At 44.7% G+C, this 70,300-nt stretch overlaps 5 protein-coding genes across 13 annotated transcripts in view; 3 read left to right on the top strand and 2 right to left on the bottom strand.

Moving 5' to 3' along the window:
- The window catches only part of LOC133917752 (pterin-4-alpha-carbinolamine dehydratase 2, mitochondrial), a 4,038-nt gene extending 2,643 nt beyond the window's left edge, over positions 1 to 1,395 (top strand). For both annotated transcript variants that reach the window (XM_062361622.1, XM_062361617.1), the window contains exons 5-7: positions 1 to 17; positions 582 to 650; positions 1,119 to 1,395. The exon at positions 1 to 17 is cut by the window's left edge and continues 107 nt beyond it. In XM_062361622.1, the coding sequence (XP_062217606.1) occupies positions 1 to 17; positions 582 to 650; positions 1,119 to 1,219 (187 nt within the window). In that variant the 3' untranslated portion in view covers positions 1,220 to 1,395. The remainder of the gene's footprint in view (positions 18 to 581; positions 651 to 1,118) is intronic.
- A 676-nt stretch (positions 1,396 to 2,071) lies between these two features.
- Positions 2,072 to 11,643, bottom strand: LOC133917741 (actin cytoskeleton-regulatory complex protein PAN1-like). Its single transcript, XM_062361607.1, has 10 exons — positions 11,201 to 11,643; positions 8,322 to 8,365; positions 7,854 to 7,974; positions 7,689 to 7,767; positions 6,952 to 7,595; positions 5,374 to 5,653; positions 5,030 to 5,300; positions 3,858 to 4,007; positions 2,852 to 3,328; positions 2,072 to 2,697 (listed from the first exon to the last, which is right to left on the bottom strand). Exons 1-10 carry the CDS (start codon positions 11,376 to 11,378, stop codon positions 2,416 to 2,418), a joined length of 2,526 nt encoding a protein of 841 aa, XP_062217591.1. The 5' UTR covers positions 11,379 to 11,643; the 3' UTR covers positions 2,072 to 2,415.
- Positions 11,644 to 49,388: 37,745 nt separating this feature from the next.
- Positions 49,389 to 55,419, top strand: LOC133917702 (carboxyl-terminal-processing peptidase 1, chloroplastic-like). Of its 6 annotated transcripts, XM_062361570.1 has the most exons (13): positions 49,389 to 49,941; positions 50,108 to 50,227; positions 50,758 to 50,895; positions 51,373 to 51,477; positions 51,602 to 51,770; positions 52,015 to 52,091; positions 52,335 to 52,379; positions 53,111 to 53,194; positions 53,664 to 53,702; positions 53,782 to 53,844; positions 54,190 to 54,319; positions 54,406 to 54,493; positions 54,955 to 55,419. In XM_062361570.1, the coding sequence occupies exons 1-12, from the start codon at positions 49,591 to 49,593 to the stop codon at positions 54,459 to 54,461; spliced, it is 1,377 nt and encodes a 458-aa protein (XP_062217554.1). In that variant the 5' UTR covers positions 49,389 to 49,590; the 3' UTR covers positions 54,462 to 54,493; positions 54,955 to 55,419. The 6 variants fall into 6 exon arrangements, 4 of the variants coding, with proteins under 4 accessions (XP_062217554.1, XP_062217567.1, XP_062217560.1 ...); XM_062361583.1 differs by lacking the exon at positions 50,758 to 50,895; XM_062361576.1 differs by lacking the exon at positions 53,782 to 53,844.
- A 765-nt stretch (positions 55,420 to 56,184) lies between these two features.
- LOC133917668 (uncharacterized) lies at positions 56,185 to 61,899 on the top strand. 3 transcript variants are annotated; one of them, XM_062361551.1, is made up of 8 exons: positions 56,185 to 56,671; positions 57,175 to 57,876; positions 59,009 to 59,197; positions 59,263 to 59,354; positions 60,095 to 60,154; positions 60,306 to 60,375; positions 61,049 to 61,252; positions 61,371 to 61,899. In XM_062361551.1, exons 2-8 carry the CDS (start codon positions 57,196 to 57,198, stop codon positions 61,749 to 61,751), a joined length of 1,677 nt encoding a protein of 558 aa, XP_062217535.1. In that variant the 5' UTR covers positions 56,185 to 56,671; positions 57,175 to 57,195; the 3' UTR covers positions 61,752 to 61,899. The 3 variants fall into 3 exon arrangements, with proteins under 3 accessions (XP_062217535.1, XP_062217531.1, XP_062217540.1); XM_062361547.1 differs by having other exon boundaries at positions 56,185 to 56,698; XM_062361556.1 differs by lacking the exon at positions 56,185 to 56,671 and adding an exon at positions 56,720 to 56,816.
- An 844-nt stretch (positions 61,900 to 62,743) lies between these two features.
- LOC133917692 (probable receptor-like protein kinase At2g42960) lies at positions 62,744 to 66,301 on the bottom strand. Its single transcript, XM_062361566.1, has 8 exons — positions 65,952 to 66,301; positions 64,797 to 65,547; positions 64,619 to 64,723; positions 64,139 to 64,261; positions 63,879 to 64,049; positions 63,660 to 63,789; positions 63,340 to 63,549; positions 62,744 to 63,240 (listed from the first exon to the last, which is right to left on the bottom strand). Exons 2-8 carry the CDS (start codon positions 65,441 to 65,443, stop codon positions 63,154 to 63,156), a joined length of 1,473 nt encoding a protein of 490 aa, XP_062217550.1. The 5' UTR covers positions 65,444 to 65,547; positions 65,952 to 66,301; the 3' UTR covers positions 62,744 to 63,153.
- Between the last annotated feature and the right edge of the window lie 3,999 nt (positions 66,302 to 70,300).

The raw sequence follows: 70,300 nt of genomic DNA, 5'->3' as shown, positions 1-70,300 counted from the left end.
TATTGCTGAGGAAGAAGGTCCTTTCTTTTTCTATCTTGAATTTATTATTTCTTTGGTCCATAGTCACCTGTTTCGTTTTCGTCTATGCATTCTAAGAAAAAAAAAATCAAGTCAAGCAACTGCAACTCCAACTGTTTTATCTGTGGTATCTACTTAGTGCACTAACTGCATCTACTCCTAAGATTATTATCTGACTGCGACATAAGGTGATAAGGGACATGAGGGCTAGGAATCCTGCTCCAGTCAAATTTAGGAAACTATCCTAGATTTTCTATGATGAATAGGGAGCTCCAACATTTCAGAAGATAGATGTCCCCTGATATATCCGAGGTGTCAGAATCGAACTACTTTTTGTTCAAATCTTGTTACCTATGCATGACGTTTGTTCTAGTTACATGTGACAATTATATTTAGCATACTCAGAGGGTTTCATTCACATTTAGCAATGAAAAATTGAAAACGCTTCTAAAACTGGTCATGGGTTTTGCTACTCCACACAGAATCCAACAAATTTATTGGTGCACAATTTTCTTTCTATAACAATGTGAGCATAGTATGTTTAAACAGATATGCTTCCGCAGGTCACCATCCAGATCTTCATCTTGTTGGTTGGAATAACGTGAAAATTGATGTTTGGACTCACTCTGTCAGTAAGTGATTCATGTGGTTATTTTTGCTTAGTTTATTTTGATTGATGTGTCACTTGAGCAAATAACTTGTAAGATATTCTAGGCAAACCATTCATTCCAAAACTGAAGTCATCACCTTAGTCACAGTGAATCTGATGGTCAGGCAATGGTTTACTAGTTCTTTAATCTACTGTGTTAGGGATCTGGACTGTGATATTACTCAATTTGCAATATTCAAGCCAAATAACTAGGCCCATATGCCTTTTCCTTTTTGTGCTTCATAATTTTTTATAGGGTTTTCAACATCTTGAGGGATTCAAATGTTAGATTCTTTTAAAGGAATTTAGTCAAGTAATTTTGAGAGAAAATATAAATTCAGAACATGCCTTAGCTTTCTAAGTTTATTACAAATTTGCACGGAAAAAGGCATGCTAAAGCTTAACAATGGTAAGACCACTTGTTTACATTTATCCTTTATTGTTTTTGCAGGAGGTTTAACGGATAATGATTTCATCCTTGCTGCGAAGATCAATCATCTCAATTTAGAAGGCATTTTAAGCAAGAAAGTTAATGTCCAGAACCAGAAGTAGCTCTGCTGAGTCGACCAAAGCAGTCCTGTTTCACATGCTGTGCTCAAACTTTTAATATGTCATTCATATTTTCTTGAGAAACTGTATACGGTGTTCCAGAAGTCAAATGTTGAGGTCGCCTGACTGTGAGTTTGACTTGGCTGAAAATAAAAAAGCATGTCCAGTAGCACATTGTACTTTGCTCATGTCTTTATGCTAGACCATCAATCTACCATGGGTAATGCTGACTAAGGTTTCGATCTTTACGGCGGTTTGGAACACATGTGCCATTGTGTTAGGGATGGTAAGAATGGCAAGATTAGCAATTGTGTTTCTTTCAGCCCAAAGTTGAGTTCTTGTGGTAGGGAGCAAGTATGGTACTTGGTTTGTGAAGGTTGCATTGTCTACAATGCCTTGCGTGTCGTGAAACATCTAGCTATTGCGTGTCGTGAGAGGTACTTGCTTTGGGAAGTCTAGAGTTTAGATGAAGTAACTCCAATCGATACAGCTCCTGAATCTTCCGTGGAAGAGCATGAACCTGCACTGTCGATCCTTGAAAACCAGCTCGAAAACAATGTAGCAGACTACAAAAATAGCCGCTTTGGTCCCAACCAGTATTTGCTTTGCATACGAACATATCAGGCCACCAATTGAGTCCAACGGACGGTGACTAATGACACTCTTTGATCGTATTGTTACCGGTTAGTAGGTGGTGATCACTGCTGGGGCTTCAATCTCCTCAAAATGAAGAAGGCAGACGAGAAATTTGTAGCAGCACCAAACACCTTCAGTAAACTCTCATCCTGTATGATTCTGCAACTCAGGACTGCAACATGATGGACATGCATGCAGTTCAAGATTGGCAGCCACGTGTAGAAACTGCAGGGGCATAAAGAACTAAAAAGGCACATTACAGGGTATGAGAAGCTGATCTGTTAGATGAGTTAAGGACTTAGCCGTTACAAGACAGCACCTCTGCAACATCACTCACTATCGAGTAAAATAACGACAGCTGAAATTAGTCCCGGAAAACACACAACAAGTGAAATAAAAAGAAAAAGAAAAACAACACGCATAACGCCGTTGGATGGATCATCCTCTGCTCAGCAGCGCTCAAGACAGCAGATCAGCTAGTCTGCTCGCATCATGGCGCAGTGTGCCAAGGCATGGATGTAACCTGGCAGTGTAGAGAGGCTTCTCCCGCGAGAGCACAAGCCTTAGTAGCTGTGCTGCCAGAGCTGGTGTGATGGCTGGGTCGGCGCTGTCTGTGGATTGTTCAAGCTTCCCTCTGTGGGGTTCTGGGGGTGCTCCTGTGGCAGACCGGCCTGTGACTGGTAGAAGCTTGGGTACCCAAGACCTCCGTATTGAGAGGGCTGCTGGGTCTGGCGAAAGCCACCCTGCTGACTCTGGCCCTGGAAACCATAGAAGTTGCCAGGTGGAACAGCTGAAACCGCTCTTGAACCAGCAGCTCCATGAAGCCACATTGCTGAGTTATCACTCTGAAATTAAAAAAAAATGCACACTTCAAGATGAATGAACCTCCAAATCGAGAAACTAAAATAGTAAGAGTGAGAACTTTTGGCAGTCGAACAAGGCTACATCTAAGGGCACCAGAATTTCTGAAGACAGACCAGAGCATGTTGCAATCATTACCTGCTGTAAAGCCACGTAGTGATTGGGATCCTTGAACTGTGTACCTAAAGCTTCATCAAACCCCATAGTTGTGGGAGCGGAGGCACCCTGATTTATGCTGAAATTTCCAGGAATATTACCGGCACTTCCAAACCCTCCATAACCGGAGAGTGATGATGGCTGATGTAAGCTTGAAGCAGGAGGGCTGCTCTTGTATTGTGGCATCGAATATTTCATACCAGCTCCAGGTACAGCAGGGGCAGCAGATTGATGGAAAGGTCCATTACTTGAGTACGCTTGCTGGAAGGCCGCTGATGGTAGGTAGTAGTTCTGAGGCAAGTATGGATATCCAACCAGGCTGGCAAAAGGCCCGAGGGGTAGAGTTGGCTGAGAGTATGGATGTACAGGCAGTTGTTGAGGGAGAGGAAGCCCTGACGGAATGCTCGTACTGGGAAGATTTTGCGTAGACTGAGTGTTGGGGAAGCCTCCTTGTAAAGTCTGGAGAAAGTTCAAGAGAAGTGAAAAGCAGAATAAAAGAAAAAAATATTGAAATGGCAGCACATCGACATCAATACCACATTACCACACCATGAGATCAAAATGAGACCAATCCATCTAGCTATCACAAAAGTACAAACTAACAACAGACTCTACATAAGCATGATTCATTCAATAAACATGCTACAAACTTTCATGGACATGGAATTAAGGGCCACTACATTGACCACAAATACTTTTTCTTATATTCATGTCAGCAAATATGAATAGGTAACATAATGGAAGTTGGAACGAATAAGTAACATATTCAGCTCGTCAGAACTTGAATAAATACTCCATTTTAAGGAGATGTCATGATAGATCTTTTTGTAAGTGCAGATCTTTACCATTTCTTATCACTTGGACAATTGGAGTATGCATAAGATTTTTTTTAAAAAAAATACAGAAATATGTCAAAAAATATGCACCATATGTTCCATTGTATTACAAAATGGATAAAATACAGGAATATGTCAAATATTTGAATTACCTCTTGCAAGGAGATTGCTGGCAAATTATTAGTTGCTACAGATGGGTTGTATTTTGTAGCTGACTGTGTTTGCAGCAACTGTGAAAAGTCAAAATCCCGAAGAGGGGTAAGATTTGACCCCAGCAAGCTATTGGGTAGAGTATTTGCTTGCTGCAAGAATAAATCAGAGGAAAAAATAAGGACTACAAAAAGGCAAAAAAAAAAAAACAAAGCATGAAATTAACCAAGAAATATAACAATCATAGATAAATGCCATCCCATTCCAATCATTGCTGTAAGAAATATGATACTATCATTTTGGAAAGGATCGATTTAATTTTAACGTTCCTCAAGTTTCAACATTCACATTGAACATCACGACATTTGAGCACTGAAAAGAGGCAACAGGTCAATAATTTTTGACAAAGAAGCATCCAACAGAAAATAAAACATCAAACATCCTCTGCCAAACAACGTTGACCAGGCAGACAGACATTTTATCATATTAATATCTTGAAACCAAACTAGCTACATTCTTTGTTAATATATTAGCATGATTTTCGCATTTATTGATGCTATAGTTGGTCTCATACAGGCCAAATCTAGCTTCACTAACGGTTTCTACACTGAGCCTAGACTGAAGCATTGCATTAGCATACAACCCAGCAGCACAAACATATATATGGAAGTTTGAATATTACAGAAAAGGCCTCCAAAACTGTTAAAAAGCATAAATGCAAAAGAAATATCCAAAGCAACCACAAACTAGGGAGATTTCAAGACATTACATTAGAGTGGCGATTTGGGATTTGACACTATGCCTCAATGACATGTGGGGTCCATATGTCATAGAGGCATAATGATCCTGATTGGTCACCAAATTGAGTGTCGTATTCTAAATTATTCCCAAAAACTAATACGGGCAATTTTGCAATCTATTTGTCTAGAAAAACAAAGACTCTCGGTAACATTTGCTGCTTGCATTAACACTCTTATTTTCCTCCTCAACAGCAAGCTTCAGACAAACTATATAACTTCATAAAAAAATAATCATGAAAGCTTATACCTCTGCTAACATCAAGGTGTCAAATCACAAAGACAAGTGCTATATATGTGAAAAAATAAGTGCATAGTTCCTTTCTTTTAGAATAGAGCTGTCAGTGATCCTATCTCTGTGAAAAAGACAACTGTACCAGTATGCTTGAAAAATGGGAAAGATTCTGTGCTTGTGTGTTTCCTTGTGGGTCATCCATTGCACTTGGCTGTGTTGTGTTTGAATATGGATGACTAGAGACTGATGGCAGGTTATATTGAAGACCAGGCACATCTAGGGCACCCTGCCTCAGTACATCAGGCTCTGAAACTGAAGGTACATCAATATTCTCCATGTTAGTACCAACTCTGGTCTCAACATCCTCATTTGCTGAAGAATTTAGAGCACCATTGTCGTAGTAATCTTGATTCCTGCAAGAACGTCCTAATCAGAAGAGGTACATCTCGTGTCGTGAATTGGAAGATAGCAAGAAAAAGTTTTCACCTGGCATCTATTTGATTAACTGATGGTGATTCATCTGCAATAGGCACCTCCTCCAAACCGTTTTTAGGGACATTTGACGAAAGCAACCCAGAAAAAGCACCAGATTCAAAACTTCCAAAGCTCAAATGCGCACAGTCTACACTTGCAACTTGTAGATGATCAGGAAGTATAACGGCAGGAATATCTTCAGCAGACTCAGTTGCAGCTATATCTTCATTCTGTACGCTTAGATGCTGAAACTTTGCTGCCGCTGATTCTACATCAACATTGGAGAACTCAACTGCGAAAAAAGAAAAGGGAAAAGAAAAAGAAGCATAGTGAGAGTCAATGTATCAAATTATAATATCACTGTTTAGGACCGTGGTGTCCTGCAAGAAAAAAACCAAGAAACCAAGCCCCGTTTACATATTTCACTTCCTTGGATCAATAGCTCGTTACTTCGTCAGTCACTTGAAGCAATCTATGAGCCAACAAGGCAACAATTATGCATAACAGTTTAAACCAACCAAAGCCATCACAGCTTCCAAGAACAAGCATAATTGCTCATTGCTAATTCTGCTGGCAGAGATTTGGCAACAGATATACAACATTATCTGAAGGGATTTGACACACCACATAAAGAATTTACTGGCAAAGATTCCGCACAACATCGAAAAATCGTACTTATGCAGTTTTTTATTGGACAGTAGTTATCTACTTATCTCTAACAAGTTACAACACATATATCTTCTTACATCGGTTCATCTATTAAAGTTTTAGTAATGTTTGGAGTTAGAAGATAGTAATCATATCTATGGAATGTAATTTTGCTTTATCCAATTGAAAGTTCAAACGGTATTGAATGGCTGCATCTTAACATCATTTGTGCCTTCAGTTAGTTCATACTTAACAAAATGATATAGAGTTGGGATATGATTATGCATTTCTATTAAGATTCCAAGGCATGATACATACTCTATGGCATGATTATGCTTCTGCATATTGCTGAGAACTATGATCGTATCAGAACATACCTATTTAAGACTCAATATAAAATTAGAATCCTTCCATGTAACTACAATTGTAAAGTCTTAATCTTCTATCTTTTCGACCATTACTTATTTTTTATGTAAGGAAATAGAGTAATAACAGCTAAAACCATAGTCATGTGTGTTCAATGATATTAGACTGCAATCACCATCTATTTAGTCATGAGAAGGTAAAGGTTTCTAAATAAAATAAAATAAAAATTCATTATGTATGACGTTGATGTGCTCAAAATTTAAAATGACTTTCCATGTCAATGTTCTCACTGCTATATACACTGCCACTTCAAGACAGTAGAAGGGATAAGGCAGAAAATGCAAAAATGAGCGGTAGCAAATTTGAGTTTCTTATGTAAAGCAAAGCCATTCAACAATTGAATGATGCCCTTGGGCCTTGGGGAAACACTAAAGGGTATGCCACAATCCTTGTTACAGATTGTCTTAGTATAAATGTGCTTGGTGACTATTGGGCAGATAGAACTACAGAGCTCCTGCATGGCTGCATTCCATTTCAGGAAAGAGACATATTTCAGCAGATATTGTAGAAACTAACCTTCATCATCAACATAGGAATGCACTTCAGGTTGGTATGTACTTGAGTTCTGCAATAATTCATCATTGAATTGATTGTTCTCCTCAAGAATTTCCAAGTTTCTCTCAGATAATATTGCTGATTTAACTACAGTTGAGCTGTTCTCTTCTGCGTGAGAATTTTCTCGAGAGTTAGAAGCATCAGCAACCAACATAGATGAGTCTAATGATGCCACAGATAGCGATGGGTCACCAGATGTCTCAATGCTTGTTGATTGAGTTTCCGGTGCTGGCTCATCCTGTGGAAACCAATCATTCTCATGTGTTTGGTGGTTTTCAGCAGAAGCATGACTAGAATTCACATTCTGAGGAATAGGGTCTTGAAGAGCAGGAAATCCCTGGTCAAACGTTGTTGGTAGGTCTGTGCTTGCAGATTGTTTCGAGCTCTGGTTAAAAGAGCTAGACAAAGATTGGCTTTGACCAGCAAAAGATGCATCTGTTGCAGCCACTGGCTTGCTAGAAGACCTTACTTGAGGCCTTCCCATTTTCACTATATCAGCCATTGACATCTGACCTGGCACCCCACACCAATTGTGCTGAAATCCAGAAGATGATTGCGGTGATCCAACTGATCCATTAGGAACCACATCTTTGTTTGCAGAGAAGCTGCGACAGAGAAAAGCAAACAGACTAGTTATCAGTACTACACACAAAACAATCAGATCCAGCAAAAACTTACAATTCTTGAACCTTTGTTACCTTGGAACTGATTGCTTCTGTGTGGAATTGGTTGCTCGCGCAGAAGGTCCCAATATCGATGACCTTGAAGTCATGTAATCTGGTTGGATTGAAAATGGAAAATGAGACATAGATCATGACCAAATGCAAACACGCATGGATACAAACTTTGTTATTTAATCCTACCAGCGCCACTTGATCCAGACTGAACTGAACTGCCTCGTCCAGTACGGTCTGCACCACCTCTGATGGTTCTACTGTTTGAGTTACTTGCTCCTCGAGATCTTGGCTCAGGTGTTTCTTTAACCTGTGCGAAATCAGTACATACTGATGAAAGTTCTCAAGAAGCACGACACAGTAAAGCAGTAATTAAGAGAGTGAGTTTGCATATGTAAGCTTTTAACACAAAAAGGTCAATCACCAGTCAAGGATGTCTGATACATCGAACAATTGTTATTGACTCTATATGTCCAGTGAAACAGAACAATATAGAAAGATTAGCTACAAGTTTTTATATGAAAACAGTTTCAGACACTGCCAACAAATTTGATCAGCTACAGGTTCTCAAGTGGCACAAAATAAACGTTGGTACCAGGCAAGCTGAAATTACCAAGAACATTAGGTAGATAGAAATAAAACTCATACTCAACTGACCTCCTTTTTCTTATCACGCTTGCTCTTTACCTCTTGAAACGTATCTGGAAAGATCAGCAATATGTGAGATGTCATATATGAGATAGTAACTGGAACCATGAAATAACTACAAATCAATATTAGTGCTGTTGTTCACAAAACAAATGTGCATTGAATTGAACAGCAGAAAAAACTCTTTTTCTTCAATTGCAATATCAGCATCGCCAAAATTATTCCATTCGAATTATGCCAGATAAATTGCAGAAAGATGTTAATGTAATACAAACGTTTGTTTAGATGAGGTTCCAGTTCACTCATAATCCATTTTCCAACTTCCCTCATAAAGTTGGGATTGGTGAGGATAGGATGAATCACTGCTTAAATAAATTATGGCAGCTTTTCATCTGTTACAACAAAAATGTCAAGAGATACACCCTCAATATATATCTATTATGTGTCTACTGTAGTTCACTGTTACGCCACCTCACAGTTACGATCAAAAAACAGTATAGTTGCGACTCACAAGATAGGTTAGTTACTACAAACATATATAGTCATAACTGGGTACCTTATCTAGTCGTAATTATGCACTTTTTGTCATGTGATCGCAACTGGGTCACTTCTACGCACACCCTCAGTTACGATCCAAAAAACAGTACAGTTGCTATCGTAACTGACTTTTTTATCATATGATCGTAACTCAACTATCTGTGCGGTCGTAACTGGCTATTTTCTTAGTCGTAACTGTGATCGCAACAGGATCACCTCTGCGCACACCCCAGTTACGATCCAAAAAGCAGTATAGTTGCTATCGTAACTGACTTTTTTGTCATGTGATCGTAACTCAACTATCTGTGCTGTCGTAACTGACTATTTTCTTCGTCGTAACTGGGGGTGGTGCATCAGTAAACTACAATGCTTCTCGTAATTATACACTTTTTATCATGTGATCGTAACTCACCTATATGTGCCGTCGTAACTGATTAGTTTCTTAGTCGTAACTGGGGTGGTACGAAGGTAGCTGCAGCAACTGAGAGTGGCGCAACGTAGTTCACTGTTGCGCCTAAGCGCAGAATAGACTCGTCGTGTGTGTATATGTGTGTGTGTGTTGTGTTGTGTGTGTGTGTGTGAAAATCCTAGTACACAACAGTCAAAAGTTTACATTGCGAAACATAACTAAGGTTCATGTAGTTACCCAAACAATAATTTAGATGATATTCCAGCTCCCCCTCACAAAAATGATTTGTACTCATAAACTTGTAAAAATACATAAGCATGGTAGTTCTGACAACAAAAGTGGGAGCGGGTGCTAATACAGATCGTTAACTTCATCAACCTCAAAAAGAATATGACATAAGCATCTCAAGCCATCATCATCATTTTGGCCTTTCAGTACCAAATAAGAAGACAGAACACTGAAGATCAAACCTATGAAGCAACCAGGGCACTTAAATATTAGTTCGGATCTGTCTGACAAGGTTAAGCTCTTTTATAAAGGCAACACGATCATCTTAATGAAATCTGAGCTCATACTTATGGCATGTTGAAGCACAAGACAGACCCACAATAATCCTCATTACAAAGGCAAACAGAGTCCAAGACCTGTGCAAATTCCTCTAAGTTCTGCCCGAGATAAAATAATTGGGACCGTAAAGACCAAACATCAAAGAGACAAAACTAAATCCCCTCTATCCTTTCCCAAACTTAAATGGATGTATGCTTTTCCAATAACTGTCGCTCAATAGGATCCAAGCTCAGCAACCTATGTTGCGAAAATGTATATTTGTGCAAGTTTTTTGCATTAAGTCATTTGCACCACGGATTTTAACTTGTATTCGGCTAGAATTGCATTTAGTGGGAATGCTGTTTGTCTACAATTGATTTTTAATTATTAATATTTCCATTTTGAGTTCTGCGAAAACCAGGTGCAAATGGTTTCTCATATAACTCACATCTAAATTTTGGCAAAACTGATCTTTGTCATCCTGGCTTTATCCTATCCTAATGAAACAAGTGTTTAACTTTAAACTATAAGGCCATAAAACAAGTTTGATAAAATCTAGTTCTGATAAAACCAAAGATCCAAACAACCCCAGGTCTTGCATCCGCCATTGCATTCACTTGACAGCTTTGCCTTTCTGGTAATCTCATCAATTAAGCGTTTTTCAGTGTATCCCCTAAAGGCCCACATATTCCCCTTTCTTCTCGTCGATCTAATCCATTTTACAATGCAGAAACACCCAAAAAATTAAGTTAATCCTATTTCCTTAAGAAAGCACCTGAAGTTCCATATTTACTTCATCGCTCACCAACTTAATCCATCCAACACTGTAAACACAAAAAGGAGAAGGGAATAACAAGAAGAAACTGTTTCAGTTCATCCAAATCCATGCATAGAAACTACATGCGGTTCTCCTTTCAAACACAGAAGCTAAAGCTAACACAACGAAAGCGTAACGAGACAACCGTTATTTTCTCTCATCCTCGCGAGTCACTAATTGAACCGAGAAATCACAAAATAAGCACTGAAAACAGCAGAAAAATTCCACGCTGCAAACGACCCTTTGACTCACAATCCAAAAGCCTGAACAGGTAAATTCCTAAACAGAAGAACAAATCTCCGCAAATTCAATCCAAATCGAGACCAAAAACTCTAGCCTGTCGTGCCAGGCTGCCACTAGCCTGCAGCACATTCGCTCCCGAACAACACCAGAGCAGTAATAAATCACTGCAAATCTCCAGAGTGGAACAAAAAAGGCACGATTCCTGACAACACAACGCGCGAGAGAACTCCCCAGTACTCACTAATCAAATCCAATCACACACGCACGCACACCACAGTAACGACAAAACAAAGCAACCAAAAACAGCGAGAAAAAGGCAGCAGCGCGAGATAGGACCTTGGGAGAGGAGGCGGCTGACCGCCTCATCGGGGTCCATGCCGCACTCCCGCAGCGCCGCGTAGATCTCCGCGTCGGGGCGGTTCACGATCTCCTTCAGCCCCTGCACCAGCTTCCTCGCGGACGCCGGCACCGGCCCCGCCGCTCCCCTCGCTCCCCCTCCTCCGCCGCCGCTCATCCTCGCCCGAACCCCCGCCGCCGCCGCCGCCAAACTGGCTCCCACGAGGCGGCGAATCGCGGACCGGGCGAGCGGTAGTGCGCTGGGGTCGTCGCGGCAGCGGCGTCGCCTCCCCGCTTCGGCTCGGACGGAGTCGGCTGCTTCCACCTGCTCCTCCCCACCCACGCAGCGCAACGGCGGCCAAATTCCAAAACCTTCCCTGCCTCCGCCTCGCCTACCTTTATATACCTCGATGGGCTGCGGCCGGGAAGAAATGGATTAAAAAAGAATTTCCAATTTTTGTCCGCGCTTAACCCTCCCTCCTCCTATCCACCCCGCGTGCGACTTGTCGCGGAGGCGTCGAGCCCCTGAAGTCGCACGTCACACTGACATTCTGGGCCCGTCTCTTGCGGTCCGATGCGTGGTCACCGTGCTTCGGACGGTAGGTTCCATGCACGGGATTCCCCGCTCCGCCCCGAGCTAGCGTGTGGGGCAAACTATTCCCTGGGCCCACGTGTCATCCGACGCTGCGACCCGCGCGGCTCGAGGGTTATCCTAGAGCAGGCTGCGGCGGGGTCCGCATCCTCTGAGTGCGTGAACAGTACAAATGCAGTTTACACTGCAGTAAAAATACTGTTGCAGTACTGTAGTGAAATATTGGTGGGAAACATACTGTAGCAGTCCTATATCATTAAAATTCTGACTATCCATTCCTAATCCGACGAACGGGAAAATATGAACTGTGAAACACTGTAGCACATCTGACTTTGCCGAAACAAAGTCAGAGGATACGAATCCGCTGTGGCGTGAGGGGACACCTCGTCAGCAGTGTACGTGTGAGGCAGAGTAAGTGGGATCCTGGTTAGATATGATAATGGATCGGGTTGAGGTTGGTGGAGGAAAATCTACGTTCAATCCGAAATCTAATAGTGTCAATCCGACTCGAGTTAGAAATAACAAAAGAATGAAAATTAAGATCTGCACGTGCACCCGCCGAGTGCATATTGAGTCATGGGTGTCCATCAGGTCGCGGTGCCTCGCTGCACTCGTCTTGCTGTGACAGCGAGGCGACCAGGTGGGGAGGCTGGAGAGGGGCGACGGTAAGGACTAAGGAGGGACGTTGGGGAGACGATCCAAGCTACCAAGCAGGGAGGAGGGGCAGGCCGGCGGCGGGGAGGGGTGGCAGGGTGGGGACTCCAAGGAGGGGCAGTGTTGGTGAATCAGGAACCGGGGGTCCCCGAATCCCGAGGCCAGGCCAGCAATCCGTCACGTGGCGCCATCCCGCGGAGTCTCCTCCGCGAGGTAAAAAAGATTAAGTCCCGAGAGAGGGCGCTCGGGTCCACAGTCGGTGTTCCCTGAATACCCAAGTTCCCCGATGATCTACGAAGTCTAAGTGCCGGGAAGAACATGCTCGGGAAGGTATACGGTGGCCCCCGAGCACCCGAGTCCCCCGACGGTCAGGAAAGCTAAGTACCGGGAGAAACATGCCCGGGGCCGCGAGCGGTGGCCCCCTGGGCACCCAAGTATCCCGAAGACCCGCTGAAGGAAGTTCCGGGAGAGAGTGCTCGGGACTGCGTGCGGCATCCCCCGAGCACTCGGACCCCCAAAGATCCATACAAGTGTGCCCGGGAGAGAGTGCTCGGGGAGGTGAACAGTACCTCCGATCACTCGGTTCCCCGAGGATCAAGAAAGGGCATTCTCGGGAGAGAGTGCTCGGGTAAGTGAACAGTATCCCCGAGCACTCGGTTCCCCGACAACTCAGAGAGCCCCCTGACAGTGGCCCCCGAGGGGCCCACTGATGAGGTGTTAGCCAGTCAAAGGCCTAAGGTCGCATTTAAAGAGCGCGCGTGGCTTGTCAGCTCCAGCTGCTCCCGCCACGCTCGGTGTCAGTTACTGCCACATTCTGGCAAAAGGGCGTGGGGTCATTGAATGCACGGGTTCTGTCGGTGTATTAGGAACCAGGGGTCCCTGAGTCCCAAGACCGGACCGGCCGTCCGCCACATGTCACCATCCCGCGGGGTCCACCCTGCAGGAGAAGAAGAAACTAAGTCCCGGGGGAAGGTGCTCGGGGCCGTAGCCTCTAGGTTCCCGAGCACCCCGGTTCCCCGATGATCCGCAGAGTCCAAATACCGGGAAGGAAGTGCTCATCCAAGTGCTCGGGAGAGAGTGCTCGGGGCTGCACGTGGCAGCCCCCGAGGACTCGGTTCCCCGAAGGTCTCATCCAAGTGCTCGGGAGAGAGTGCTCGGGGCTGCACGTGGCAGCCCCCGAGGACTCGGTTCCCCGAAGGTCTCATCCAAGTGCTCGGGAGAGAGTGCTCGGGGCTGCACGTGGCAGCCCCCGAGGACTCGGTTCCCCGAAGATCTCACCCAAGTACTCGGGAGAGAGTGCTCGGGGCTGCACGTGGCAGCCCCCGAGGACTCGGTTCCCCGAAGGTTCGCGCAAGATCGTCCGACGACTCGAAGGGTCCCATCGTCGGGGTGTCAGCCAGTCAAGGGCCCAATGCCGCATTTAATAGGCACACGCGGCCTGACATCCTGACATCCTGACATTCTCAGCTGCCCACGCCCCAGTGTCAGACCCTGCCATGCACTGGCAGGGGGGCGTAGGTCCATTAAATGCACGGGTCCCGTCCCGTTTCATCTGGATGCCTCGGGATAACGTTGCCAGGATCGAAGCGCTCCGCCTGCCACCCTGTCCTGGCAGAAGAACAAGACAGGGTGGGCGCACCGGGCACCTCTGAGGCTGCCCGGTGGCCCCCCTTAATGGCGCCGCAGGGCATCCACAGTGGCGGGTGGTCGGATGCGCGCCGCATTTTTCCACCGCCCCTGTCACTTCGCCAAAACGGAATGATGACGCCTTTCTCCGTGGCACCTTGGCACTCGCATCCCCTCTTTCCCATTCAGGATATGTCGAGGTCGGCGCGCCTATAAAAGGAAAGGATGGAGAACACGTAAAAGGGAGAGAAAAAGAAAGAGGACGCAGACGCTCGAACCAGCTCAAGCCAAGCTAAAACACGAGAGCCTCAAGCTCTCTATAAGTGGCTCTCTCTTGTAACCAGATACATCCTTGAAGAATTCCCTTCAAGGATAGATATAGCACTCACACAGGAGTAGGGTGTTACGCCTCCGCGCGGCCCGAACCTGTCTAAACCCCGGGGCACCCATCTTTCTCGCATTAGGGCGATCATCTTCCACCAGCCGCTGCATTTATTTCCGTTCTCACTTATTTCCCAGACAAGATTATCCAGGATCATCCCCCCGGCCGAATCTCTAAAAAGGGGTCTCTCGGGATCCCTGCGACAGGAGTTCACCCTCCGACAGCTGGCGCGCCAGGTAGGGGGGAATATCCCTGGATTGTTTGTTTCGCTTTCTTCCCACAGGAAAAGATGGCCGGTGGGCATCGCCTCCAGCGTTCCGGCTCCACTTCCAGTGACGGGGCGCTGCCCGACGCCTGAGGAGGCCCAGTCGCTGCTGCGTACCAGCAACAGCCACCATCCACGTGCGCGGTTTTTCCCGCTCAAGGGGATCAAGGCGCTGGGCCCATCAGGGCCGCCGCCGCCGCTGCCGACGCACTTTCCGACCCCCAGCAGGTGGTCGGGACCCCGACCACTCACTTGTCCTCGCGGCTCCCCCTGGGCAAGGTGTCGAGCCCGAGCACACTGCTCTTCCTAGCCAAGGAGTCGAGCCCGAGTGCCCGGCCAGCCCCGACCGTGCCGCCAACCCTGGGGGCTGCAGTAGCCCCCCGGGTGGAGCCGCCGTCCGGGCTCGCCGGGTGCAGCGACCGGTGTACTTCGTCAGCGAAGTTCTCCAGGAAGCCAAGACAAGATATCCCCAGGCGCAAAAGCTACTCTATGCCGTGCTCGTCGCCTCCCGGAAGCTGCGCCACTACTTCCAGGCGCACAAGGTCTCGGTGGTTACCACTTATCCACTGAGACCCATTCTCCGGAACCGGGAAGGCACCGGGCGCGTTGTCAAATGGGCAGTAGAGCTGGCGGAGTTCGACCTACACTTCGTCAGTCGCCAGGCAATCAAAAGCCAGGCGCTCTCCGACTTCTTGGCAGAGTGGACGCCCGTCCCCTGCGTCGTCCCAGAAGAGGTCTCTGCCTATCCCGGGCATGACGCGCCCGGGTACTGGGTCATGCACTTCGACGGCTCCCTCTCGCTGAAAGGCGCAGGAGCCGGAGTGGTTCTCACCTCCCCAACGGGTGAAGAGCTCCGGTACGTCGTACAGTTGCAGTTCCGCGCATCCAACAACATGGCGGAGTATGAAGGTCTCATCGCCGGCCTCCGGGCAGCGGTGGGGCTCGGGATTCGTCGCCTCCTGGTCAAAGGGGACTCCCAACTGGTCGTCAACCAGGTATCCAAGGAGTACCAGTGCACGGATCCTCAAATGGCGGCGTACGTGGCTGCAGTCAGGAAGCTCGAGAGACGCTTCGACGGCCTCGAATTGCGGCATATCCCTCGCCGCGACAATGGCCCGGCCGACGAGCTCTCTCGCCTGGCCTCCTCACGTGCGCGCGTCCCTGCCGGAGTCTTTGAAGAAAGACTCGCACGACCTTCCGTCCTGCCTGCCGAACAGGATGAAGGGGAAACCTCGAACTCAATTCAGGGGACCCCGGCGGTGCCCTCAGTGGGAAGCCCCGTCAGGGCGCCGCCGTCCGGCGAGTGCGCTGTGCTCGCCGAATGTTCTCAAGATGCCTCGTGGATGTCTGACATCCGAGGGTACTTGAAAGAAAAGTTCCTACCCGAGGATGAGGCGTCTACCGAAAGAGTTGCTCGGCAGTCCAGACGCTATGCCATAGTAGATGGGGATCTCTACCGACGTAGCGCAGGAGGTGTCCTCCTGAAATGCATCTCCCGGGCAGAAGGCGGTGATCTTCTCGCTGAGGTCCACGAGGGCGAGTGCGGTGGCCATTCATCGTTCCGCACGCTGGTCGGGAAGGCCTTCCGGCAAGGTTTCTACTGGCCTACAGCTCTCCAGGATGCTTCCGAGCTGGTTCGGCGCTGCAGGGCGTGCCAGTTCCATGCAAAGCAGATTCACCAGCCAGCTCAGGCTCTTCATACCATTCCCCTGTCATGGCCTTTCGCGGTCTGGGGTTTGGACATTCTGGGTCCATTCCCCCGAGCAGTCGGGGGCTATGCATACCTATATGTCGCTATCGACAAATTCACCAAGTGGCCGGAGGCGGTCCTAGTCATCAAGGTGACCAAAAACACGGCGCTCCAGTTTATCCGCGGCATCACCAGCCGCTTTGGCGTCCCGAACCGGATCATCACCGACAACGGTACCCAGTTCACAAGTGCCTTGTTCGGGGACTATTGCGAAGATCTCGGCATCAAGCTCTGCTTCGCTTCCGTCGCTCATCCTCGGAGTAACGGGCAGGTCGAGTGCGCCAACGCGGAGATACTGAAGGGCCTCAAAACCCGGACCTATAACGTGCTCGCTAAGCACGAGAAGGGATAGGTGGACGAGCTGCCAGCCGTGCTGTGGGCCAATCAGACTACGCCAAGCCGCGCCACTGGGGAGACTCCGTTCTTCCTCGTCTATGGCGCCGAAGCAGTCCTCCCCTCCGAGCTCACTCTGGGCTCCCCTCGAGTGCATGCATACTCTGAGGGTGAGCAGGAGCGGCAAAGACGCGACGACGTGGACTACCTGGAAGAGCGCCGGCGGCGTGCCGTTGTCCGGGCGGCTCGATATCAGCAGAGTCTACGGCGGTATCATCTGCGTCATGTCCGGGCCCGGTCTCTCGAGGTGGGGGAACTAGTTCTCCGACGCGTCCAGTCGCGCGAAGGAATGAATAAGCTGTCCCCTGTGTGGGAAGGTCCTTTCACCGTGATCGCGGTCCCGCGGGCAGGTTCTTTCAGGTTGGCGACGGAGGAAGGACAGCCACTCCCGAATCCGTGGAACATCGAGCATCTCCGACGCTTCTACCCGTAGATGGTCGTGCTCGCGGCTCAGGTCAGCAAGGCCGGGGGCTTCTCCCCGCCCAAGCAGTCCGAGGGCTTCGCCCCTTGGGTAAGTCGCTGTCGCCCAACCTTGTAAATATTGCACATTCAGTATTTCGATAAGCAATCACTATGTCAAAATATTTTTTCTGGATTCCGTATGTTTAATCTGTCTGGTGAGGTGCTCGGTTGTGCGAGAAAAAGTTCGCTCTCTCATTTTCCCCGCTGATAAAAGAATCCCAATTGGTATGCATGCGAGCAGTCGCCGCTGACTTACGTCCGGCATGGTAGGCTGTGGTGTTCGGTGTCGTGGCAGGCTCCCGGGCACTACCGAGTTTCGGGGTGCTCTGGGTAATCCCATCGCTCGAGCCGCTCGAATAGTCCGGAGCTCGGGCCCCCGGAGCGGGCTGTTGGTGCTCGGTCTGGTCTGTCATACCCGCATGCCATCGAACCATAGGACTTCTGGGTTATGCCTCTGCCCACTCTTGTCCGTCGGTTTGGGTGTTCGAGAGGTCTCGGGTCGAAAACGAGAGCAGTCTATAGCAAGTACCGCACTAACAGAGCGCACCAGACAAAGAAATTCTATATTCTCTCTTAAGTCACAGGCTGGCAATCGCGAGCAGTTCGGCCGCGAGGGCTTCGATGCCCCGGTCTCTGGTCGGCCCCAAGGGTCCTCGGGTGATCCTACCACTTATGCATGGGTGGTCGAGATCACCCAACCCCAGGAGCCTCGTATGCCTCTGGGCACTCGGGCGCTCCGTTGAAAGAATCAAGTCCCCGGGCACCCGAGCTCGGAAGCACACCCCTCCTGGATCGGTTGGCCGGAAGGCCGACAGCTATCCGGTGAGTGGTTATATTCAGACAAGTCTGCTTTAAGTAAATTTATGTCCTCGAGTCACTCTCGGGGGCTCTCGCGCTTTAATCTGTTCGGCGAGGTGGTCTCCTCGCACGCAAAAACCCTACCACGTGTCTACTTTTTTCCAGAACGACAGAGTTGTTTGTAGAAAGGAGTAGCGCGCGTGCGGTAATGTCTGACCAAAGCCCTTCGTGGTGGTCGTGGTGTTCGGTCCGCTTTTAAGGACCCCGAGCACTACCGAGTCCTCGGGTACCCTGGGTAATCCTATCACTCGAGCTGCTCGAGTAGTCCGGAGCTCAGGCCTCGGGGGCGGGCTGTCAGTGCTCGGTCCGGCCCGTTTTAAGCCCGGGCACCACCGGACCACGAGGACTCTTGGTCACATTCTCACCCGCACGCGTCTCCCTTCTACTAACTGAGTGGTCGCAAAGTGAAAAAGTGTTCACTAGGTATGGCGTGTTCCGAGCAGGATCGATCTATCTCCCGGGCAAGGAAGTCTGTGTCTTTGTTTCTTAACTTAGGCAAATGCGGACTCGCGAGAGCTCGAAGGCCGACTACGCCAGCAGCAGCGATCCGGATAACTTCATTCTCGGGGACGGGAAGGTCGGGAACGGCCCGACTGAGTACTCCCCAGGACTTCCGGACAAAACACCAGAAGGAACATCAAACACTCAAAGAAACTGGAGTTGCGAGCCCAAGGAAAAGTTGCCATTAATATTCACAGGATATATACAAGGCTTTTTCTAAGGGTTCACTCCTACATCTACATTCATCAAGACAAAAAAAAAGACTACAAAAGATCTAGTCGGCCGCAGAGGTGTCGGCTGAATCCTCTGAGTCGTCCCCGGGGGCTGGCGGCGGCGGCACCTCTCGCCTGAAGCCGGCCGCCACCACGGCGGCGGTACTCCGGACCGCTACCCGGGCGGCCTCTCCCTCAGCCTCGACCACTCCCTCCCGCGCCGGCTCCAGCGGGAAGTTTGGGTCCCTGCTTCGGTAGCAGGCCAGAACTTGCTCGGCCGCTGCATGTGCCAAGCCACGTCCCTCCCGGGCGGCGAGTTCCTGGACTGCCCAAGGCAGGGCCTCGAGGCGCTCGCAGACCTGCTGCAGCCCCAACACTTGTCGTGCGGGGCCATCGCCTTTCTCGCCTTCAACGAGCCGTCCGAGACCACCCTTCTCTACGGCCCGCCGCATCCGCCGGAGTATGTCTTCCAGCATATGCTCGAGGTTGACCCGCGAGACAAAGGCGGTCTCGAGCTTCTCCTTGGCGGCCCGCAGCTGCGCCTCGAGTCCCTGGTTCCCGACCGGACCGGAAGAACCGCCAACTGCTGCGGGGGCGGCAGCCTGCTTCGTCTTGGCCACCACCTCGGATAAAGCGCGTTCGCGGGCGGCCAGTTCCGCCTCATGCTTCGCGTTCTGCTCCACCCTGGTCGCCATGGCCGCCGCCGCCGCGTCAGCCTCGCCTTCTCGACGACTCAGTTCGGCTTCTCGGCGACTCAGCCCGCCCTCCCGCCGGGCCAGCGCGTCCTCCTTCTGGGCCACCAAATTCTCCCGGGCGTCGAGGTCCGACGCCGACAACTCATTGTCCACCTCCCGGATGGAGACGTTCTCCTCCCAGCGGTGGATCTCTTCTCTGATCTTCCGGAGGTCGTCTTCCCAGCGTTGGAGGTCGGCGCGCGTCTTCTCGGCCGCGCCCTCCCGGCGGGTCAGCTCGGCTTGCCGCTCCTCCGCCGCCTGCTCCCGGGCTGCGACTGCCATCTCCCTCTCCTGCGCCTGCCCCATCCTGGCAAGGGTCTCGGCAGCTTGCTGCTTCGATGCCTCAGCCAGGCGGGTGGCGTCTTCTCGTTCCCGCGCGGCCTCTGCCCGCACGGTCTTCAAAATTTCTTGTTCCCGCACGACTTCCGCGCGGATGTCATCTAAAAGCTTCTGCTCCCGCGCGGCCGCCACGCGGGCCTCCTCCTGGGCGCCCGCCAGCTGCGCCTTCTCCAACGCCAGGCGGGCGCGCTCGGCCTCGAGCTCCCCCTTCTTGACGTTCACCGCTGCGCCCAGCCGCCCGACCGCTACTTGGACGCCTTCAGGGGGGCCGAGCTCTCCGCAGGGCCCCGCGCTGCCATCCGCCCCAGGCTCTGCCTGCCCGGGGTAGGCTCCGCCGGCGCCGAAGACTCGGACAGCGGCCGCATTCCCGCATCGGCCGCCCTGTCCGCCGGCCCCGGCAGGGCATCCACCTCCCCCATCATCCGCCCCCGGCTCTCCGCGCCTGGGGTAGGTTCCGTCGGCACCAAAGATTCGGATGGCTGCTCCGTCTCTCTCCCGCTGGCCGTCGCCTCCGCCTCTCTTCCGCTGGCCGCCACGACGATTGGCGCCTCAGCCGTTCCGGTGCCCGCCTCCGTCGGAGCTGCAGGGGGGCTCGTTTCTGGCCTTGGCGCCCGCGCTTCCCCCGTCGCAATGGCGCCCGCGGCCGGCCTACGGGAGACAGATGAAAATTGTCAAAGCTTAGTTCGGGCCAGAAATGCCCAGGAAAAAGCAAGAAAGGAGACTCACCGATACTGCCACTTGGCCGCTGGGAGCCTAATGTCCGGGTCCAGCGCCCTCAGTCCGGACTCCTCCCGCCGCCTCTTCCTCTGGGGGTTCGGCGGGGCCGCTGCGCGGGCCTCGGGTGCGCCGCGCGGGGCTCAGGATCCGCCGCGCGGGTCTCTGGCGCCGGCACAGGCCCCATCCGCACCAGCCGCGGCGCCAGCACCGGGAACGCCGCCGCCACCGTCGGCGACGGCGGAGAGCCCGGCACTAGAATCAGGGCCCTGGGACGCTTTCCCCGGTCTCCCGGCGCCACCTCCTCTACGACTTCAGTCGCGCCCTCCTCCCTGGCACGGCGGCTGCTGCCTGCGGCGACCCCTTCACCAGCCCGTGCCGAGCTGCCAGCGACCTCCTCGCCAAGTAGCTCTTCCAGCTCGGGGAGTTCGGAGGCCTCCGCCCCGTCGCAGTCTCCGCCCCGTCGCCTACCAATGGACCCCGGGGCTACTGTCGGTGTATTAGGAACCAGGGGTCCCTGAGTCCCAAGACCGGACCGACCGTCCGCCACATGTCACCATCCCGCGGGGTCCACCCTGCAGGAGAAGAAGAAACTAAGTCCCGGGGGAAGGTGCTCGGGGCCGTAGCCTCTAGGTTCCCGAGCACCCCGGTTCCCCGATGATCCGCAGAGTCCAAATACCGGGAAGGAAGTGCTCATCCAAGTGCTCGGGAGAGAGTGCTCGGGGCTGCACGTGGCAGCCCCTGAGGACTCGGTTCCCCGAAGGTCTCATCCAAGTGCTCGGGAGAGAGTGCTCGGGGCTGCACGTGGCAGCCCCCGAGGACTCGGTTCCCCGAAGGTCTCATCCAAGTGCTCGGGAGAGAGTGCTCGGGGCTGCACGTGGCAGCCCCCGAGGACTCGGTTCCCCGAAGATCTCACCCAAGTACTCGGGAGAGAGTGCTCGGGGCTGCACGTGGCAGCCCCCGAGGACTCGGTTCCTCGAAGGTTTGCGCAAGATCGTCCGACGACTCGAAGGGTCCCATCGTCGGGGTGTCAGCCAGTCAAGGGCCCAATGCCGCATTTAATAGGCACGCGCGGCCTGACATCCTGACATCCTGACATTCTCAGCTGCCCACGCCCCAGTGTCAGACCCTGCCATGCACTGGCAGGGGGGCGTAGGTCCATTAAATGCACGGGTCCCGTCCTGTTTTATCTGGATGCCTCGGGATAACGTTGCCAGGATCGAAGCGCTCCGCCTGCCACCCTGTCCTGGCAGAAGAACAAGACAGGGTGGGCGCACCGGGCACCTCTGAGGCTGCCCGGTGGGCCCCCTTAATGGCGCCGTAGGGCATCCACAGTGCGGGTGGTCGGATGCGCGCCGCATTTTTCCACCGCCCCTGTCACTTCGCCAAAACGGAATGATGACGCCTTTCTCTGTGGCACCTTGGCACTCGCATCCCCTCTTTCCCATTCAGGATATGTCGAGGTCGGCGCGCCTATAAAAGGAAAGGATGGAGAACACGTAAAAGGGAGAGAAAAAGAAAGAGGACGCAGACGCTCGAACCAGCTCAAGCCAAGCTAAAACACGAGAGCCTCAAGCTCTCTATAAGTGGCTCTCTCTTGTAACCAGATACATCCTTGAAGAATTCCCTTCAAGGATAGATATAGCACTCACACAGGAGTAGGGTGTTACGCCTCCGCGCGGCCCGAACCTGTCTAAACCCCGGGGCACCCATCTTTCTCGCATTAGGGCGATCATCTTCCACCAGCCGCTGCATTTATTTCCGTTCTCACTTATTTCCCAGACAAGATTATCCAGGATCATCCCCCCGGCCGAATCTCTAAAAAGGGGTCTCTCGGGATCCCTGCGACAGGAGTTCACCCTCCGATAGGTTCGATCCCGTGCCATCCGGCCCGTCTCGGGATAACGTAGTAAGGGCCGAGGCGTTCCGTCTGCCGCGCTGCTGTGGCAGGAGAACAAGACAGGGCGAGCACGCCGGGTCGCTCCGCGGCTGCCTGGTGGGCCCTCTCCACGGCGCCCATTGCCAGTGCATTTATGGTGACGGACGACCAGGCGTGGGGCGCTTTTTCCACCCACGGTCACTTCGCACAGAGGCTATGATGACGCCCTTTCCATTTATGGTATCTTGGAACTCGTGCCCTCCTCCCGCTCGGGGCACGCTACTGCTGGCGGGTATTTAAAGCCGCCGGCAGCACGGATAAGAGGGGGTTCCCTTCTCCGAAGAAGCCTTTTTCGAAGTTACTCTTTGTGAAGCATTGAAACCTCTGAGCAAGCTCGACAAGTTAGACGATCCCTGAGAAGTTTTGGAGGTAGCGAAGAGAAGAGCAGACCGAAGAACAAGGAGCCCCAGGCTCTAAGATAGATAGACACTCTTGTAACTAATAACATCCTAGAGGGGCTTCCTCATAGCATTTATAGCATCCACACAGGAGTAGGGTGTTACACCTCCGTGCGGCCCGAACCTGTCTAAAAACCAGCGCATTTACTCCGTTCCGCATTAGATCACTCCACCCCCACCGGCCATCGCATTCATACCCATTTATTTCTCCGATGAACATATTCAGGATCATCCCCCTGGCCGAATCTCTAAAAAGGGGTCCCTCAGGATCCCTGCGACAGGAGTTAACCCTCCGACAGGCGGCAATGGGGAGGCCGATCGAGGGGTGGTGGGACGGGGAGGCTGCAGAGGGGCAACAGTCGGGCAGAGAGGCCGAGGAGGTGGGGTCGAGCAAGGAGGTCGGGGCACGGCGACCAGGGCGAGAAGGCCAAGGTGGGAAGGCTGGAGGCGATCGGAGGACGACGACTGGGTGGGGAGGCCCGAGGCGGGGCCGAGCGGGGATGCCGGCGTTGAGGGGCGACGGCCCGAGGCTGGGGTGGGGAGCAGGGGAGGCAAATGGGAGGTCGGGTTGGGGAGGCCTCGTTTTGAGGCTGGGATTTTGATGGGCTAAGGCAAGTTGGACTTGGTTATATAAAATGAGAAATTTCGAGTGACCCGATGGGCACCGTGGGTGAAAATTAAAACCCGAATCCGATCCGATCTGACCCGGTTCGGGTACCTAACCCGACGAACCCGTGGGTAGAAAATAAAATCTAAACCCGGACCCATTGAGTGCAGAACCCGCAGGTATCCAGACCCACGGATCCAATTGCTATCTATAATTCTTTCTTGTTTTTTGTTTGGTTTCATCTAAGATTAAGTTAGGTTATCACATGCGACAATACTACGATCATAACTAAACATAATTATCGAGGATTTTAGGCAGTAATGCTACAACTACGTAATGAGCTACGAAATTCATATATGATGATTAGGATCGATCCTGCATGATGGGTCCACTACTCCAATTAAACAGGGTGATTAACCACCAAATCCTGGAGACTTGTCATTTCATCGCGTTGGGAAAACCTAGGCACAACAATGCCAACTTGCGGCCGCTACCAGCGCATCGCGATCCCGATTGCGGTGGCCTCCGTAGCATCGCAAGTCTGATTCATCATGCACGAACGTTGGCGCTGGTAATTGCGACTAGTACTTGCAATTCAAGTTTAGGGCAATCTCTGTCTTCGCCTTTGTCAAGAAAAAATTGCAGGTGAGTTGGTCTGTTATGCGCCACAAATATACAATACATGATTCATCAATTGAATCCTACTGAAATGAATAACCAAATGATTTGTCTATAGGATGAAAGCCATCAAGTGGGAATACATTCTTTATCTGTCAATTTTTCTTTGACGTTTCATTCACATTATGTTATATGCACCCTTACACAGTATTCTTCTAACCAAATGCTTACTGCATCAATGCTATATAGGAATGGATGGTCAACCTCAAACCACCAATTCCATCATTCAACAATCAAGCAGCAACATGTCTATTTCTACTGAAGATGGTGACATTGAACAACACAAAGAGACCAGTGTAGACTTCTCTCAAGAGAATGGTGTAGTTTAATCAAATGTTTTATTAACCGAAGAACCTGATTTGGGAATGACATTCAACAATGAGGATGCCGTGTGGTTATACTACACAAAGTATGCTAAATTGAAAGGTTTTGGTGTCAATAGAAGAAGCTCAAGAGCTAGAGATGATGGAGAATTGAAGGATCGAGATACGGCCTAGAGTGGGGTGAATAGGCATTTTTTTAAAATATTATAGCAAAACAACATAGCAGAAATAGATATTGGATATTTCGATATAAATATCAAATGTTCCGACTTAAACTGGAATTCCGATGTATACGATCGGAACTTTCGATATGCCTGAAAAATGAACTTAGCTAGCTCTAAAAGCAACAATAAGTTAAACTATGAAATGCTTGATGCAACATGGTATGATGCTATTCAATTTGAAGTAAAACCAGCAAGCACAAAGTCTATCTCAAGATAGTAAACGAATTGCTCGAAATTGCATAAGAGATAAAAAAATAACCAAAGAGGGAGAAACAATGAACTTGTTCCTAAAGTTTAGATCCTTGAGGGGATCCTACATCTCTGTTGAGGGGCTCGGTCGCACTTGAGCCAGGTCTCTTTCAACTCTTTTTCCTCGTGAGATTGCACAAAACACTCATCGGCTCTACTTGGTATTCCTTCCCTTTCAAAGGTGGAATCAGACCTTCATAAACTCCTTACGGCGCACTACAAGTGAATCGGTGGCTCGTGAATGACTCCTAGCCGTCTAGAAGACCTCAATCTCCAAGAGTAACAAATACATACGAAGCAAAGCTTGGAGATAAAACCTAGTGCTCAAAGATGAACTTGAAATCACTTTCACTAGATCTCTCACTCAAATCCCCTTTTCAAGATGTAGCACAAGGCAAGGGAGAGGAGAGGTGAACTTTAGGACTCTAGAGAGGTGTTTTCTTATCAAGGCAGCATCAGCTCGGAGGGGGTAAGGCAAAGGGGTATTTATTGGGTATCTTCGAAAAACTAGCTGTTATGTACTTTTCCAGCCCACATCGCAACTTCCGATCTTAAAATCAGAACCTTCGATCTATTCAAAATAACAGCTACTTTACCCAAACCGAAACTGAAAATATACACACATCGGAACTTCCGACTAAATACATAGGAACTTCCAATTCAATAGAGAACTTCTTGAGCACTCAAAATTTTAACACAATGGACACTCCAATCAGCATCGGGACTTCCAATCTAAAACATCGGAACTTCCGATTCAATAGAGAACTTCCCGAACGCTCAAAATTTTAACACGCTGGACACTCCGACATATATCAGAACTTCCGATATGACCTATCGAAACTTCCGATACCAACAGAACATTTTTAAAACAAGTGTCCGTGTTGTGGATTGTGTCTATCATTCTAAGAATTGACTTTGAGCACTAAGATCATGACAAAGCTTTCAACGTTGCATCTCTCTTTATAGTACGACATTCCTATACTCAAATTAAAGTAAAATACTATAACTATAGTAATAATCATGCACCGTCCTCTTTCTTCATTTTAGGGAGCGCCAACGTCATCTAGCTTTCATCATCGGGACTTTTACCTATTCAAATACTCATTGAACATATTAGTCCCTTAATCGTTTGTTGTTAATCATCAAAACCAACATAGGAGGCCTAGTGCACTTTTAATCTCCCCCTTTTTGGTGATTGATGACAACACGATTAAAGCTTACAAGAGATTTTAAATGAAATTGTTTTTGAATGAAAGGATATATGGTGATCTCAGTGCATTGTATGAAATTTGTTTTTGAAAAACAAATGCACATCTTGAATGAAAATTTTGTGAAAGCTCCCCCTATATCTTTGCATTCGTGGGTGTGCAAGTGTGAACATGTGCGATATTAGTATAAGAGAGTATGAATATATAGAGCATGTCATCTCACATATATCAAAAGAAATTGCATATGACATGATAGCTCACACAATATGAAACATAATTAAACATAGGACATATGACATATCATCCACAATACATAAGAGTAGCACATTACATCACACTAGCACAATAAAGTTCTTACAACACATTAAACAACGTTCAATACATAAAATAAGTCTGACTGACAACAATGAAAAGGAAACGAAGATGTCTTAAGATATGATTAAGCTTTTCTCTCCCCCTTTGGCATCAAGACACCAAAAAGAAGAAAGAAGCTAAGATAGTGGTGTACTCGTCGTTGTCCTTCTCGTCGCTGTCCTCATCACCATTGGACTCAAAAGCGGAAGCATGAGCAGGAACTGTACTGAAAGGATCTTCTATCACATCATCATCACTGCCCTCAACCTCAAAACCATCAGGAGAGCAAGGTGGCTAAATATCCAGGTGTCTATGGATCTCCTTGACTCTCCTAGTGAGCTTCTTCATAGCAGCCCTCTCCTTTTGAACTCTCACAGAAGTACTTTTGCATAAGCAAAAGATGGACTTTAAGATTCAAAGGGTGGAGGAAGCCGCACTCAGAGAGGAACAAACACGCTTAATCACCCTTATTTGCAGCCTTGAGTGCTTCACTTCCTTGTGAAAAGAGAGGTTGGTGACTTTTTCAATCATAAACATGATATAAGGTGCATAGCAACATCCTCTCTTAGAATCAAGAGAGGTAAAGCGAATCTCCTCCCAAATGAAGTGAAACACATCAAACTTTGTGTTACCCTTCATTTTTCCTGGTATAAGAAAGAATACTGTTGACATCTCTATCTTTAGGTGCAATTGTCTTCCTCACCATCCTGTTAAGATAAGCATAAAAAGGAAGAAGATCTTTTATTTTACCAAGCTTGTATTCTTCATCCATATCATACATGAACTGCATCTCTTCTGTCTTCATGACATTTACATTATGGATTTTGTCACTGTTGTGATGATCATCTGCAGTGAAACCCAAAAGTCTAGCAAACGTTGAATATTTGATCTTGTACCATGTATCATTTGTCATCTAATGGATAGTCATTGCAGCATCATGATCAACATAATAGGTAGCATAAAACTGAGCAATCACTTTTTTCACACCAAGGATATTCAAATAACATGATACCCTTCATATTATAAAACTCACAAGCTGCAATTACTTCATGAAAGATGTCATTATCTTAGCTCTCCATGTAGCTCTAATCAATCCACTGCATACGAGATGTGGGATACTTCATGGGAAGAATCACTGACTCATAGTAATCTTGCTGAAAGAAGGTCCATAAACGATTATCAGTGGAGAACCTGTCAAACTCAAAAGGATTTGATTCTCTTTGCTTCTTGACAACAACGGATCTGCCCTTATAGCTGATGCAATGCCTTGGGTGATTATTAGCTCTATCAAGAACGTGCATCCTCAAGAGTCCAATCTTCTCTTGTGGCTCCATCTCAACATCTTTCTCAGTTTATGTCTGAGCACTAGAGTACCACCTTTTCTAGGTGGTAGAGAACCACCTCTACCAATATTATTAGTTTGAGGGCTTTTCTCGATTTTAGGCATAATTGGATTTGAATTTTTGCCCCTACTGGCTGCTTGTTTTTTGTTCTTTCTTTGTCTTGAGCTTTCTGGTTAAGATGAATCGGTTCTAGCTTTGATCCTTCTCTCATAAACATGTTTGCATTCCATCATTGATCCTAAGATAGATAGGTATGCGTAAAGACTTGGAATCAAGCAAAAGAAGATCGGAAGAAAATCTAGACATTAGTGTTGAAATCAGTGAAGATCGGAAGTTCGATGTCCCCGGAATCAAGATTTCTATGATTTTAACCAACAACAATAAGGGGTGAGTATAGATCCAACATCTAAGGACCACATGTTTTACTTCCACCGAAGGGGTTCACAGGAGACTTAAGATTTCAAGAAACCCTAGAAGGGGACTAAGATACCTTGAGGGAGAGCACACACCGGAGAAGAACATTGATCCAGAGAGGAATTGGAGTCGCTGGCCGAGGGAGAACCCAAATTGAAGGAAGAACTGGAGGTTCCGATGGCTCAGAATGTCCGGTCGCTAGTGGAGCGCAAGACCAAGGTGAGAGGCAACGGTGAAAGTGATAGAATGAGGAGGAAAATGCTTCATCGAGGGTAAAAGGTGTTGTTATCTTCCACACATCGGAAGTTTCGATCATAGGATTAGAAGTTCTGATACGTGTAAATTTCCAGACTGAAGATCGGAAATTTTGATGTATAAATTGGAAGTTTCGATATGCTAATATTTCAAGGGAATAATCTGGGAGTTTTAATTGATCGGATATCCCGGTCTGAGACACCGGATATTCCAATATGTGTAGGGATGGCAGGGTCGGGTCGGGTCCGGGCGAAGCAGATCCTTGCCCGACCTACCACCCAAATAATTTGCCCTTACCCACGCACATGAAGGGTGACACGCAAATTTTCGTACCTGTGCCCATGCCCGCCAGATACCCGAAACCCACTGGGTCACCCACAGGTACCAATGCTCATCCCGGGGGAGAGGCGCGGACAGTTGGATGGATCTGTGGTGTGCCCGTGCTATGGATGGATCTGCGGTCAGCTGGGGCAGGGAAGCAGACGGGCGGTGACGACAGGGTGTGGGTGAGCGGTGGTGGCCGATTGGGGGAGAGGCGCGGGCGGGCGACGACAGCAAGGTGTGAGTGGGCGACCTGCGCGATGGCCTGCCAGGTGGGAGCACCGAAGCGGTATGTGAGCTAGCGGTGGCGACTGGCTGGAGGACAACCGTAGGTGGCCGGCGATGACTACCACAGGCGGGCGGCAGCAACTGACTGGGGAAGGGGCACGAGCGGGCCACAAGCGGCTGGGGAGGGCGTGGGTGGGCCACGGCTTGGCGGCAGTGGGCGGCTTGGTGACGGGCGTGGGCGGGCGTGGCTTGGCGGCGGCGACCAGTTCGGTTGGTGCGGGGATGGGGATGAGGGTGGGGGATTAGGGGTAGGGGCTGGGTGGGTGGGAGACTAGGGGTGGGGGTTGGGTCGTTGAGGTGGAATGGGCTAGGCTTGGATTAACAATTAGATAGTGGACTAGGTCAACAGTGCATATCAAGTATGCCCGTGGGTACCCACGGGCAGAATATAAAACCCATACCTGACTCAAAGCTTCACGGATACCTGACCCGTGATGCCCGTGGGCAAAAAAATCAGATCCATACCCATGCCTGTCGAGCGTGATACCCGCGGGTACCCGAACCCATGGGTAGGATTGCCATCCCTAGATATGTGCAAATTTTCAGCAAAATAGAGGTTTTTGAAGGAATTCAAAACTGGGATTCGAAAAGACTTTTAGAGAGGTTGATCGGTCAAACATTTTAGATGTTGTTCCACTTAATATGAACAAGGGTTCCTGATCTTCCGAAAGGTTCTGGTAACTCTCGATTTGGTGGAAATGAGACACAAGTCGATCCGGCTTCCGAACAACACGATCCGAAACCCCGCAATCGCAGCACCACGTCTCCTCTGGTTATCAACCGGTGTTGCACGGTTGACCTCGCCAAGAAGGCTAAAGTCCTTGCCTGCGAATCGAAGAACACAAGCAAGAACAAGAAAGAATGCAACCAAATTGCAGATGAATGATTAATCTCACGAGTTGGGGTCTCACAAACCGACGAAACGGCGAAACTGTTCTTGACAGAATAATCTAAGCAAAACCCGCCCTAATGAGAGCGGCGGCGGCTGATAATAAGGGTCTAAGGGTCGTCACACCCCCTGGTCACGCTCCCCTAATGGGCTCAACGACGATACACGGCCCAACGGACCAAAAACGGTGACGCAGCACCGGGATAGATTCTGGACGCTGACTTGTTTCGACGTTTCCTGTTGACTCAGAAGGAATTTGGACCTCAAACCAACGCCATTGGTTTCCTTATGAAATTATTTTTCCAACCATATGTGAATCGTGGAAAACGGAGTCCGGATGCGTCCTGGGCGTCCGTTTTACTGCTCGCTGGTCCTGGAGGTCGAGACTGATTCGGACTCGAGTTGGACTAGACCTCCTGCTGTTGTTGGACGTCCTAGCTGCTCCTCCACGCCTCTAAGCCTTCCTCTATGTGTCTCCTTGTCCTCTCCATGATTCCTAAGCAACACATAATCATTAGGTAGTAATCTATTCTCAAAATTATATAAAGAGTTGCTTAGGAACGAGCTCACCTCTAAATTTAATTGTCGTACGCGAGCCCTTGTGATTGGACCTTGAAAGTTCAATGGAGGATCATTGTATGTATCCGAGGGAGTGATGTCCTCATCATCCTCCCCCTCTTGAATTGGAGTCGTCCTCGACTCAAGCTCATCATCGGCTCCCAAGTAAGGTTTCAAATCTGCAATGTTAAAAGAAGGACTAACCCCGAACTCGGGTGGCAACTCAAGTTTATATGCATTATCATTTATTTTCTCAATTATCTTATAAGGACCAGCAGTTCTTGGCATTAATTTAGACTTACGCAGCTCTGGAAACCTATCTTTTCTTAAATGTAACCACGCTAAATCACCCGGTTCAAGTTTGACTTCTTTCCTACCTTCACTACCAGCAATTCTATACTTTTCATTCATCTTTTCGATATTTATTTTAGTTATTTCATGCAACTTACGAATAAAATCAGCACGTGCACTAGCATCACTATGTGTTCTTTCAGTGGTAGGTAAAGGCAAAAGATCAATAGGAGCGCGAGGGTTAAAACCATACGCTACCTGAAAAGGACTTACTTTGGTGGTAGAATGTGTTGCCCGATTATAAGCAAACTCCACGTGGGGCAAACATTCTTCTCACATCTTCAAATTTTTCTTCAAAATAGCTCTCAACATGGTACCCAAAGTGCGGTTCACTACCTCCGTTTGGCCATCAGTTTGTGGGTGGCAAGTAGTAGAAAACAATAGTTTTGTACCCAACTTATTCCATAGAGTGCGCCAAAAGTGACTCAAAAATTTAGCGTCGCGATCTGAAACAATAGTAGAAGGCATACCATGCAAGCGAACAATCTCTTTGAAAAAGAGGTCAGCAATATAAACGGCATCATTACTTTTATAACAAGGTATAAAATGTGCCATCTTAGAAAAACGATCCACAACAACAAAAATACTATCCCTCCCCCTCTTAGTCCTAGGCAATCCCAAAACAAAGTCCATCGAAATATCTGCCCAAGGAATAGAAGGAACAGGAAGAGGCATATACAAACCATGTGGATTCAAGCGAGACTTAGCCTTTTGACATGTGGTACAGCGTGCCACGAACCGCTCAACATCTCTCCTCATCTTTGGCCAAAAGAAATATGTGGCCAACATATCTTCCATCTTCTTAGCACCAAAATGTCCCATCAATCCTCCTCCATGTGCTTCCTGCAACAACAAAAGACGAACGGAACCAACTGGAATGCATAGACGGTTAGCTCTAAACACAAATCCATCATTGATCACAAACTTGTTCCATGTACGTCCCTCTTTACAGTTCAGCAATACATCTTTAAAATCAGGATCAAGCACATATTGTTCTTTTATTGAGTCAAGTCCAAAAATTCTATAATCAAGTTGGGACAACAAAGCATATCGTCTAGACAAAGCATCAGCAATTATATTATCCTTCCCTTTCTTGTGTTTGATAACATAAGGAAAAGATTCAATAAATTCAACCCACTTAGCATGTCTACGATTCAGATTATTTTGAGAACGAAGATACTTAAGCGATTCATGATCTGAATGTATAACAAATTCTTTAGGCCACAAATAATGACGCCACGTCTCTAAAGAACGTACAAGTGCATACAATTCCTTATCATACGTAGAGTAATTAAGAACAGGGCCATGCAATTTTTCGCTAAAGTATGCAACGGGCTTACCTTCTTGCATCAAAACACCTCCAATGCCAACTCCACTAGCATCACATTCTAGCTCAAAGGTCTTACCAAAATTTGGAAGTTGCAGCAATGGCGCGTGCGTAAGCTTATCATTCAAAGTGTCAAAGGACTCCTCTTGTGCCTTACCCCAATGGAACACCACACCTTTCTTTGTCAACTCGTGTAAGGGGGCATCAATGGCGCTGAAATCCTTCACGAAACGACGATAAAAACCTGCAAGTCCAAGAAAACTTCTCACCTGTTTGATGGTTTGGGGCACCGGCCAACTCTTTATGGCTTCAATTTTCATCTCATCCACCTCAATTCCCTGTGGAGTAATAACATAGCCAAGAAAAGAGACTCGATCCGTGCAAAAGATGCACTTCTCAAGGTTACCAAATAAACGTGCATCACGTAAAGCATTAAAAACAGCACGTAAGTGATCCATATGTTCATCCAAAGACTTGCTATAAATCAATATGTCATCAAAGTAAACCACCACAAATCGTCCAATAAAAGCTCTTAAAACCTCATTCATCAATCGCATGAAAGTGCTAGGTGCATTAGTTAAACCAAAAGGCATTACTAACCACTCATATAATCCAAATTTAGTTTTGAAAGCTATTTTCCATTCATCTCCAAGTTTCATTCTAATTTGGTGGTAACCACTACGCAAGTCGATCTTTGTAAAAATTACAGAGCCACACAACTCATCAAGCATATCATCAAGTCTAGGAATAGGATGGCGATATCAAATAGTAATGTTATTGATGGCTCTACAATCAACACACATACACCAAGTACCATCTTTCTTAGGAACCAAAATCACAGGAACAGCACAAGGACTAAGGCTCTCACGTACATACCCGCGGTCCAAAAGCTCTTGGACTTGCCGCTGAATTTCCTTAGTCTCCTCAGGATTGGTTCGATACGCAGCACGATTTGGCAATGTTGCTCCCGGGATCAAATCGATTTGATGCTCTATCCCTCTCATAGGTGGCAGTCCCGGGGGTATCTCAGCTGGGAAAACATCCTCATACTCCTGCAAAAGGTTAGTGGCAGCAGGAGGTATCGAACTAATAACATCATCAAGCGAATACAAAACTCGTTTGCAAACCAAGGTGTAGCAAATATCATTATTAGAAATTTCAGCAAGGTCACTTTTTAGTGCAAGCATAACACCACCCTTCAATTTTATGCCCTCTACTTTAGAACTAGATGCAGACTTATCCTTTTTAGGTGGGTAAAGAGAATTAGCAACTTGCTGATTTTCAGATTTAGTATCACGCAAATTAGCAGCTCGCTCTTTATCAGCTTGTACAATTTCAGCAGGGGTCATAGGAACCAAAGTAATTTTCTTTCCTTTATGCATAAAAATATATGTATTACTTCTACCATGGTGTATAGCATCATTATCAAATTCCCAAGGTCGACCCAATAAAAGTGAGCAAGCTTCCATAGGTACCACATCACAGTCAACATAATCAGCATAGGAACCAATGGAAAAAGAAACTCTGCAAGTTTGTGTTACCTTAGCTTTTCCAGCATCATTAAACCACTGAAGGTTATATGGATGGGGATGTTGGCGTGTGGTCAAGCCAAGCTCTTGACCAGATCTGAACTCACCAAATTATTACAACTACCTCCATCGATGATGACACGTGCTCGCCGATTTTGGATGACGAAGAAAATCTGGAACAAGTTATGGTGTTGCAGCTTCTCTGGTTGTTGTACCTTTGTGCTGAGCGCCCGCTGCACAATGATGCTCCTATAGGTCGCTGTGTCATCACTGCCCAAGATTTCGTTGCTCTCCTCAACAACTGGTTCTTCTTCTTCTTCTTCCTCAATGTCAGAGGCGCTGATGTACCCATCTTCCGTTGCAATGTATGCCCGCTGACTTGGGCAATCCTTCTGCACATGACCGAATCCATGGCAGCGACGGCACTGAATGCCAGAGGTGCGTCCCGTTGATGCAACAGAGGAAGCACTCTTGGAAGGTCCCTGCAAAACAGAATTTTTACCTGAGCCTGAAAGTCGTGTAGTGACCGGATTTGGTGCCGTAGCTGCTTGTTGCTTGCTCGCTGGTGAGGGAGCCCTGTAAGTGGATGGTTTGGACAGCCCCAAGGATGGTCCTGTGCGCGGCGTGTATGTGGTGCTGGACTTGTACTTGCCCTGTTGCTCACGCCCCTGCAACTCCTTCTCTGCAAGCATAGCAAACTGAAACAACTGGTTGACATTGTTAAATTCTTTATAATCAATAATATCCTGGATTTCACGTCTCAAACCCGAATAAAATCGACAAATAGAATCTTCGTTTCCCTCTACTATGCCACAACGCATCAAGCCCTTTTGAAGCTCACCATAATAATCCTGCACAGATTTATCTCCCTGTTCTAAGCGCATCAATTTCTTACGCAGGTCTCTATGATAAGATGGGGGAACAAATCTATCACGCATAGCAACCTTAAGCTCTTCCCATGTACGAGGTGTGGCACCATCTGCAGCTAAACCAGTCCACCAAATAATAGCAAAATCTTTAAACTCACTAGTGGCTTGTCTAACTCTATGTTGTTCAGGTACTTGGTGGGCACTAAATTTTTGCTCTACTGTCATTTCCCAATCAAGATATCCCTCAGCATCATAATGTCCCGAAAAAGAAGGTATAGTAAATTTAACCTTAGCATAAGGATCTTCAGGAGCTCGATTATACATACCTCGATGGTGGTGGTGATGTGGAACGCCACCCATACCTGTGGTGTTAGTGCGAAGACGACGCCGTAATCTATTTTGCAATGTCGCCGCTGGATCAACATTACCATCATCATCATACAACTCATCACCGGTGTTGCTTCCATTCACATCTTCGTTGTGCACAGGACGGTTTTCCAAAGTATTTACCCTGTCGGTGAGCTCGGATAACCGTTTGTCCACCCGCTCAACTGCGTTTGCGAGTTTCAGCTCAATTATCGCTTCAGTGACAGCCTTGATGACTGTCTCCTTCATCTCCTTTTGAGCATTGTCTACAACAGCTTGTAGCTGCTCTTGGCTGACACACTCCTTGAAGTCCTTTGGCATTTTATCTCCATCAACTGACATTGTGGAAACAAACACAACAACAAACAGTGAAGGTTATCCCTAATAATCGTACTACAAAGGTGGAGTGGTGCCTCTCAATCAAGATCAGCAAAGGTAGACACCTTACCAAGCTCTTACCAGGGTTCTTACCAACAAAGCAAAGGATACCTGGAAGGCGTGCGAGCGATTGCAGGGATGCAAACCAGTGCTGTCCAGAAGAATCTGTGGAGCTTGGAAGGCACACAAAGAGAACAAATATGTATATGTGGAACACAAATCAGAAACAGATAGTAATGCTGAATTATAGTCCCAAGTACTTGTTCTCGTTGCTGGCCTAAAGTGTTGCAAGTACCAAGTATGTGTGATAAACAAGGTGGAGAAACAAGTATGATGGATAGCAAGAGCAACAGAAACAAAGAACTAAACAGCACACGCTAACACAGCTCACTTTGCCCTTCTCTATGTGCTCCTCTAGATATTGTTTCTCTTTTGCCCCTCTCTCTTTTCTATTTTTTTGGCTGTCGTTGTTTTTTTAGGAAAATTCGAATTTTTCTTTTTATTTTTTTGATATTTTTTTTCACTTAGGAGCACACAAGAGGGAACCACAGAAAATTTGAGCTTAAACAAGTGAAAGACGTGGCCTGTAGAATTTTCTGAAGTTCAGCTGGAAAATGAGAAAAATATTTGGAAATTGAAAACTCAAACTTCGGAGGCGAATTTGGGAGTTCTGATTTCGCCGAACCCAGCGAAGCAGGGACGAACGGATCCAAAACGCCGTTTCGATGCGAAAAACTCTGTGACTTTTCTGAAAACGGAGTTCGTACGCGAAAGTTATGCCCGATTTGAGAAACGACTCCGAATTAGAGGACAAAACGGGAAGAAAGTGGGAAAAATATGCGACGGAGGCTAGGGTTTGATGGAAACGGTGGGGGAAAACACACGAACTGGACTCTAACACGACCTAACCAGCAACAAGACCTTGACCAGGACACAAACTCAACACGACGGACTCTGAAACTAAAATATGCAAAAGCTAAAGGTGCGGAAGGGTTGTAGGACAGGAAAAAAAAAACGATTTGGCAGTGGACTATGGAACGAAGGCGAAAACACTCGAAACTAAGGGTAGATATGAACCTGACGGTATACCTGAAGCTCTGAATACCACTTAATATGAACAAGGGTTCCCGATCTTCCAAAAGGTTCTGGTAACTCTCGATTTGGTGGAAACGAGACACAAGTCGATCCGGCTTCCGAACAACACGATCCGAAACCCCGCAATCGCAGCACCACGTCTCCTCTGGTTATCAACTGGCGTTGCACGGTTGACCTCGCCAAGAAGGCTAAAGTCCTTGCCTGCGAATCGAAGAACACAAGCAAGAACAAGAAAGAATGCAACCAAATTGCAGATGAATGATTAATCTCACGAGTTGGGGTCTCACAAACCGACGAAACGGCGAAACTGTTCTTGATAGAATAATCTAAGCAAAACCCACCCTAACGAGAGCAGCGGCGGCTGATAATAAGGGTCTAAGGGTCGTCACACCCCCTGGTCACGCCCCCCTAATGGGCTCAACGACGATACACGGCCCAACGGACCAAAAACGGTGACGCAGCACCGGGACAGATTCTGGATGCTGACTTGTTTCGACGTTTCCCGTTGACTCAGAAGGAATTTGAACCTCAAACTAACGCCATTGGTTTCCTTATAAAATTATCTTTCCAACCATATGTGAATCGTCGAAAACGGAGTCCGGATGCGTCCTGGGCGTCCGTTTTACTGCTCGCTGGTCCTGGAGGTCGAGACTGATTCGGACTCGAGTTGGACTAGACCTCCTGCTGTTGTTGGACGTCCTAGCTGCTCCTCCACGCCTCCAAGCCTTCCTCTATGTGTCTCCTTGTCCTCTCTATGATTCCTAAGCAACACATAATCATTAGGTAGTAATCTATTCTCAAAATTATATAAAGAGTTGCTTAGGAACGAGCTCACCTCTAAATTTAATTGTCGTGCGCGAGCCCTTGTGATTGGACCTTGAAAGTTCAATAGAGGATCATTGTATGTATCCGAGGGAGTGATGTCCTCATCACCACTTGTGATCAACGAACACACAATCAATCAAAGCTATAATCACAAGCGGATCAACACGATCCGAAGATCAGAATGGATAAATTGGTATGAAGATGAACCAATAAATCTGTCAAGCGGTCAAAAAGAGCAAATATAACCAATAATGGTGAATTGACTTAGAGATTGGTCTTGTATGAATCTAAATAGTGTACTAGGACCAAAATTCATTTAGAACGAGATCCCTTAGCACTAGATTCACATTTTGCGCATAAGTAACCCAAGTGTCACCTTTTTTGCAAAAATATCAATTTATTCACGTTATGTGGTTTGTATATACCCATTGAGAGAACAACACATTGCCAATACATGTTCACCATATTAGTTCAAACTCATAGGCAAATATATAAACATTGTATGCAGGGGGTCAAGCCACATTTTGAGAATCTAGGATATTTAGCTCATTTCTCAACTCACAAAACATATGCTCATCTAGGGGCTTGGTGAAGATATCCGCTAATTGTTTTTCCATCCTTACGTGTTATATGTCTATGTGTCCCTTTGTGGAGTAAACACGAAGGAAGTGGTGTCGGATATCTATGTGGTTGGTTCGGAAATGTTAGATGGGGTTGTTGGCTATCTTGATTGCATTTCATTGTCACACAAGAGAGATACTTTATTCATATAAATTCCATAATCTTTCAAAGTTTGCCTCATCCAAAGCAATTGTGCACAACAAATACCCGCGAAAACGTATTTTGCTTCGGTGGTGGATAGGGTTACAGAGTTTTGTTTCTTGGAAGATCACAACACTAGAGATCTACCCAAGAATTGACATGTACCTAAGGTACTATTTGTATCAACTTTACAACCCACATAATTTGTATTGGAATACCCAATGAGATTAAAACTCGAAATTTTAGGATATCAAAGCCCTAGGTTAGGTGTATGAACTAGATATCGAAGAATTTTCTTAACGGACACTAAGTGACACTTCTTTGAAGCAGCTTGAAATATTGCACACATGCAAACACTAAGCATAATATCGGGCCTAGATGCACAAAGATAAAGCAATGAGCCTATCATGAAATGGTATACCTTTTAATCTACGGGTTTACCATCATTTTTGAGGTCGAGATGGCCATTAGCTTGCATGGGAATACGAATAGGGTTGGCGTTCTCCATGTCAAATCTCTTGCTCATATTCTTGATGTACTTGATTTGACATATGAACGTGCCTTTCTTGAGTTGCTTGATTTCAAATCCTAGAAAAAACTTCAACTCTCCCATCATCGACATCTCGAACCTTTTGATCATCATTTTACTAAACTCGTCACTACAAGACTTATTAGTAGAACCAAATATAATGTCATCGACATATATTTGGCACATAAATAGATCATTATCAAACTTTTTAGTAAACAAAGTAGTATCAACTTTTCCAATTTCAAAGCCATTTTTGCCTAGAAAATCCTTAAGTCACTCATACCATGCTCTAGGAGCTTGTTTAAGCTCATAGAGTGTCTTATGAAGTTTATAGATATAAGATGGGAATTCGGGATCCTCAAACCCGGGTGGTTGTTCAACATATACCAATTTTGTGATGAATCCATTGAAAAATGCGATCTTCACATCCATTTGATAAAGCTTGAAATCATTGTGAGTAGCAAAAGCAAGCAATATACGGATTAACTCTAATCTAGCAACGGGGGCATATGTCTCACAAAGTCCAAACCTTCAATTTATATGAAGCCTTATGCAACTAAACTTGCCTTGTTCCTTATCACAATTCCGTTTTCATCTTGCTTGTTGCGGAACACCCATTTGATGCCGATTATGTTTTGGTTGGGCCTTTCCACCAATGACCATACTTTGTTTCGGGTGAAGTAGTTCAACTCTTCTTACATTGTCATCACACAATCCGAATCTTCGAGTGTATCTTCTACCTTTAAAGGTTCCAAAAAGGATAAAAAAAGTAATATTCACAAAAATTAGCAACTCGAGATCTAGTAGAGACTCTCCTATTTATGTCAATAAGAATATTGTCGGTGAGGTGATCTCTTTGCACATTTTGATGAATTCTAGGATGTGTCACTTGTGATTGAGGTTCAACTTCATCTTCTTTATCTTGATCAAGGCATGTGTTAGATTCTTCTTGATCTTGATTTGAGGTTGGAGGCTCCACTTGAATTGATGAAGATGATTGATTTGAATCTTTCTTTAGGCTCTTGTGGTCTTATCTCACCAATTGCCACCCTCTTGATTGTTTCACTTGAAATTTTTTCATCACCTAAAATATTAGGATCAACTTGCTCTACTTGAGAGCCATTAGTTTCATCAAATATCACATCATGTGTGATTTCAACACAACCGATGATTTTATTGAAAACACGGTATGCATAGGCATTCAATCCATATCCAAACAAGAAACCTTCATCTACTTTAGAATCAAATTTAGAGGATTTTGCTTCTTGTTGAGAATAAAACTCTTACTTTCGAAAATACGAAAATATGAGACATTTGGTTTGTTACTGGTAAGTAGGTCATATGATATTTTCTTCAAGATCTGATGAAGATACAACCAGTTTGTTGCGTGACGCGCGGTGTTGACGGCCTCTGCTCAAAAGTGATCGGAGATCCTATATTCATCAAGCATGGTTCTCTGACGTCTCAATGAGCGTGCGGTTCTTCATTTCGAAAACCCCATTTTGTTGAGGGGAGTAGGGTGCCGAAAATTCATGCTTGATTCCTTCCTTGTCAAGAAATTCTTCAATTTGAGTATTCTTGAATTCACTCCTGTTGTCACTTCTAATTTTTTTGATCTTCAAGTTGAACTCATTTTGGGCTCTTCTTGCAAATTTCTTGAATATTAGTTGAGTTTCACTCTTATCATGTAAAAAGAACACTCAAGTAAAACGAGAATAATTATTAATAATTACTAATCCATATTTGTTACCGCCAATACTTATGTAACCAATAGGATAAAAAAAGATCCATATGAAGTAGCTCCAAGGATCTTGTGGTCGTCATGATGTTTTTGGTGGGATGATGTGCTCCAATTTGCTTTCCGGCTTGACATGCGCTATAAATCATATCTTTCTCAAAGAAAATATCTGTTAGTCCCAAAATGTACTCGCCCTTTAGAAGTTTGTTAAGATTCCTCATACCGGCATGGGCTAGCTACGATGCCATAGCCACCTCATGCTAGATTTAGCCATCAAATAAGTCTCAAAGCTTGCTTTATCTGGTGAAAATTCCACAAGATAAAGCCTGCACTTTATATGACCCTTGAAGACTATTGAGGAGTCATCACTTCTAAAGACTGTCACATCAACATCGGTAAATAAACAATTAAAACTCATTTCACATAATTGAGATACGGATAGCAAATTGTAGTTCAAGTATTTTACAAGCAAAACATTTGATATGGAAAGGTCATTTAGATTGCAATTTTACCTAAACACATTACCTTTCCTTTGTCATTGTCACCAAACACAATATTCTCATGTGATGATCCACTTGTATCAATTGATGAGAACATCAATTTCTCTCTAGTCATATGATTTGTGTAATCGCTATCGATTACCTAACTTTTTTCACCGGAGGTATAGTCCTACAAGAATACCTCACATGAAATTGGTGATCTATATGAGGTATATTTTTCATCAATCATAAAATACCTCGAGTCTCTAGCAGGAGACATATTCATAGCCTGATACGCTGATGAGGACAATTTCTAGGTATTAAGGGGAGATAAAAAAAATACCACAAAGAATGCCAGAAAATAGATTGGAATGCCACATGAATTCAGTCCTTAGATATGAACATTCGGTCTTTAGATCCACATACTAAAGAATTTGAACAAGAAGTTCAAAGATTCATAAATTTGCAACACATTACAAATAATCTGGCAGATGTATTTACTGATAACAAATGCATCATTAAATCAGACCCCCACACTAAATATGTCAGAAAGAGTGGAGGTACCTAATAAAACACTCAACTCTGAAATACAAATAAGAGGAGGAGAAGTATGGTCATAAGGGATAATTCTTTTTATAAGTATTCGTCAAAACAAAACGGTAAATGCAAATTAATCTGAAGTTGATTGACACCTTATGAATACTTAATATCCATGGCCAATGGATGTTCAACATACAATGTGTGCACTAATTTTGGTGCTAGGCATTAGAACACCCTAACTCCATTGTTATGGGAAATCATGATGGTTTAGAAAGGGTAAATGGATTATCCATAAAACTATATTGATTCTGGAGAATCATACAGTAGAAAGACTACAATTATCCATAAATATTTCTCATCAAAAATTACAAAAGATCTTCAATTGGATATAGGCCAAAGTCTATGGCCATGGCAATGTGCCTCAAGCACTAGGACTGGACCAAATAGAAGGAAGCAATTGTGATAGAATTACGCTCGCTCAATAAAAGAGAGGTATTTACTATAGTACTACATACTCCTCAAAATATCATCCCTTTGTGATTGAAATGAGTTTTCTTCCGCAAACGGATTGAAAACAATGAGGTAGTGAGATACAAAACGAGGCTTGTAGCATAAGGGTTCACGTAGAGACCCGACAACGATTTTTGATGCAACATACTCTCTAGTTGTAAGTGGAGTAATGTTCTGGTATTTAATATTATTGGCACAATCTGATCGCTTGATTTGTAAATATATATGAAAGTCCATGAATGACTTAAAACTATGAATTCCAAAGTAAATCGTAACATGTATTGTGTAAAGTCACTTCATGGCTTAAAACAATGGGATAAAAATGGTATAAACTGACTGAGTGAGTTCCTTCTACAGAAGGATTACTCAAATGATGATTGCTCATGTGTATTTATAAAGAAATCCTCAAAAGAATTTTATGTTATCTCAATGTATATAGATGAACTCAATAACATTGGAAATACACAAGAAACATGCAATCATATTAAGACCAAAATTTGCTTAGGCCTACAAATTAAGCATATTCCCTCAAGAATACTTGAATACTTGTCTGTATATATCCATAAGATATTGAAGAAATTCAATATGGATATATTATATCCATTAAAACACATATGGTCATTTAGTCACTTGATATGGATAAAGATCCATTTAAATCTTGAGACAATGATAAAGAGATATTTGGACATGAAGTTTCATACCTCAATACATTTCGAGCGTTGTACCTTGCAAATTGCAACATGCCTGATATTGCATTTACATATAACTTGCTAGCTAGATATAGCACAACTCCAACAAAACATGAGTAAAGAATATACTTAGATATTTTAAAGGTAAAATAAACTTGGTTTAGACATGATTATGGTTGGATATACATATGCTGGCTATTTATTTGATCCCCACAGTGTCAGATCACATACAGACTTTATATTCTTATATGGTAGAAAAGTCTTTTACCATATGAATGTGTATGCCTTCACGGAATGATAACTATATATAAGAATTGTGCGGTATTACTTTATCAGAATTAACTACCATTATCTATGAAAATAATGTTGCTTCAAAATTATTTTATCCTCATAAAATACCAAAATGAGGAGATAGATACTTTGCAAACAATACCATGTGATAATCTTACAGATTTATTCATAAAGTCTTTACCAACATATTTATTCCATTTATGGAATTGGGAAGAGACGACTTTAAGAGTTGCAAAGTTCAGAGGGAGTAAACTCCTAAATATAACATGTTAATGATCCTCAAATCATAAATGTTACACTCTTTTTCTTTATGAGTTTTTCCTATCAAGGTTTCTCATATAAGGTTTTTCATGAGACAATATCAATACAAGCTTATACATATGTCATATTATTTTTCTCCTATTTTCACTGGGTTTTAAAGGAGTTTTTTTTATGACAAATTGTATAGATATATCTCCTCATATTTTTCCCATATAGTTTTTTTTAAGGAGCATTCAACTCGTCTATAGAGATGATGATCTTTTGATCAAGAGGCGGTGTTACGAACCTATGATCAAAGAGCAACCGCCATGTCGGTTATCATTGTAAACGGGTGTCTCCTCACAGAGAGACACATCTTCCCACTGTATATATGCGCGACGAGATCAATGAATGAAACAACCAATTTCACTTGTGTTCATTGTTTACATTGTGTTTCAACATGTGCTTCCAAATTTGGGGGGCTGTTTGGTTGAAGGCCCTGGAGTGCCTAAGTCAAATATTGGTCATGACCAATGTCAGGGCAACACCAAAATTTAGTTAAAAAAATAACCATTTGGTTCGTGACCAAGCCAAAATTTGGCAACCCAGTCAAAACACGAGCGGCCAAATCGGCCATCCAAAACTCACCTCCGCTGCTAGTTGACTATAGACATGCACGGCCAAAAAACACAACCAAATTTTGGCTTCGAACCAAATGCTAGCTAAATCACCTAGGCATGATCAAAATTTGATTGGGCTTCATGGTGTCACAAACCAAACAGGCCCTTGATTAGATTCCTCCAGCCTTTTGGGCTCTTTCGACCTCTTTTTTCGAGAGAACTATGCTTATGTTTGGATGTGTTTCCTTACGTTAATTTCTTATGTTATTGTTAAGAGGCAAGCATTTGACTTTGAATTTGTCATTGTTGTCACTCCAATATGGAATGGTCAAGTTTTTTCTTAAGCTCGGCGTTTGAATTTTTTTAGAGCGATAGATACAACTCATAAGTGAGTACAACTAATGAAAGGTTGTGATACTAATGTACATAAAAAATAGCGCGATTAGTGTGGATTTAGGATATAAATCATTTCAAAACTCCTCCATGATGCACTCTAATGGTTAGGTTCAGCTCGTAGAAAATGGTTGGGTTCATAAGCTAAGTAGGAGTACTATATAATATATGGCTCATTTCCTTTGCTTCCCCTTATACCAAACACCAGAGCATCTCGAGCGATGGCCTTTCAATTGCATTCGAGAAAAATGGGCAAATAAATTGGTTTCAAGCACTCGGTAATGTATATGAAAAGTGTGGAGTTATTTCTCTCAACAAAACAGTGAATACAGGACACAAAAAATGAATAGTCAATATTGGTGATGTAGAAACAAGCAAGGCAATTAGGTAATTTTAAATATAAAAATGTAAATTTATAATCTAAATAATTTCAGAACTCTTCTATGGTGCACCCTATTGGTTAGATTCAATTAAAAGAAAGAGAGTTAGGTTCATAGGCTACGCACCATCTGACCCATGGCACGTTTCTTAGCAAGCGAACGTCATTACGCTAAGTTATCTCGCACATTTGATCATTTAGTAAACATTTCTGAAAGAGTGGAACGGTCCCTCTCAACAAAACAGTGACTCTACTGAAAAGAAAGGAAACAAAACAGTGAATATTGATTGTGTAGGGTGTGATTGGTTGTCTGGGCCGCCCTCAGACAGGTTAGGTATTAACCCATGTAGGTGTAGCGAATATGATACTTTTAAGGTATATATATGATTTTGATGATTAATCATAACATAGTTAATGAGATTTGTCAAATATATACTTTAATAGGTCTTATGTATGCAACAAGAGAAGCCACCGAAACCGGGATAAAGAGAGGAACAAATTGGATTTGTCCTCTGAATTTTTGATATGATAAAATAGGATGGATTTATATACAATCATGTAGAGTTCTTCATAAGCTTTTCATAGAGTCCAAGATCATCAAAATTGAAATTCAGAATAAAAAGTTATACCCAAAATACGAAGTGATAGTCTGCTAAAAATGAATACGCCGGATTATCCGGCGTACACAAGGATTGTTGCATAGGATAATCCGGCATTCAAAAAAATAAACACGTCAGAAGTTCCAGCGTTCGCAAGAAGTTCCCGTTAGATTATTTTTCTAAAGGGGTTGCAAAATAGCTCGGTTGGCATCGTATGCATGTAGGCTGTTTTGACTCAAAGAGAACATCACTTCGGACCTTTTAGCGTTCACAAAAAATATGATTATTGGAGTAACGGCTAGTTCATGAGATCAAGATGATATATACCCCTCCCACTCGGTCATTTGAGTTAGCTGGAGTCCAAAAAAGCTTACATACACTTGAGGAGATATCTAAACCACTGAAGTGCTAAAAGTGCTCATCCAATGTAATTAGCATAAGATTAGGGAGTGATTAGTGCTATTAGACCTAGAGAGAGTTGTTGTTAGGTATTGATGCTTAGAGTGGATCAAGAAGTGATCTTATATTGTACCAAGTGGTACACTGGCGCCTTGGAGTCTTGATGACTCGCCGACACCATGAGTCTTGGTGTCTCAAGCTTGTCGAGGCTTTGTGTGGAGCTGCGGCAAAAAGCTTGTACGGGGACGCGAAGACTCTTGTCTTAGTAGCTCATGCTCCGAAGTAAAAATGGCGGCAAGTGACTGGAAGAGAGATTTGTGGTGAGTCTTAACTTTGTAGCTTGGTGGCTCAGCCTACTTGAGATCTAGGTGGCTCAAGGGTCGTGATCGGTGGTCGACTGAGAGCAATAGCCTAGGTGACTGCTCTAACGTGGACTAAGGGTGACGTTTATGCCATCGATATCACGAGATAAAAATTCTTTGTGCTGAGTTTGCTCTCCCTACCTTCTTTACATTTCCACATTTACATACTTACAAGTTGCATTTGTGTATTTATCTTCCTATAGTAGTTTGTTAGGATTGGCTATAGGTTGCAAATCTTTTTTACGGTAGAATAGACACACTATATAAATTTAGAGCATTTTGTATAGAAATTGATATATATTTATCTTATAAAGTTTTTTGAGCTGATCTATTTTACCTATCCTAATTCACTCCCTCTTAGGGCATCACCGATCCACGGTAGGCCAATACATTTTTTAGTAGTTCATTTACCTTGTGTTTGGTTTGTCTGCGCTAGCTAAGCCTGTATTTGTTTACTTGTGTTTGATTGTCTGTATAGGGGAGCTTGGGCCTGGTGTGATCAGCTAGGTTGTGGAGGAGGTGGACATATGCTCATGTTCAGGTGTACAATTACGTATGTCCACGTTACCACAGATTACTCTAGCTACCATATAGTTTGCATATACAAGGATTACAGTAATAGTGAATTGCACAATGATAAGAACATCTTTACAACAAACTAATGTGCCTCTACTACTCTTCTTCCCACCAGAAACAAGAATGTTCAAGTGTCGAGATGCTCTTTAGCTAAAAAAATCATCACATCAACAATTGCCATTTTTTAATCGCCGGCTGAAACTTAAACTTGTCTCAAATATAAGCAACTGGTATCATTGATCATGTCCAGATTGCATTATATTTATGTAGCTCATCATTTGCAGTCACTTCAGTTGAAATTCAGCATCAAAGATTTATTGTTGGTCTGAAATAAGATAATATTGTGCACAAATTGGTAAGGAAATGCCATTGTTGTTGTTCATTTTGTTTGCAAATGTGGGATATATGGATCAAGTGCAGTGCAAAGTACAGATAAACAAGTCCAAGCTCAGTGGCTAATTCATGGTTGTCCATGGCAGCAAGCAGGAGCGGATTTGCCACCTGAGCAACTGAGGTCATGGCTCAGGTTGTGACCAAGCTGCACCGAGTGGCATAGCTATTGTTTGATCTATAGCTCAGGTTGTGGCCTAACTGTACTTTTGAATAAGCCCACTGAGTGGGCCCAACTATTGCGCCAGCTTAGCTCCGTCCCTGGCAACAAGTCAACTAAAACCTAGTGGCTAATTCCTGGTTGCACTTTTAAATCACTTTAATGTGTACTTTGAGAAAGATTTAGCAACAATCATGGGCATCGCAGAAGTTACTCAAAAATTGAGCTGTCAGCCTTCCAACACAACTAGCAGATAGAGGATGTCAGAACTGGACCTTCAGCCCTAGAGAAGGTCGGGACACGCCAATATGGATGTCGCGCGTGGAGGAGCTCTGGTTGGCGGCGACCCGAGTGACTAGATCTTGGGAGCTCGGGCGACGGGATGGGGGACTGGACATGGGCGGCGTCGACGAGCTAGTGCGGTGAGGTGACGGTTGCCACGGGTTTACGCAATTGACGACTATATATAATTATTTATTATATATTTACTATAAATATAATATATTTATGATGGGTAACTATCATACACATGTCATTTGCTCGTTCCGGTAGGTGTCGTGACCACTATATAATACATAAGGTATGTGTTAAAATATCCGGCACTTAATTGTATCTGACATGGAGATTATCTCTTTGTTTGGAAAAGATCTCCTAAATATCCAGAAGAATTACAATTAAAAAAGGTTACACTTGGAGGAGTCTGAGTAGAATGAAACTACCTCACCCCAAGTGCAAAGGGGGAGAGGGTATGTCCAAAGCACGCCTCTCAAGTCATCCAATACACAAATACATTGCAAAGCCGACTCACGCCTTCAGGAGTTACGAAGTCGTGAAACCTCGTAGCAAGCCTAGTTAGATAGAAATTAGAAACACTTAGCGAAGATCCACAACATAGTTTAAAATCATTTGACCAGGGCTTAGAACACACTTAGAGCCTTAGGACTAAATTTACATACCCCAGTTGTACTCACATGTTCCTAAGATTAATCAAGGGAAGATATGCCATAGGGTTATTATCGTAACGAATATCTAAACCTATATAAAATCAGTGCCTCTATTTTCGATATGTACTATATAACCATCAAGTATCCCTACTTAATATACAAGTATTCGCTATCGGTTTACTAATCATCGATAACAGTTGTATATCAACCCTCCTCGTTGAGCACAGTGGCAGCCCAAGCAGGGCTATCAGGCACAACATGCTCTGCCTTGAGTCGACCGCGGAGGAGAACTCGATCGAGAAAGATGTGGTGAACTGCGCAGAAGAGGCATCCAACCTCCCGATCTGGCTTCTTCGGTGGTGGATTTGCCAAATCTTAGGAGGGCGACATGTGGTGAGAGAGGGGGAGGAAAAAGAGGTAAATGAAACGGGGAGATGAGAGAGCTGGGACCCCTGCATCCCTCGTGGCTGCATCTGCCTTGCACCCAGCCATGGCAACTTAGTACGTCCAATTCAGCCATGCTATCTAAGTAGGGCTATCGAGCCACTTTTGTATAGGCCAGACCTGGCTAGCAGCTCTGTGTAGCCAACCAAACATGCTAATCCTGCATTTAAAAATCTATATCTCTACTACTTAAAAAATACGCAGTGGTCGTTCCAAGACAGGCAGGACATCCTGACTTACCACCTGAATCCCGCATGGGCTAGCGTCCCCACATGGGCCGCCTGCTCCCGCATGGGCTATCACCCCCACCTGGACTACCCCCACATGGACCACGTGCACTAGTTACCAAGCTGCCTTGTGACCGCATGGGCATGCGCCGAACAAATAGGTTGCGTGAGCCTCACGCCCCACACTCCACACGCCAGGCTACACTGGGCCAAGGCCGATTCCAACACAGCAATCCTGCATTTTTTTTTTCTCCTGTCCGAACAACATTGAGCAGTACCTTAACAGCTATACACACATAATGAGCTCCTCAGCCACCTGCATGTAGCTCCCTCTTTTTTATTCTTTTTCCTTTTATTCCATAGCGCGTGCGCATATATGGTCTATAAAACACTTCCTCACGCCACATGCCACACGCCTTGTGTCGCAATCCTGCATAATGTTATCGTGTGTAAATTTTTGACTCCCGTTACAACGCACCGGTATTTGACTAGGAATGAGTAAATTCTAAAAAACCCAGCCAACCAATCAAAAAGTTACACAAACTCGATGATACTGGAGTAGTGCACAAGTTGATCGGCAACTTGCGCACTGAAAAGAAAAGGAATAAAGCTTAAAGTATTCAGGAAAAAAAGGAAGGCGAAAAAGAGCAGCCCATAATTCCTCTTCCACTACCTCAGCCATGGGTTCTGCTGGCGGTCTGGTCGACTGGCGCTCACCGCTCAGCCCAATCCAACCCACTCCCCATCCATCATCCACTCCAAACCCCCACCGCTAGAATAACTCGAATTGCTTTTCCTCCCTCCATTTCCAGGCACACGACGGCTCAGGGAGAGGAGCCGCGCACCACCATGCGGCCACTCTCCTACGCGCCGCCGGCGCCGCAATCGCGAGCGAGCCCCAGCCCCGGCCGCGGGCTCAGGACGCAGCCATGCGCGCTCCCGTTCCCCGACGCCCTCCGCGCCGCGGCGGCGGCGGCGGCCGTCTCCCTCTCCCTCCTCGCAGGCGACGCCGCGTGCGCGGCTGTGGCGGCAGCCCCGCAGCCCCCCGAGATGTGCAGGGACGGGGGCGCGGCAATGGAGGAGGAGGTGAGGGCCGAGGCGGTGACGAACGAGCAGCTCGTCGAGGAGGCGTGGGAGGTGGTCAACGAGAGCTTCCTCCCCGACGCCGGCAGCCGCCCATGGTCGCCGGAGATGTGGATGGTGAGTTTGTCTCGCGGCAACGTGATCACGAGCGTGGTGTATTTGGTTGTTCAGGTGGACACTTTCGGGTCTCTACGGGCACTGAAGTCAGAATGCTCATTTTGCTCGTTGTTTGCTGAACACATTGTGTTCTCCGTAGATTGATAGTTAATTTGACCCACTGCAGCAAAGGAAGCAGGATATTCTCCAAGGCACAATCAAATCCCGATCTAAAGCCCATGACATTATTCGGAAAATGCTAGCGAGCCTTGGTGATCCATACACAAGGTTCCTATCTCCCTCAGAAGTAAGTCCTTCACAAGTGGTGATTGCTGTTATATGCTATTTGTTTTATGAGTTCGATATTTTGCCTGTCCAATCTATTCAGCTTATTCCATTTCTTCCTTTCTTTCTCATGACCCACAGTAGTGCTTAACAGTTCACTAGTACACGAGCTTCATGATATGGTCAACTATAAATGCTAAAGTTGGCATGAACAATCTTTCGAAAAAAAATAATTTGGCCATTCCATATAGAAATAGTGGAGAATGCTTTGGATTGGGCAAGCTGTTGCATTATATAGTAGTTATAGATTTAGAAGTGACCAGTAAACCTTTTGGGGAACTGTTAATTTCTCTTTCAGCAATATAGTAATGCACTGCTGCATCATGTTCTTTACTTCCTTGCTTTCACAGTGAGATAAAACGAGGCCATATGTTGATGCCTTCCTTTCATTTCCCGGATTTTACTTATGGCTGATGTTTGTGATGAATACATGTTCTAACTGTAGTTGCAGTTCTGATGTTATTTTGCATGTGCTAAATCAATCTGCTAAAGTTCTCAAAGATGTCAAAGTATGACATGACGGGTATTGGATTAAACCTGAGGGAGATTCCTGATGACATTGGCTCTTTCAAGTTGATGGTATTAGGGCTGCTATTAGATGGGCCTGCTTACTCTGCTGGTGTTCGACAGGTATCAACTATGCATTACACCTCTTAATTGTTATCTGCTTTACGATGGGAAATTTGCTTTCACCGTTGTGCATATTGAACCAATAAAGTTTGCTTGTTCTGTACTTCTGCTATAGAACCTTCTTTGTCTTTACATTATATTAAAGATGAGTAATGTTTTTAATGAAGCTGGAAAGGAGGAACCTTGTCTATATCAAACTATGTTCTAAGGAGTTGCACACTGAAGATGCACTTTTTAGTAATGTGTAATTGATCATACTATTATCACAGAGTGCTGTTGTTTCGTATATTTGTGTCTGGTTGCTGGGACTGCCCAGTAATGTAGCTGGGTATGAAATATTTGCATGCATATGCTTTTCTGATATTTGTCACTGTAGTGTATGTGTGTGTATCAATTAGTTAATGATACACTTCTTCATATGCTTTGGATAAGGTGCACAAATTAACTAATTCAGCAGGTCATTTTATCTTTTATTAGGGTGATGAGCTTTTGTCAGTCAATGGAATTGATGTAAGGGGTAAATCTGCATTTGATGCTTCATCCATGCTGCAAGGTCCAAAGGAGACGTTTGTTACGATTAAGGTAAGGGACAATCTAATAAATATTTGTATCTGGATTATGTCTGACATCTCTTTGTACTCATTATCTTCTATTTTAGTCTTTCTTTATTATCCTAGTATTTTAGTCTTTCTTATATCATGTCTAGGTTAAGCACAGTGACTGTGGTCCTGTTGAGTCAATGAAGGTGCAGAGACAACTGGTTGCCCGAACTCCAGTTTTCTATCGTTTGGAGAAAAGAGAAAATGAGGATTCATCTGTTGGATATATTCACATTAAAGAGTTCAATGCAGTTGCCAAAAAAGATTTGGTTAGTGGTGTGTTGCTGGTTTGTTAACCTTATCATCTGTCTTTTTTTTTGTGGAATCTGGATGCAATAATTTTCGTGGTTGATCAATGCCCAAATATGCTAATTATTGCAAATGGTCATATATTATCTAATTCTCATCTCTAAACTGATACACATATATCTAAACATATACCTTTCTTCCTTTATTTTTTCCATGATAACAGTTGGAATATGGCATCTTATGTTCATTTAACATAACTTGTCTCTTGCAGCACTAAAACGTCTACAGAATTCAGGTGCCTCCTATTTTGTTTTGGATTTGAGGGACAATCTTGGTGGACTAGTGCAAGTATGCCATCTTTTTTCTTCTCTATCATATATCATGTGATGGCTATCTTTGATCTGATAGAACTGCATGATTTTGTAGAGGTATCATATTTTTGCTTTGATGTCCATGTCTCGTAAGCTTTTCAAAGCAGTTTGAGGCTTATGCTTATGAAAGAAACTGGCAAGATTTTATTTGTTTGGATGGGGTTTATGGGCTTAGGGCGTGATGCTTACATAGCTTTTATTTTTTATTTTTGTCTTGAAGGCTGGAATAGAGACTGCAAAGCTCTTTCTGAACAAAGGAGACACGGTAAGGATGTTGCCTTGCTTCCATATTTTCAACTTTTGGTTGCCTGTCTGTAAGCGTTCTTAAAATTGGTGCATTTCTTTTCTTTTTAACTTTTTGAACCAAAATGGTGCGAGGCCATTGGTTGTTGAATGAAAACTGCTCTCCTTTATCCATAGAAAGGACTTGTCAAAGTAACTGAGCCTTTTTAATTGCCAAATTTCTTTATAATCTTATAAACCTTCAAATTTCAGTTTCAGTTAAAACTTAGTTTTCATAAACAGTTAGTCAGTTAATTCAGATTTTAAGTGCTTTATCTGTGCAAATATGCTTCTGTTTTTGGTTGGAACTTGGAAACAACAAATCGTGGTTGTTCTGTTTTGATGTCGACACTGCTTTGAAATTCTGATCAGAGTCTGGAGTTATAATTTGTCAACAACCTCAAAAAGGGGTCACCATCCCAGCTACTCTAATACAGTGTCTATACGAGAAAGCCCCTGAACCTTGAACTTGTTATTAATATTTATTGATTTGATATCCCTGTTTGCTTAACAACAAGCTGATGGACATCCACCTGAGGTTACATTATAAGCTTTTAATATAATATTTGCTGAAACTCAAATATTCTTCCTATGTGTATCAACAAGATTGAGGGTCTTCTGTCATTTGATTGCTTACAGCATTGCTAATTTTTCCTTTATATCATCAACTGATTTTTTGAGGCAAAGGATTCATGTCCCTTTGGAATTCTTCAGGTCATTTATACTGCTGGCCGGGATCGTCAAGTCCAAAATACAATTGTTGCTGAAAGTGGACCTTTGGTTGCTACTCCTCTTATGGTGTGTTTATGCTATGGTGATACAACTATTTCAGAACATTTCAAGTAGCAGTAGTTCTACGAAACAGAAAGCAAATGCTAGTTTACAATGTTCCGTTAAGCTGTGCAACAGAAAGTGTGGAGAACTGCATTTGCACATACTCCTAGCCACATTAAAGTTGTTAAGTCCACTTTTATGAAATTTTGACGCTTTGCTATACTCTGACTTGACATTGTGAGAACGGTGAAGGTTTAGAGCATTTATTCATTTCCATGGACCATGGTTCTTCTGATTTTGCACTTTTTGATTGGCTGGTATTAGAAATGGCACTATACGGATTATCTATGCTAGCAAGTCTCTAGTTAACCAAATATCATTTTAATGAAATTCTATCTGAACTATGCCACATATTTATATCTGCTATATAATCAGATTATCTTTAAACTCTGAATTGTATTTCTCACTTGTTTATCTACATCTTGTGACACAGTTATTGGTGAATAATAGGACAGCAAGCGCCAGTGAAATAGTAAGTACACATTTTGTCTCACTGACAGTAATAGGATGCTAAACAGTAAAAGCTCACCAAGATACCAACAATTTTCTAGGTTGCTTCAGCACTTCATGACAATTGCAAAGCTGTTCTTGTTGGTGAAAGGACTTTTGGCAAGGTTTGAGCCACATAAAAGGGGATACTATGGCCCTGTTTGACACAGCTTATCAGCAGCTTCTGCTTCTCAAAAGCCTGAGTTTATGCTGGCTTTTGAAAAGCTGATAAGCTGACTGAGAGTGATTTTTCTGAAAAGTTGTATGCTGAAAGTCTAAAAATTAAGATAATAAACTAATAGTTTTTCTCAGAAACCATAAGTAGCTTTTCAGAAAAGCAGCTTTTTAGCAAAAACCTATAAGTTTCAGCTGTGCCAAACAGGGTCTATGATAGTGCTTTTTCTGTGATCAACAGGATGTATTATGTCCCCTTTTTTTGTATATGTAACTCAATATATGGGATGTTACAGGGCTTAATCCAATCTGTATTTGAACTTCATGATGGTTCTGGTATTGTCGTCACAGTTGGTAAGTACGTGACACCTAATCACAAAGACATCAATGGAAATGGAATAGAACCAGATTACAATCGTCTTCCAGGTACAATATGGAATTCACCTGTTTTCTTTTGTTACACCTAAAGTATGCAGCTAATTTGCCATTGGCTGAGTTTCCTTTTCTGGCAGATTTAAAGGAAGCCAGAGACTACCTTTCACGTTGCCAAAGTAAGGAATTAAGCTGAGCCAAGCCTTTTATTCCGAAGCCTGTCACAGAGTAAGATAACTTTATTTACTGTTGCATGTTTGGACCTACTGTTTTGCATTATTCTGCATACTGCAGCTGAGCCATTTCCCTAGTGGCAGTAAAGAGAAAAGACTTACAAAATTAATGCTTGTTGCTTGTAGCAACAGATGAGAATCTAGCTGGTTGAGTGTGATTACTTGTGTTGGATCTGTGTACTTGATCCAAAAAGAGAATTATTTATTTTATATGGTTGTTTCACAAAACATCATCTGAACTCTCAAAAAGAAAAGGGCACAGTGATCGTTAACAATTCTGCTCACTTGAACAAGCCCTCCGCGTGTACCTTTCCATCTCACAAGAGTGTCCCGTATTGCCTGCTTGTTGTTGGGTATGGTCATCTAATGAATAATTATCAGCATAACTGGCTGTCATCATGAACTAATAAAGAATAACTTGCAGTCATAATGTTCTTAACGTCCCTTTTTTTGCAGGGTCAGATGAAGCAACACGTTACAAAGATGGAAGTATGGAACATAGCTGATGCTCCGTCGACTGTACAATGATCCCTCGATGGTGTGCTGAGACTTTAGACGTGACTACAACCTCGTCAGAATGAGCGTGCCCTTGAAACGAAACCGCGAAATAGAAGTAGGGAGCACCTTGGACTCATGGAACGAAGCATTGGAATCAAGATTGCTTTGATTTGACTTCCGCTGAAAATACAGTTAAGGCAGCACCAATCTTGAAATGGCTTAGCCTATACACGATGAGCGAACTGTCGTGGTAAAAACATCATTTTTTTTAAACCAACTGGCAAGAGAATTGTCTGTAATATTAAATTAGAATGAGTGTTTGGTATAGGCGGAAACAAAAGTGGTAGTTTGATACAGGCGGCCAGACAAAAAAACAAAAGTCTACTCATCGAAAAAGGTGTCTCGTCCCTGCGAGTTCTTATAGTTCTTATAGATTTCCTTAGAGTAACTCTAACTCATTTACTATTTTGGTTATATATCCCCGCAAGTCCAACACATCTTATTGGCACCACAAGCGATTTGTGGAAATTTGTCATGAGCTTAGTTGCTTCACCAAAAAGGTTTAAGATTTGTGCCAATGCTAAGACTTTGAGGAGATGAAGATGACCGTATCGTCAATATACAATGAAATATATGTTGTTAGAATGCGTCATCTGATGTGGCTTGAAAGGTCTTCATCCATAGCTACTTTAAAAAGGCGTTGTAAGGGGTTGATAGCTAGGACGAATAATAGTGGAGATAGAGGTTTCCTATCTGAGGCCTCGTTCATGTCAAATTGATGCGTTAGGTATTCCATTCAAGAGAATCTTAAAGGAAGAGGTGGATAGGAGTAGTACGATTCAATCGTGCCAATATGCTGAAGAGGCATAATGTTGCATGAGAGTGATAAAGTACTCCGATCGGATTGAATAGAGAGCTTTAGCGATATCTATTATAAAAACATGATAATTTGTCAAATTCTCATTTGGCTTACGGGCGTGGCCTCCTACTCTATTCCTGCACTGCACAGCCTCTCGACTCTAACTGAGGTCACTGTACTGTAACAAATGGGCGAATGCTCTAGGCGTGATCTGGTCTGGAGTTCAGTACTGCATCAGTTTTCAGGAAGTTGCTGTACCGTCTAGCTGTTGTAACTTGTAAGAACCTCGCAGGATCTTCTAAACCATCGTTGCACTTGCCAGCGCAGTTTGCTGACCTAGTGAACTTGTGTGTGAGCTTGTCGGCGGGCGCGTAGAAACTATAAAGCACCCGCCCTGGGACGGCGGCAGGTGCCTGGCGCGCCGCGGACGATGCATGTTGTCCGCTGAGAGGGCGGGGGCATGGCAACCGGGTCGGCGGCCCACGCGTTGGCGGGAGGACTAACGAAAGTTGGCCGCTGCCCACCCGCCACCCCTCTCCTCCTCCTAGCCTCCTCGCCGCGGACGAGACGTTGAACAAGAGAAGCGAGTCTGTTTTCTTCCGAGACACGTCGGGTTATCTCTCATCAAGGATTGCGATTGCTGCAACGGCGGTTGAGGCCAAGACCGCAACGGCGGGCGATCCGAAGCAAGCGTGCGTGCCAGCGGGCCGTGGTGTGGGGAAGGCTAAGAGAGAGAGAAAAGACAACCACCAGAGAGGAGGAGACAGCCCGCATCTGATTCTGGAAGCTTCCCGCTCCACTCCTCGCTCTCCTCAGGTACCCTCGCCGCCGTCTCTTCCTCCGGTAACCGCCTCCCCTCCTCCCCCGCCGCGTCCTCGAATTCTTCTTTTGCTCTCCTCGTCCGCGAAGCTAGCTCGCTACAATCGTGTGTGGCTGGGGTCTAGCCGCTAAATTTGGGAAGGTTTGCCCCTGGCGTTGGCGCTACTAGACTTGTGTTGCCGTCGGCGTTGTCGATCTGATTCCGCCGTACCTGTAGCCCTAATTTGCTCAAATTTCTCAGTGCAGCTTAGTACTAGCCGCTTCTAATTCGCAGTCTCTCTTTTCCCATCATAAGGATCCTTAGATGATGATGATACGGTTGTAGTTTTAGACTTTTAGATACAATAAACCCCAGAGTTCCCGTGACTAGTTTGCGAGTCCATCCAATGAACTCTGCGTACCCGGACCCAGGTCCTCAACTAGGTCCTCAATATGTTTGAAGAAAGCACTCATTCAGTATTGACATACTCCTATTGATTGCAAATATTTTTCATGTACAGATAGATAGAATTGAAGGGAAGATGAATGGTGTGGACGAGCAGCAGCCGCCTCAGGCGAGCAGCATGCCCAGGACTCAAGACGGTGTTACCAAGTCAAGTTTGGGGAAAGAACACATACAAGGGAGCGAGCTCTGGACCGATGGGCTCATCTGCGCCTTCGAGCTCATGAAGGGTGACAGGAAGCCAGCTCAGCACAGATCGTGGCCAACATTTGAGCAGATGCAGGAGAAAGCAGCTGCTGTGTACACGGGGAAGCACACAAGAAGGAATGGTCACCAGATCATAGCGCCGGAATTGGATGAGAGCAATGTGTTGGAGAACCCCTATCAGGCTGAATTCGGTAATGATCCTTCCGTGCTCAAAGATATGCCAGCGCACGCAAGGGAAATTCTGGATCACAAATGGGTGCCAATTGGATGGAGTAGGATCGCGGAGCTGGTCCAGAGGGTTCAATCAGACTCCAGCTGGGAGAATGAGCAGATGGAGATGAGTGACAGCGAGGATGATTATACGGTAGCTGATGTTGCGGCCCCATATTGGCAGCGTCCAGTGGGGCCTACTTGGTGGTGCCATGTCACCGCAGGCCATCCCTTGATCGACTCATGGTTGAATAGCGCTCACTGGATTCATCCTGCCATCAGAACTGCACTGAGAGATGAGAGCAGACTGATAAGCGATCGGATGAAGTACCTTCTATACGAGGTTTTCTTTCTGACTCCCATCTATTTAAAATGCGTAAATTTCGCAAAACTATAAATACTTTGACAAAATTATCACAAAACTACATATTTAAGCAATAATTTCACAAAACTACAGATTTAGTGCTAATTTTATCGCAAAACTACAGATATTTTGGTAAAATTATCGCAAAACTACAGATTTAAGCAACAATTTCAGATTTTATCGCAAAACTATATATTCTAGAGGAGCTGTTCCCAGTCCCGTTACCATAACGACCGGGCCTTGCTTGCAGTCTCACAGCAGCTGCCAGCTCATGAAACGGACTTGTAACCTTCTGTGCATCATACTGTTTTGCAATTTAATACCCTGAATATGTAGTGCATACACATTAACTTCCTGCAATTTTTGTACCAGATGTAGATTCACATGTTTCCTTAACCTCACTTTGCTACTGAACTCGGTCTTTTATATTTTCTGAACTAATGAGATAGACTATGTATTCATATTCTACATTGCAACAAGTACTTGCAATATACATATTCCCAACTGTTCATGCCCAAGGAACACTCTACTCTTCCTCACAATAGATTTTCATATGAAAACTATGTGATGGAGCCGGACCTCATTTTATAGCAATTATCATACCCACTTTTTTACTGGGTAATACATGGGAACATAAATATCATATACTCCCTAACTGAATGGTTGAATCAGCTGTGGTATAATTACGTCTACGTAACATATTCTAGTTTTTCCAAGTTGCGGTTGCAGAACTTTTTTGTTGCCAACTAAATGTGTTAAAGTCAGTTGTGCATATTTGCAAAAATGTTACCAAATAGTTTTTGCCTGGAGTATATATGTGTATCTCTCTATCTATGCTAACTCAGTGTAGATAAACTGAAAACGTAGGGGAATCTATACTTTTTAGTCAACACATTCCTTATTGTTATTAGTCTAGTGGTTGATGCCAAAATTAGTAGTTTGTTGAACCATGCTGGTGCTGACTCTTTTGCTGTATATTTTATCTACCACGTCATATCTTAGTGTTAGAAAGAAAACATGAATGATGCTTGCCAAAGGTTCAATGTATAGCAGACTCTGCTAATGTGATGTGCATATCAAATTTATTATATAAATCCCGTTAGCTTTTCAGGTTCCAGTTAGAGTTGCAGGAGGTCTGTTATTTGAGCTTCTTGGTCAGTCAGTCGGAGATCCAGATCATGAAGAGGAAGACATACCCATTGTGCTTCGGTCTTGGCAAGCGCAAAAATTTCTTGTAACTGCAATGCATGTCAAAGGCCCTTCATCAAATATAAATGTGTTAGGAGTGACTGAAGTGCAGGTACCAACTCAAACGTTTTAGTTTCTATTTTTCAGCTCAATACATGATTACTAAAATTTGTCCAGGAGTTGCTTCTTGCTGGTGGAAGTCAAACACCTAGATCAGTCCACGAAGTAATTGCACATTTGGTCAGTCGTCTTTCACGATGGGATGACAGGTGGTGACAGTCTATGATCTCTGTTTCATTTCAGCTTAGGTCCTTGGGTTGTTCAGTTGATATTTTCAGTAGTTAGTAGAATTCTTTTCCTTCTGTAGTCGTTTTTAAGTTTTTGGCTTAGCTTTTGACAAAATAGGTTTTGAAGAGGCTTTAATAGATTAACTACTAAGCACTATTGAATTTAAGCACCAGAAGTTGCTTGTTGTTTAATTTCTCTTTGCAAATGACACTAAACAATATAACTATCACCATAAGTTTGCTTGGCCTTTTCTTAATTTTATCTTGGTGGTAGGCTTATTCCTGACAGCCTGACCTACACCTGAAGGGTCCATCATGTTCTATGCATTTGCATAAGCAGGCATTGAATCCTGAATGAGAGTATTCTCACTGAGTACTTTCTTTGGAGAAAAACCTAGTGTGCCCCTCGGAGCTAGGTGCTAGTCGGGCAAACAAGCACCTAGCACCTAATCGGCGATTAGGCAGGCATAGGCAGAGCTAGGAAGCCACCTAGGTGGGGAAGAATCAGCTAGGAGGTTAGGCAGGATGGTGTCGCCTAGCGCCTAAGCGTCCACTTTGGGGAACACTGCCTTTCCTAATCATACATTCTCTCTTCTGATTATCCTGATTAACATTTCTGAAAGAGCACTCTCTATATCTAGAAATTTTCTGTCTATCACTATTGCTCCTTACCCGCAGTTGTTGTTATATCTAAATATTGGTGCCTTGCAACAAAATTACAGATTATTCAGGAAATATGTCTTTGGGGAAGCAGATGAAATCGAATTGAAATTTGTGAATAGGTAAGAATACTGTGGACCTGTAGGGACATATCTCAACTGCCAGAACACTGTATTTGAATTGATGAGCCAATGCTCTAAATGAGCTGATTTCATCACGCTTCAAAATAAGCTATGCTCTGCTAACTACGTGTTTAAACTATCAAATTCACAGGAGAAATCATGAAGATCTGAATCTAATCAGCTTCATATTGAACCAGGAAATCAGAAGGCTAGCAACACAGGTAAGCATGCTAAGCTAATTCCCCTTTTCGCTATTGGTTGTACTAGCAAATGCTCACTGGATTTCATAGCCAAATGTATTAGAGTGGTTGATTTGGCTTTACTCTCTTTTGAGGTATTATATAAACGATTGGATCAGATTAATCCAATTGACCATGCGCTAATAAACTTGTCAAGTATAGTCTTCTTGTTGGTGCACCAGACCTTTTTTTGGCCACTTCATTGACCATAAAAACAGCCACCTATGATATTTTGGAACACATGACCTGGCCTCAGATTTATCGTTATATAGCTTGGTTGCATCCGATTGATCGATTTTTAGTCACGACATTGACAAAGAAAATATGAAGTCCTAATATTGACTAACAATGTTTAAATCCTGGATGCTCTGTTGAAATTATGCATTTCAGTACCTGGCTCCTTCCCTGCCTATGCTTGAACAATTTATTAGCTACGGAATATGTTGCATGTTTCTTGTCCATATTTTTAGGTAATACAAGAGTGATTTGTCCTTATTAGAGGAAATTTAATCGTATGGTTAGCAGATTAACCATCTGTAACCTTTATAATCTATGATGGAACTTTAGGGTTTCCACACACAGTTTTCATGCATGTTGTTCTCCATCTGGTCACTTGATGAGCTGGACCATATAAGAGCATAAACATCCTTGCTAGGTAATCAGGGTTAAATGGTCACTTCATGCAAGAGAAGAGATTTTACTCGAGCTTCTCAGACATTTGAGGGGTAACGCCACAAGAGCTATTTTAGAGAGTATTAGAAAGTATACAAGGGACATGTTGGAAGAGCAGGAAGCTGTGCGTGGGCGCTTGTTCACTATTCAGGATGTTATGCAAAGCACTGTTCGTGCGTGGTTACAGGTTCGAATGGTTCTGCCACATTTCAAGTTTTCAACTCAAAAGTAGTGCATTTTTTAAATTTCTTGTGGCATTGTTAACTTGAAAATTGGCGTGATTGCCAACTTTTGCCCTTTTACAGGATAGAAGCCTCCGAGTTACCCACAATTTGGCTATTTTTGGTGGCGGCAGCATGGTTTTATCCATAATCACTAGCCTTTTTGGAATCAACGTCGATGGCATACCAGGAGCACAGAATGCTCCCTATGCTTTTGGTTTGTTTACGGGACTTCTCTTGTTTCTTGGAATCGTCCTTATCGGTGTGGGGATGCTGTATCTTGGGTTACAAAATCCAGTTAGCAGCGAGAAGGTAAAGGTGAGAAAGCTGGAGCTCCAGGAGCTGGTTTCGATGTTCCGGCATGAAGCAGAACAGCACGGCAAGGTCAGGGAAGGTCTTAGCCGGCATGGTTTGCCACCGAGTTCATCTGCAGCCTCTGGCGAAGGCTACATTCTTATTTCCTGAGATGGGAGATTTTGCTAAGGTGTGAAGTCATGTTTGGAAGTGAAGAGCAGGAGACATGATACACTTACACTCGTGTTCTAAGGGTTGTAATTGAGGAAATTGTCATCAGAATGTTGAATATAATTCTAACGACAGGTTGGCTCCCTTCTGTGGCTGGAGTTGCTACTTTCTAGTGTTTGTTCTTGGGAGGGATGGACGGAAGGAACCTTCACGCCCAGATGGGTCTGTGCTGTCTATGCGCTCACCCCTGTGCGGGCCTCGCCGCCGTGGCTTTGTTAAGCTGAGAATGCGGCGTTGCCTTGGGAGGAGAGCGCCGAGCACTCCTGGTTCTGGCTGCCTGCCATCGTGCTGTCTATCCGCGCGCGCTTGTGTTGGGGTGGACCGGCGTTGGAAGTTTTTCAGACTGCCTCTTCGGAACGCGTCGATCTTGTAGGACAGGAAGCGTTCGAGGCGAGGAGGAATCATGTGTTCCAAACGGTTAACGGGGGCATGACTGGTTGTTCGGAGAAAATTGGTGATCAGAAAAAGCCAGGGAGAGTACGATGCTTTGGTGAAGCACACGCATGCAAGCAGGGGCTCCAAAGCAGCCATCAATTAGCAACTGAGAATTTTGTATACTTACAACACAAGCCTCACCGAATGATCAGGTACAGTGACAGAAGCAGCTGCAAAGGTACCAATCATTGATCTAGTCCTTCGAAAAGGATAGGGGAAGGTGGTAAAACTTGTAAACCAAGCAGACACCAATCATTGGCATCCTGTAATCATGTGCAGGAACCATCACCAGGTGTCAGGCCCAAACATCTGCCTTCGACTTTCAGCAATGGAGGGGAAGAAGCAATACTGAATCATGAAAATGATTAGTTCCGGTAGTCACCGACATCAACCAATCTCAACAAAAAGTAGTGTGCTATCTTGTTCCTAGGAACACCCCCCCCCCTTCTGCTTGTGAAAAACCTTCGATCAGGGTAAATTGTGGAAAAATAAGGCTTTCACTGCTCAAATTTATGCTTTTATAGGGTAAAACTGAGGTTCCCATAAACCTTCTATACAAGGGTATCCGGTAACTACAGTAATGCATTTGAGATTAGTCCCTCCTGGTAACTCGAACGATACATAAAGATGAAGAAAGTGCTTCTATGCTCCCCTAAAGGAAAACTACACATATCCTATGGTAAAAGAGAACACGGCAATTCTTTTAGGGGAGTATAGAAGCACACCCAGAAAAAGGGGTAAAAGGAAAACGGTAATGAGCAGCTTGCTCCTATCGATTTAGCCACGGCCTCCGGTATATGCAAAATGTAAACCTGATCCAAACAAATACTGAATATTGATCAAACCAGCTGTTGTTATCAAATGACTTCAGGTGTCCTATTTTCTGTGCTTGTTCAGAATTGGAGCTTCAGGAATCAGCACCGTTTGAAATCTCTTCTGGCGACTGCTGCGACTCGATATCCATGCTTCCCACCTGACTGAGCTTTCTCTGATCCTTTCATTCACAAGAAGAAATGTACTGATGTTAGCAGATGCTCCAAGAAGGAAATAGGTTTAATACAGAGAAAGAAAGATATTAGGATAAGAAGAGTACTTGTTGATATGCATTTTGAACTGCTTCAAGCATTTGGACGACGTGACTCATCATTGGCCTTTTGTCAGCATCAGGATCAACACACTTCAGGCCAACCAAGATTGCCCGCTTAAGGGCACGTTTTGGTGGTTTAATCTCGAGGTTTGGATCCACTACCTCCTCTGCCCTCTTATTGGTAACCATCATTTTAAGCCACTCTACAAGATTCGCCTGAAACAAACAATAAAAGAGGTGTAAGGACTAAGGACTAACAGAGACGGTGATGACAAAACTTACGCAAAGAGGTGTTCAGAACAATTGTCTGAAATGCGAAATACTACCTCATCAGCAGGCTTACTGTAATCAACTGGATTCCTAGCTGTCACAGATTCCAACAACACCACTCCAAAACTGTAAATATCACTCTTTTCATTTAACATCCCACTGTTTGCATATTCGGGCGCAACATACCTGGTGTCAGGTTAAGAAGAAGAATATTAGCAAAGAACGGAAGAACTAACGATAGGACAACAACGAATGGCATATCATGGGAGCTATACCCATATGTTCCCATCACTCTTGTATTGATATGGCTTTTGTCAGAATTCAGAAGCTTGGCCAACCCAAAATCAGAAACCTTGCTGTTGAATTCATCATCGATTAAGATATTACTTGACTTAATATCTCGATGTACGACTTTGGGGTCTATGGCCTCATGAAGGTATGCGAGCCTGAAAATCATGAACACTCACATTAGCAAGGTTTGTTAAGCAAGATTTCATGAAATAACTTTTAAAACAGGTCCAAACTCCAAACTTACGCTTTTGCAGTGCCAAGGAGAATCTTCATACGGTTTTCCCAACTAAGGACACCACGTTGACTCATGGCCCCATGAAGCCATTGTTCTAGGTTGCCATTGTTGACATACTCATAGACAAGCATTCTGCAGGTAAATATTCATAACAAGTTCATATACAATGAAAAGCTTCTGTGAAAAGCTATGCATATTATAGTTTGAACCTTGACGTGGTGTTTTTAGTCAAAATTAATAAACATGAAAGAAGGAAAAGGGAAAGCTCAAATTAGCATTTTGCACAACTGGGAAAAAGAACTTTCTTGTGGTAATGACTACCTATTTTCCATTGTGAATTTTCAGAACATAATCTGTAGTACAGATATCATGATGAACAACTTGCATAAGGAGCAGCATATATACTGGTCCTAGCAGCCTTTATAATCTTCCATGATGAATGCAAATTAACTGAGCAGAAAGAAGAAACCAAAAGGACGAAATGCTCACCTGTGTATCCCTTCCACACAGTAGCCCAGAAGCCGCACCAGATTCTTATGTCGAACGTGACCAATGGCTTCAACTTCGACTCTAAATTCCTTCTCTGCCTGCCCCCTGTAAACCCAGATAACAAATCTTAGCTCCAAGTTAATATAATGGTAAATTCAGCAAGACAACATACACTTACATATTATTAAGGATCTTTTTCACAGCAATCTCAGTCCCATTCACCAGCCGACCCTTGTAGACAACTCCATAGCCACCCTCTCCAAGAACGTTACTCTTTGCAAACCGATTTGTAGCACACTCCAGGTCCCTCAAGGTAAACCAGTGGCCCCAGCCCAAATGTGATAACTCAGGCAAGCCAACCAGTGGTGAAGCTGAAAATGTGTATGGTGAACTGCCTTTTCTAGCCGGCCCGGAACTACTGTAATCTTCAGAGTATGAACTCCCAGCCTTCTCTATGTTGTACACTGAGCTGCATTGGCTGAACGCATCGACATCAACAGATCTACTCTCTGCCAAATGCGCTACGCCCTTCATCTGTGTATATTTATCATGCACTGGCATGAAGGGCGCTTGGCTGTCATGTAGACTTTGCACATCGACTCTGTCAACGTTGATTTCCTTTGACACAATATGGATCTCAGCCAGCGATGTGTTGTCGAACCTTTTCACTGTCTTTTTCCTTCGCACGGAAAGCCACAGTGCAGCGATAAACAGAATTGCCATTACTATCCCAACGCCAATGGCAATCAAGACCCATAATTTCAAACGGAATACTGGTGTTGTTCTTGACAGTGCTTCACTAATAGAATTGTTTGGGGACGACATATTCTTCAGTTTGCTTGATGAACAACTGTATGATATGCTCTCCTATTTCAGAATCTTGTCCTGATTTGACGAAGGAATTTACAAACTTATCCTAACTGCTTTATCTGCATGGGAAAGAAAAAGGTACCTTAGCCAACACAGGAACCTAAAGTCGCACATGAACAAAACTACAAAAGAAAAGGGCAATTTTGTCTCTAGAAGAAAGTTACGCAATTGCTCCATGTGAGGGAGAAGTATCATTTCCAAATCACCTCACATAAGGTCTGGAGCAAAGCAAACTAATCAAACAGCAAAATACCAAACGCAACATATGTAGAGTTCGAAAAAAGAATCTGGACAATGTGCAAGAATTTTCGAGTCTACTCCTGCCGACATCAGAACACACCATAAATCCCAAGACTCGGCATAATTCTGAGGCACAGTACGAGTCAACACCTTAACTCCTTAAGGAGAGATTGTCAGATGGGCATGCACCGCACTAAGAAACAGGAACCGGAGAAGAAATTACCGTGGGAGCACCTCCAACCAAACCCACAAGAATTCCATCACGAACTCCGGCGGCGCCCCTTCAGAATTGGAACAGCCGGGCGCTCGCTGCGCGCTACTGTCCTTGCTTGTGCGTGGTGACGCCGAAATGTGGAGGAGGCTGGAGAAGGGCAAGCGGCCTTAGCTCCTTTGCGAAAGAAGAGAAGCCAAAAAGCCGAACACAGCGCACACCTGCACACATGAAGAGAGAGAGAGAGAGAGAGTAAAGGGGAAGCAAAGGGAGGAGAGAAGGAGGGGGAGGCGAAGAGAAGAGGTTGCAATGTTTGGAGTAAGGTGGAGTGGGGCGAGGAAAAACAGGGAGCGCAGTGAGCGGAAGGTGCAGTTATTAAAGAAAATAAGAATAGGGGAAGGAGGGGGAATTAATGGTGGGGATGGTTGAGGACTGGTTGTGGCGGGTGAGCCGGGGAAGTCAAAACGTCCAGGGGCCTTTGCTCTGCTTCGCTGGCTGGCGCCTGCCTGCATGCCTGCCTGCCTCGGGGAAAAGAAATGCAACTCCTATTGGCAAATGTGCAATTAATCTATTAGGATAATTGTAAATTTGTTATCGTTTTGAACCGTTATTGTAAACTTACTATTAAAAAATTATAAAAATACCACCAAAACTGTCATTCGAGTGACATTCTTACAAAAAATTAAAAAACCAATAGCAAATTTGCAAAAGCCCATTTTTACCACCGTTGTTATCAATGACGTGTTCTCAAAAGCTACCGTTCTTAAAAACTTTGAGGAATTACCACGGGTCCACTGCAAACTTCAAAATTTGCCACTCACACGACCGGAAGCCGACACGTCTCACCGGTCCCACAGCTAACGTGGCGAGCGATGCAAAAATGACCCTTCTACCCCCGCGCTCAACTAAGTCACCCCGACCAATACCACACCGCACGGCTTGAGCTTCTGAGCTCGGCCATGGCGGGCGGGAGTAGAGCAGCGCCGTCCCGCGCGTCGCCGTGCCGTACCGCTTCGCACGCACGCCAGCTACCGTGCCGTGTCGTCATGGCCGCTGCCGTGCACACTAACGCCATGCGCGCCGCACCGCGCCCTTCGCCACCCACACGCTATCGCACCCTTCTCAATCGCGCTCGCCGTCTCGACTAGCCACCTTCTCTTCACCGCTCGATCTCACCGCCGTGCCCGCCGCCGGCTTGCATCTCAAGCCGCCACCGCCGCGGAGGCAACCGAGCTCCTCCTCCCCCTGCCGACCGCTCTCCAGCCATCTCTTCCCCCTCCGGTCGGCTCCCTCTCTCCCCCTTTGGCTTCTCCCCCTCCTCTCTCAAGGGACGTGCGACTGGGTTGGTCTAGGTCCGAGTCCGACCAAGCCATCCTTAACTAAGCGTGGGGGGCAGAAGGGTCATTTTGCATCCCTCATCACGTCGGTTGTGAGACATGTGTTGACTCCCGGTTACACTAGTGCCAAATTATGAAGTTTGCAATGGGCCCCAATGACAATTAGTTAAAGTTTTTGGGAACGATGGCTTTTGAGAACACTCTATTGGTAACGATGGTAAATAATTAATTGCTCCATTGGCAAAACCCCACTATGGGACTGCTAATTGGAGTAGATGTGTTTGCATGAGGGTATTTTGATGAAAAATTGCATTTAGTTGAAACTTTCCAATGAAATGACTCCAAACATGCCGTAGGATTTCTGTATTTTCTGAACATATGAGTTGCACTATGTTAACCCTAAAGCAATGTGGGTGCTATTGGAACTATCGATTGCACCTGTAGATTGTGCTCTCAACTTACTTTTGAAACATATGCGGTTAATCTTTTTTATTCTTTAAACTAAAAAACTGTTGATGCGGTTTTATCTGTTTAGTTGATGATGTGTCATCAACTTCTTCCGAGCGAAGAGTTGTCATCACCTAGAGTCATACGTACAACCTGTCTTATAGATACAACAATACATGGGTTCTATACGGTGGTATGTGATATTATGACGGAGTCTATAAATTTTGTTTGGTTAATACAACGGTAAATTTGTTTGGTTGATTTGACCGCCGGCTATGCACTCGTCTAGTTAATGAAACACATGTATTTGACTGATTACAATATATACGATGGAAGAGGCGATGGAGAAACTCATGCAAAGAATAATTAATGTAGCACGCAGATTTGGTCACTTGCAAGAATTGACCGGTTGCCATATGATATTGTGACATAAGGGATCATAAAGATCCATTTCAGATTGTTGCCAAGAACTATACTGACGTGGGAGTTCATAGGTCGCCTGCCTACTCAATGAAACACATGGATACAACCAAATACAATGTGACTCAGGCTTTCATGCAGCTCATCTTGTTAACAAACACGTGGATTCGACTGGTTGCCATGTGTCCAATGCATACACTGTTTAATATTCTGTAAGGGTTCATGACCTTTTTTCTAGATGGAACATCAATGGACTCAAGACATTTTCAGAAGAAAAAAAACCGTGTAGGTTGTCACCCTTTTTTTTTTATAAAACTTGCATTTATATTTAAAACATTTATAGGATATTGGCTTTGGATATGGGTGTAAAAAATAATAATTCACTTTATATTCCATGTTTGATTGATATCCAAAAGATATTTAATAAAATGGAAAAATGGATATCGAGTGAAACAACAAACTAGTATATATATGTGATGCTTTCTTATTTCCCTTTCAATCCTTAAAACTCTTTACAAGCACTTATATGTAAAACCGCCACGATAGGTTCAGTCTACACTATTATAGCTTTTGTCCATTAACTCATTTATAGTGTGAATTTATGATGTGTCATATAAATATTGAACTCAGCACGTATAATGCTACGTTTTCCATTTTGTTGCAAAATGGACATTTTAACTAGTTGACGGAGTCATGCCTATCTTTATGTACTATCCATTAGTTTATCCGTGATTAGTACAAAGTCAACATGTATTCACCTCTGTGTATTCATGTCTTAAAAAAAACAAAAACAAATTTTCATTCAAATCGATCTCATATATGGTAAGGCCAAGGCCTATAGCATTCGATCTGTTTTTTCACCGGTAAATTGAACCAATTTATGGTCAGGAACGATGACAATTGGCAATAGGATTATCTAATCTCACTCCATGATCTTGATGAAAACCACAGGTCACGTGTGTTGTCTCGATCGCTTGGGCACAAAGTTGTACAAACCCTGTACTACATATGCCTTAGAATAAATATTTGTTTAAAAATACAAGTGCAAAAATAATTCAGCGAACAAGAAAAATTAGGAACGATTGTATTAGCGACATGGCCTAGGTTTTCCCACCACCGCCCTTGGCCCCTCTCCTCCTCTACCTCTGACAACCTCATGGATGGTGAGGATGAGCAGGTCTTTTGTCCTCGTAGATCTCTTATTAGGATTTGTTTTTCCTCAATAAAGTCATGTGTGACAGAGTTCTTCATGGTGGCTATAATGGTACAAGATCATGTATGATTGGATTCCTCTACATCTTCACTAGTGACGGTGGTGACTTTAATGAAGCACATGAGAGTTTAGTTTTTCTCCATCTTTTTGCAGTAGAGTTGGAGAACTTCATCATCCCCTTTGTGCAGGTTGTTGTTTGGTCGATGGCTTCATTGTCGTTAGTTGCATATTTTGTTTCTGGGCTATTGTATCCGGAGAATTCGTGGGAGGTGGCGCTAGATTTGATCTTTTACCTTTCTCGACGAGGACACTGTTAATGTTCATTCAGAGTCTCAGATGCGTCTTGATAGTAGATTCAAGGCGTTGACTATTGCAGCTATCCAAATGTCGTGGTTTCTCGTCAGAGTTAGGTACAACATTTTGACTTCAGTTTTAGCGTTCTTCTTCGCTCAACTATCGCAGGGAGAGGTTAGGAACAACGTAGATTATCGGATGTTAAGAAAAGGACATTGTTATATTATTTTTGTATTTTTTGATTTCTCAGGGACATATATGTAATATGAGGATGTATTTCTTCCAAGTTTAATAAAATTTTAGTCCTATTAAAAAAAGAATTTAATGATGGTCAACTTCCTAACCAAATCAGGAGCGCGTGACGAAAATAAAATCAATTTCTTGTCTCTCCAAATGAAACCTAAGTTTAATATCTCTGGCAGAGGAACAGATCGAAAATAATCATGTTTATACCAAAAAATCACATTCTTTTTACGAACACCAAAAATAAATCACAATTAACCCGCTTGGTTCTTAATTTATTCGATTGGTCTTTTCTTTTATGGTAATTTTTTAAAGGCAAAGTTGGGTGCTTCATGCGTACTCGTACCAGCAGTTTTCGTCTGGTGGAGTAGGGCACTGTGCTCTCATGATAGTGATCAAGACGTAAG

Source organism: Phragmites australis, chromosome 1 (genome assembly GCF_958298935.1).
Source record: "Phragmites australis chromosome 1, lpPhrAust1.1, whole genome shotgun sequence".
Lineage (NCBI taxonomy): Eukaryota > Viridiplantae > Streptophyta > Magnoliopsida > Poales > Poaceae > Phragmites > Phragmites australis.
Note: the sequence above shows the minus strand (reverse complement) of the source record. Positions and strands in the feature narration are given on the sequence as shown.

Coding starts and splice junctions, on each gene's coding strand:
- LOC133917692 (XM_062361566.1), bottom strand. CDS start 65,443: ATGTCGTCCCCAAACAATTCTATTAGTGAAGCACTGTCAAGAACAACA. Junction 64,050..64,138: donor CTCCTTGGCACTGCAAAAGC/GTAAGTTTGGAG, acceptor CATGATTTTCAG/GCTCGCATACCTTCATGAGG. Junction 63,790..63,878: donor AGAGTGATGGGAACATATGG/GTATAGCTCCCA, acceptor ACCTGACACCAG/GTATGTTGCGCCCGAATATG.
- LOC133917741 (XM_062361607.1), bottom strand. CDS start 11,378: ATGAGCGGCGGCGGAGGAGGGGGAGCGAGGGGAGCGGCGGGGCCGGTG. Junction 8,366..11,200: donor CAGCCGCCTCCTCTCCCAAG/GTCCTATCTCGC, acceptor TGATCTTTCCAG/ATACGTTTCAAGAGGTAAAG. Junction 2,698..2,851: donor ACTACGTGGCTTTACAGCAG/GTAATGATTGCA, acceptor TTTTAATTTCAG/AGTGATAACTCAGCAATGTG.
- LOC133917702 (XM_062361570.1), top strand. CDS start 49,591: ATGCGGCCACTCTCCTACGCGCCGCCGGCGCCGCAATCGCGAGCGAGC. Junction 52,092..52,334: donor ATCTTGGTGGACTAGTGCAA/GTATGCCATCTT, acceptor TTTGTCTTGAAG/GCTGGAATAGAGACTGCAAA. Junction 53,845..54,189: donor GTGAAAGGACTTTTGGCAAG/GTTTGAGCCACA, acceptor GGGATGTTACAG/GGCTTAATCCAATCTGTATT.
- LOC133917668 (XM_062361551.1), top strand. CDS start 57,196: ATGAATGGTGTGGACGAGCAGCAGCCGCCTCAGGCGAGCAGCATGCCC. Junction 59,198..59,262: donor TAGGAGTGACTGAAGTGCAG/GTACCAACTCAA, acceptor AAATTTGTCCAG/GAGTTGCTTCTTGCTGGTGG. Junction 60,376..61,048: donor TCAGAAGGCTAGCAACACAG/GTAAGCATGCTA, acceptor CATCCTTGCTAG/GTAATCAGGGTTAAATGGTC.